Source organism: Triticum urartu, chromosome 6, assembly GCF_003073215.2.
Source record: "Triticum urartu cultivar G1812 chromosome 6, Tu2.1, whole genome shotgun sequence".
Lineage (NCBI taxonomy): Eukaryota > Viridiplantae > Streptophyta > Magnoliopsida > Poales > Poaceae > Triticum > Triticum urartu.
In genome coordinates this window covers 410,906,142-410,976,321 of record NC_053027.1, presented here as the reverse complement: position 1 = coordinate 410,976,321, position 70,180 = coordinate 410,906,142, and the positions used below count along the sequence as shown (strand labels likewise).

Genomic DNA, 70,180 nt, shown 5'->3' with positions numbered 1-70,180 from the left:
GATGCACCAGTATCAAAAAGAACGAGTGCAGTAAATGACTTGACCAAAAACTTACCTATTACTGCATCGGGCTGAGCTTCAACCTCCTCCACGCTAACGTGGTTCACCTGTCCCCTGTTAAAAGGGTTCGGCTTCTTTCCAGAACTTCCATTGCCATTTTGGACTTCAGGACATTCATTGGCATAATGTCCGGTCTTCTGACACTTAAAGCAAGTGACTTGGCTCAGGTCCTTCTTGGCTGGGGTTGATGGGTTGGTGCGACTCTGGCCGTTGCTTCCTCCATTGCCATTTCCATTCTTGGTGCCATTGTGGTTGTGCGAGCTACCTCCTCCATGGGTATGCTGAAAATGTCCTCCCGGTCTAGGGGTAAAACGTCCCCCTTATCACCCGTGGAAACCGTTGTCACTCGGCCACCCTGCTCGGTACAATACTGCGGAGGGGTTACGACACGGGACTCCTTCCCGCATCTCACCCCCGGCTCGCCACTGTGGATGGTGCGGTCCTGTGGAGGGGTTATAGCACGGGACTCCTTCCCGCACCTCACCCCCAACTCGACCGGAGACGTCGAAGTAGGAGAGCGCCGTAGACCTCCTGTCCAGGTGCCCCTCCCGCCGACGAAAAGTCGGGCTCTGGTATCTGGGTGTGATGGATATCCTGTGCACGGCCCCCCAAACCCGCGGCCATCCCAACAGAAGCCACCCTCGCATCGGGAGTAGGCTCCGCGGTCGTCATATCGCCAACTAGAGTCGGCACTGGTGGCAGCTCAAGCTCTGCCGGGTCATCTGCCTCGACCCTGGTGCTCCATAACCGGCTAGGAGCGGACCCCGGTGCAAATGAACCAAAGTGAAGCGTGTTCATCGGAGTAGTGGACAGGGGCGCCTCTTTGGTAGAACTGGCTACCTTATCAGACTGTGTTGCTGGCCCCTTGTCCGACTCTGGTAGTGTATCATCGGCCCCCTTCTCCTGGTTCCCGGGTGCGCCGCCACCCTCAGTCATATCCATGTCTTGTGTCCCATCCCCATCCTCGGAAACTGCAGTATCCTCGATCTCAAGCTCTAAGACATAAGTGACTCCAGCATGTGTCCATCTGACTACATCTGGTATATGCTCAACACTCACAACATTGACCAAAAGCCTCGCAGCATTTTGTGCGCGAGTGAATGGCATGTCAACCTTTTCTGTCTTACCAATCAAACCACCCAAACTCCAAGCAATCAGAAAATGTTTTACATATTTAGGTGGCACGCCACAAAAATGAACCCACACCTTCTCCAAAGGTGTACCCTCAGGTTCCTCCTGCTTCCACTCGTCGAAAGCGATAACAATATTTGTGCTCGTAACTCTGCATAAACCCCACTTAAGAACATGCATCTGATCCTCTTTAGTGGAAAAGTCGACCTTATAAGACTGACCTTCTAACTGTTCCAGGTGCCACTGATAATTACCCGGCACTAACTCACGTAGCTGTCTGACGATCTGAGCCTCGGTCAACTGTCCATTAGTAACTCTGATAACTGCCGGGAAAGAACTCTCAATCATCTGTGGTAGAGGATCCACCTCCGGTGTCTCAAAGAACATCAACTCCTTATAGCAGACCCCAAAGATGTTAATGCCAGGCTTAGGACCGGAAAGGAGAGGGCATTCCCCAGTCACATGCTGGGAGCGGAGGCAATAATCACAAAGCTCATTCGTACACTCTGCCACGAAATGACCCGGTTCACCACATCTGTAACAGGGCAACTTTTTCTTCTTAATTGCCCACTTAGAGAGTTTTTCGCCCTCCGCTTTCTCCGGCCCTTTATCAGACATGCCATCCTTAGACTTAACACCTCCTGTAGTCACCGGAACATGCACTGCTGCGAGAGCCCGAACCGCGTCCACTGCCACCGCAGGTAACGTGGATGAGTCTCCCACCCCATCAGTTGTATGCTCAAGCTCCTCCTCCAAGGCCATATCCGCAGTAGGCGGTGGTGGCGGTGGGTAGTGTCGAGGCGGTGGTGGTCGTCTCCCTCTCCCACCGCGACGATAGCCACCTCGGAATCGATCCCTGGGTCCGGCGACACCTTCAACAAAATTACCAGGTGGACCTTGAAAATGTCCAGTGTTCTCAAAATTGTACCGGTTATAACCACGGCCGCCACCGGATGAAGATCCACAGTGTAGTCCCTCACCATAAGCATCATACCCGTCATCTCCCCACTGACCGTATCGGTTGTAGTTCTGAGAATCTCTGCTGTAACCAGTGTATCCATCACGCCCTTGCACGCCGCGACCCCTTCCTAGGGCCGGCGCCTTGGCTGCGCCGCTTCATCCGGCTGGCGCGTGTTGGTCTTGGACGCGTGGGTGGTCGTCAGCGCACGTGAGGCATCGGCCCCCGTCGCTCGGAAGATTGGGTGCCCCGACCAGTCCCGACTCGGGGTTGCACCCCTGTTGCCACCGACCTTGGAGGGAGTACAACACCCCGTCCACCCCCATCGCCCGGTGTGGCACCGCGGCCAACACCACCAGCGCCAACGACAGACGGTGCTGCACGACTGGTCGCGCCCGCCGCGGCAACAGTACTGGCCGGCATAGCGCCACGACCAGCTCCGCCAGAAACCGAGGCGTCGCGGCCAACACCACCAGCGGCAACGACGGACGGCGGTGCATGACCGGCCGCGCCCGCCGCGACAACAGTACTGGCCGGCATAGCGCCACGACCAGCTCCGCCAGAAACCGAGGTGCCAGCGGCGATAGGTGGCCCTTGCTTAGAGGGCGGCTGACCACGACCTGCCATGCCACCGGCGGATGAGATCCTCCTCGCCCGTCCAGTGCCCAACAAAGGAAATCCCAGACTCGAAGCCCTAGACACAATCATAGGATGGACTGTCTGCGGTGATACATGCACGTACGTCCGCTCTGGGATGCGCGAGGCATGGGCCTCTGGTTGGGCCTCGCCCGCACCAGGAGAACCCACGACCATCGCCACATCCAAACCCACATCCAGCTCAGGTCCACAGCCCAATAACACATTCAAACGAGCCCGTCTGGCCACTCGAACAGCGCTCGCCGATCTCGCCACCGGCGATCTTGGCGGCGGCGGTGGCCGGCAAATATTGCCTTTCTTCTTCTTCCGCGTGACAAGAGTCCAATTTTCGAGCAAAAAATTAGACAAAGTTACAGGCTCTCTCATTACCTTAGGAATCGGGCCGATCTACGGCTTCATGACTGACTTGGAAATAGGAGTTTTTGAACGACGCCGATCGCTTGTACTCTTGGGCACCGGCAATGGATCGGCATCCGGTGAGGCCATAGGCAATCCGGTGACCGTGGTGGCGGTTGGGATGTGGCAATCATCTCTTTTATAAGCAGATAATGTTTTTTTTGGCAGGCAATATTGAGAGCTTTATGCAAATGAAAGCATTTACTAGAAGAAAAAAACTCTACAAACTGGACTAATCTCGTAGGTTTTGAAAGATCGTTGAACACACTGTGGCCGAGAACACGCCTTTGCAAGGAAGGATCGAACTGCTACTTCGTTGCGTAGTGTCGAGGACGAAGATAAAGAGTAAAAGGTGAAACAGAAGACTCAAGACGACATAAAAACAAAGCTTCATAACCTAGCATGTAGGCCAAATTTGCCTTCCATCTTTCCACATAAACTTTTCTTTATGTCAGAAATTCACACAAGCTGGGACCAATTACTCTCCAGTGATATCCTTCTTTTTTAATAATGAGGCAACAACAACTCTTCAACAATCGTAGCAGCCCGGAACGATGGAAAATCGACCGAGCTCTACTTTTTTTCTATGATTAAGGGTCGATTTTATTTATTTAAAATGAAGCATTAAAGAGATATAAACACAACACAATGAGCACTTCCCCAACATATATATGACAAGGATGCACACATGTAACACCAACATATACACACAAAGAATCACGTCAACAAAAAGTAAAGTCATACAAGTCTGAAACATGGCTTGATCAGATGGATCCGCAATGACTCAACAACAAATATATGAAAGGACAACTGGTTACGACATGATGAGATGTTGAGGCCGTACGGGTGTAGGGTTCCGAACCCTTACTTGTCATTTTATGTTTGAAAGTCGAGATACTCTTCGAATAGCGAAGCTCATAGTCTAGTCAAGTTTACTCGTTCTTTAGGTGAGGGGCCTCATGTGTGGCTTGGTCAACCCCATGACCCGAGATGTATTTCTGGCTTACGACGAATATAAAACTTGGTTACCCCTCAAAAATAAAATAAAAACCGGAACCAACATGTTCTAAAAAAAAGCTGGGCTGATCCTTTACAGAAAACAGCAGCAGGTCTCCAACAGTCGTAGACTCGTAGCAGGGCGGCATGACGGGAAATCGCCGAGCTCTAGCTATGCTTACGCATCTGCAGGCTATAGTGATCGATCACAAATCATCTGCATAGCACTCTGGACGGAGATGGTCCCGGAGCACAGCAAGCACATCGGCGCAGCTGACGACTCCGACTAGAGCGCCGGTGAGCTCATCGACGACCCAAACATGCCCGACTCGGTGCGCGAGCGCTTGGGCCATGACGGCGACCAGCGAACTCCCAGCATGACACGCCGCCACGTCCTCCGTCGACCGCCACCGGAAGCTTCCCGACGACATCTTCCTCGCGCGTCTCGCAGGCGCCAACGGCAAACACTCCTCGTCAGATGACGTTGACGACGACGACAGAGCTGCAACGTCCGTCGTGTAGGCGGCATCCATGAGGTCGCACATGGCATGAAGCCCCTTGTCCGTGAGCTCGGCTCTGATGGAGCGGAGCAGGAACTCGGGCGGCGAGAAGTAGCAGTCGATGTACGTCATGGCGTCGCCGGCCGAGAGCGCGGCGAAGGCGGCGGACACGGACTCGACGTCGTCGCAGGAGCCGAGCACGCCCGGGCAGATCTCTCCGACGAGCGCGTCGTCGTCCGCCACGACGGCCACGGCGGTGCCGTGCCCGATGGACCTCTGCAGGAGAGGGATGGCGTCGAGCGCGTCGTCGTCGACGTGGACGGCGTGCGCGTCGTCCCGGCGCACGAGGCCGAGGGAGGCCACGGAGAGCGCGGCGACCGGGGCGAAGAGGGAGATGGAGCCGAAGAGGTGCCGGACGATGTCTTGCTGCGTCAGCACGCAGTAGCCGGCGGAGGCGTGGTGGTGCTTCTTTCGGGCCCGGGCGTGGAGCGGGACGAGCAGGCTGTGCGAGTTGTTGGCCAGCAGCGCGTCGATGGCGTCGAGCAGGCTGCAAAAGTTGGACCGAACAGTCAGTTTTCTAGTCCAAAATGGGTTGGTATGGCCCTATGGCTGAGAGAGACGGTTCCGATTTCAGAACAAAGTAGTAGCAAGATTCAAAAGGTACGGCGGCGGCTGACCACGGCCGTATTCACGCACCTCGTCTGTGGATCCACTCGGCGGGTGACGCCGTGATCGCCAACCACGGCGGTGAGCACGGACACGGGCCGGCGGAGCGCGGCCGCGGGGTCGCCGAGGTTGCCGCCGTCGCCGCAGACGTAGCACAGGATCTCCGCGACGCTGACCTTGACGACGGACAACGCGGCCGCCTTCTTCGCGTCCGGGGGTGCAGCGTCCACGAAGACGAACGGGTCGGCGCCGGCGCGGAGCGTGGCGAGGGCCGCCGCGATGGGAGTCGACGGTGGCAGCACACGCACCGCCGGCTTGCCGATGCAGAGGTCGGAGACAACGTGGGACAGAATGCTCGCAGCCATTCTGGCACGAGAGGAGTGCAGAGAACGTGTGTTACTGGAGAGCGGGATGAGGCGATACAAGTCATGTAGCGGTGAGGGCTATTTATAGGTGGAGCAGGCGGGACGTGCCATGTGCTGTAATCTTGCGAGGACATTTGGAATGTTCTGCAACAGAATCAATCCGTGTTTCACTAATTTGATGTAAGACCTAAATTAAGCATACATGTTGGAAGACCACCAGAGGTTATTTCCGACAGTTAGTGTAATACTAGTACTTTTCCTTTGATAGGTTATAATGGTTAACACCCTATCTATTGTAGCGAGATAGCTCAGGTGTCATGTATCGAGCACCAAACATCTACCCATTTTCAACCATTTTGGTCCGGTCCAATGAGTGCGTGCTACCAGAACCATTTTCATACAGGCTGGGGCCTTGGAGTACAGCTTGGGTATTTTTCAATAACAGTCCTACTTCAATTTGGCTTGCCCAAAACACACATGGCCGTCGTTGATATAGTAACATTTGCCACGGCAGACACGACGGGAAGATGCGCCCTGTCCCCGTACGACACACTACAGCCCAAATCTGAAGTACGAACACACCCATCTAATAGAAAATTTTGAGGCGAGCAACAGCTATTACACCCCGAATGCAGACAAGCCGGGGAACGGCGCGACGTAGCGTCCCGGTAGACGTCAATCCCGCGGTCTTCGAACACGTCGACGAGCCGTGCTGCCGTGCAGGAACAGCTGGGCTCCGAGCCGTACATATCGAAACGGCCAACGGCAGATCACATGGTGGCAGTTGGGGCCGTATCGCTACGAGACGAGGGGTGGCGGCGCCGCACCATGCCCCGCCGCGCTCGTAGGCGCTTATCACCTTCCATGGAACTTCGTGCATCGTGATCCCAGCTCACGGCCCTGTGATCCCAGGCTGAGGACTCCACAAACTTGCACAAAATGTGGTGTTTTAATTCAAAACTTGCAAAATGTTATTGAGGACTCCACAAATTTGACGCCTTATGTGATGTTTTGGTCCACAGCCACTCACAGCATGACATGTGGCAGTCCAGAGGGTGGACTGGTCAGCTGTGGCGATTTTGCACAAAGGCCCCTGGCGTTCACTTGATTCAACCCGCACTACACCCCGCCGCTGGTCCTGTTTCTCCCGTTCCCCCACCCCACCACCTACCGTTCATGTCCCCCTTTCTCCTTCCTGTTCACCATTCTCCATCCTCTCGCTCTCCCTCTAGCTCTCTCTCTCTCTCTCTCTCTCCCTCCTCTGTCGCCGGCAGCAAGGTCCCTTCCCCCATCCCCTGCCTTGAACATTTGCACAGCTCGTGGCCATGGTTTCCTTGAGCGATTCTAGCAGTCCGTCCGACGCTGAGTCAGTCTGCAGTGAAGTGCAGGTTAGATCTCTTTCTGTGGTATGGTTAGTTAGGGTTTCTTTGGGTGTGCATTGTTAGTTAGTAAATGAAGCTGATTTACTTTTGTTTTAGCTACCTGCCACCATCTTGTGTGTGGAATGGAGCGGCCTGGCCACAGATCTGAGTTCTAGATGTGAGCATGAATGTGTGTGTGTGAGAAGCTGGTGGCATTTGAATCAGTGGATAGTGGGAGGAGATTCCTAGCTTGTGCACAGAAGGTTAGTAGCTCATTTAGTCAGTTTGATTCAGCAGTTTAGTTCTGGCAGTTAGATTCAGTGTTTGGTTCATTTGGTCAGTTTGATTCAGTTGTGTTGACAGCTAGATTCAGTGCTTATGTTGTTGTTTTTGCTTCTGTCAGTTAACTGAATGTTTTTGTTTTGTTTGTAGTTCTTTAAATTAAGTGAATATTGTGGATTGTTGTTTGTAACTCTGAATTTGTTGTTTGTTTGTAGTTCTTTAAATTAAGTGAATACATTCAGCTATATCTGTCAGTTAACTGAATCTTGTTGTTTGTAACTCTGAATGTGTGGAAGCTGACAAAACCAAATCAAGTAAACTGTTTGTTCTTCATGTAAACTGAACATTTGTAGTGTAGTTGAGCCAGTATATAACTATTTTTTTTTTCATTTTACTGAATATTTTTCTTTGTTGCAAATTTGTAGAAGATATCTAAATGCAGCTATCTGGAGTGGGTTGACCCTGAGTGGCCTGCCCCTTTGAAGATGAGCCTAGCTAGGATTTGGGGCATGTATGAAGATGAGAACAAGCTTAGGCTCCAGGACAATGTAGTTAATGCAGCAGAAAATCTTAGGGTTGTGAGAGAGAAGGAAAAGATGGAAAAAGATTTGAGGTTTTTTAAGGTTGATTTTGCTCAAATGGTGGCTGAGAAGGAACAAGCTCTGGCCCAACTAGGCAACACACAACTAGCTCCGGCTGACATGAAGGAATATTTGGATAAGAATAAGATGTCTGACAAATCATTCACAAACATTCACCAAGTTGTGAGGGCCAAGGCAGAGAAAGAGAGGGACCTCATGAAGCAAGAGAGGGACGGTATCATGGAAGAGAGGGACAGTCTGGTGCAAGAGAGGGACAACCTGGTGCTGGAGAGGAATGTGCTAAAGCAAGAGAAGAAGAATTAGAGTATATGATTGGTGATCTTTTCAAACATAAGGAAGACACCAAGGGCAAGATAAGGAAGCTGAAAAAGATGCTTGAAGAATTTGAGTGATGCACTGGTTATTGTAATCATTAGTAGCAGGTCCAGTATGACCTTGCACTTGAAGTTCCAGACTTATTTGTATTCAGTAATTTGACTAATTTGTGTACTGAAGTATGTACTTCAATTTAAGTACTTTTATTTAATTGAAGTGTCTTATTATTGATTTAGTGAGTTAACTGTACTTTGACAGTTAACTAAATTTTTTGACAGTTAACTGAAATTTTTGACAATTACCTATACTTTGACAGTTAACTGAATTTTGGGAGTTAACTGAATTTGGTCATAGTTAACAGTACTGAGTTTTGCCATCTGAGTGCACTAAGCTAACTCAAATCTGTTATCAAAGTCGGAAGAAAACTAAATTTGTTATCTGAGGGCACAAAATTTCAGTTAACTTAATTTTTCAGAGTTCTGAATGTTTAACTAAATATGTGCATACTATTTTGGGAAAGAGTTGGTTGCAACAAATTGTTGCATATGGACCCTAGTCATGGGATGTCATGCATCAGTACTCCACATGCAAACATTCAAATTGTTAACTGACAACAATATTCATAACTAACTAACTACAGCATTGGATACTTCAACCCCTAAACAACAACATTCATACCTTAGTTTAGCATAACTGGCCATACCATCATAGTTAAACATCTTAGTTCAACACATTAGTTCACCATCATACTTAACAACACCATAGAATCATAAAATAACTTATATGCTCTGAATATATGAGCACACCTAAACAACATTGCCTAAATACTTAACTTATATGCTGCTCTACTATATCAGCATACCTAAAGTCTTCTTCTTCAGCTGCATCACATCTTCTTCAAGGCTTCTGCTTCAATTCTTCTTCAACATCTTCAGCCTCTCCGAGCGGCGCACCACCCCATCTGCAGGCCTCTTGTTGCTTGCATTCTTCTTCCCCTTCCTGCCGTCTGCTTCGTCTTCCTGCATAGGCACCTTGTCTGCCTCGTCCACCTCCTCTTGCTTGACGACGACGAGGTCAGGCACATCCGGCAGCGCGTCCACGTCGATGGGGAGGTGCACAGCCCATGGTGCCATCAGCACCTCATCCGGCTCGTCGTCAGAGAGGACGATGACGTCCACCTCCCACTCTTCAGACGACTCAGTCTCCGGATCGTTGCCAGAGTCCTCGTCGGAGGTGAGGTGCTCGTGCTCAGAGTCGGACGATGAATCTGGCTCGTCATCAGAGAGGACGATGACGTCCACCTCCCACTCTTCAGACGACTCGGTCTCCGGGTCATAGCCAAAGTCCGCGTCAGAGGTGAGGTGCTTGTGCTCAGAGTCGGACGACGAATCCGCGTCGGAGACGTCATCGGGAAGGAGGAGCTCAGGCTGGAACCTGTCCCAATACGCCATGTTGATTGGCGCGGGGAGGGCAAGGACGACCTCCCGCACGCGCTCCGCCCTGGAGGTGACACGGTTCGGATCCGGCTGCTGCGGCGCCCTGGCGGACCGGTACATCCACCAGCGCACGCTGGTCCGGATCATCCGACCGCGTCTCCCCCATGGCGAACTGCAGGATCTTCGCCGAATGGACGCCGACGACGCCAAAATTGCCGCTGGGCATGGCGCGACGCCTCTCGTCGTCCATCATTGCCTTGATGAGGCCGCGCGCGTGGTTCCTCATCATCTGGATGCTCGGGAACCAGCGCGCGATCTCCTGTAGGTCCGCCCGCGCCGCCTGGTCATCACCGGCCAGATCTTCGACGGCCCTCTGCCATCTGAGGCTATCGTCCATGGCGTCGGCGGCGGCTTCGACCTCGGCGAGGGTTTTTGGGTGTGGCGATGAGATGGAGGTGGGTAGCGCAAGAAACGAGGAGACGAGGGAAGTGGGGAGTGGTAGTGGGCGATGAGAGCGGTGGGTTGCCGTCTTTAAGACAGGTGTGAAAACTGAATCGTCGGCCCGTCGTAAAAATTAGTATTAGTACAACAGTGGCAGCAAATACACCAGACCACGACTAATACTCCACTGGCATTGCTCCTAGCTTACCAAAGCACGGTCCTGGGTTCGAGACCCAGGCCGAACATTTTTTGTTTTTTTACCTTAAACAAAATTCAGTTATCTGTAGGCCAAATAATTGCAGCTAAGTACATTCAGTTTGCTGTAACAGTGGCAGCAAATACTTTGCAAACTGACATACTTAACTGAATTTTGGACATAATGAACTGAATTAAACTGAACTTTGAAAACCGATAGAACTTAACTGAATTCTGGGCAGCCTTAACTGAATTTTGGACAGCCTTAACTGAATTAAACTGAACTTTGCTAAATGACAGAAGTTAACTGAATTTTGGAAAGCATTAAAACCCAGCTAATGCCACATGTTTGCCATCACAGTTTTTAGTTACAAAAGGGCACTTAATGCCACTGTTAGCCATCAAATAATGAGGCATTGGATGCTCCTTTCTGCATCCAAAAAGGCCACTCAATGTTTTACATTGCTTCAGGCCTTAACAAAAAAAGTGACAGTCTGAACTGCCACCAAATCAAGCATCAGGGGGAGCATTTAGATCAGGAATTAGGCTGTTGCTAATATCTTCTCCAAACATCAGCCACCATGCCTTCTCACCTGGGATTGCTCCTCTTCGTGTACCTGCACCTGCATTTCTTCCTCCCATGCCTCTCCAAGCATGCACATTTCTGCCTCCTCTTGCTGGAACTGCATCTGCATTTGCTCCTCTTCCAAGAACTGGATTTGCTCCTCTGCCAAGCACTGGATTTGTTCCTCTGCCAAGCACTGCATTTGCTCCTCTGCCAAGCACTGCATTTGCTCCTCTTCCAAGCACTACATTTGCTCCTCTGCCAAGCACTGGATTTGCATTTGCTCCTCTTCCTCTCCTTGTTGCTGGATTTCCTTCTCCTCTTCCTCTCCTTTTCCTTCCTCTTCCTCTGCCAGTAGCTTCAGATCCTTCTCCTCTGTCGGCTATGGTTCTTGCCCTTGTCTGTCTAGCAATGTTCATCTCTGTAGTGACCCTTGGCTGTGGTATTGCAGCACCAACAGCAGCAACAAATGAAGGCTGTTGTGGCAATGGGCCATGAACTCTTTGTTGAGCTCTTCTAGCTCTATCTCTGGTAGCCATGTTGAAGACCATGCTGGTGGGTGACTCACTAGGATCTAACCTAGGATCTGGCCTGATAGGGTATATGTTCTGCAAAGAAGCTCATATTATTCAGTTATAACTGAAACATTCTTCAGTTAGAAGTGACACTTTATTAGTTACAAGTGAAACATACCTGCAGAAAAGTTGGATCTGTTAGAGTTATAATATAAGTCATGTACCCCTTTGTATTTATCCCGTTGTATAAGGGGTTTCCTGCATATGTTCCACACCTGTACATGTATATATATCGGCCTATGGCCTCATGGGAATACAAGTTGCTTATTCCTAACATGGTATTAGAGCTAGGTCAATTTTTTTGCACGCTGCAACTCGTGCTATTGATCTCTTCTGGCTTATCTCGTTCCCGATCGAAGCCCCTCTCGATCTCCCGGAGTCTCCCGATCGGATCGATCTCGTCCGGCTCCTTGATCTCCCGATCGGATCGCTCCCCAGCCGGCCCGATCGTCCTCGTCCCGCTCCTCGATCTCCAGCCGGTCCTCGTCCCGCTCCTCGTTCTCCCGATCGGATCGATCTCCAACCGGCCTCGCTCCCCAGCCGGCCCGATCGTCCTCGTCCCGCTCGCAGTGGCAGGATCGATCCCAGCCGGCCCCAATCGACGCAGATCCCAGCCGGCCTGATCTCCTGCTCCCGGCCCCAATCAACGCAGCTCCCAGCTGGCCTGATCTCCTGCTCCCGCCGGCCCTTGCCCCTGCGATTCTTCAGCCGCCGACTGCCAGCTGCCCCTTGATCGATCTCTGCTAAAAAAAATGTCTGCTGCATCGGGCTATGTTGCTATCCCTCGCTGTCCGATGATCTTTGATGGTACTAACTACACCGAGTTCACTAGCTTCATGCGCATTCACATGCGTGGCATCCGTCTCTGGGGTGTTCTTTCTGGCGAGGTCTGCTGTCCGCCACGTCCAGTTCCTCCGGTGGCCCCTACTCCGCCAACTCCATCGGTTCTTCCTACGGATGCTAATCAGGTCGCCAAGGATGCGGCTAAGCTTGCTGATGAGGCTGCTGATCGTGCTTATGATGAGAGGGTTTTGGCTTATGAGGAGGCTCTTCAGACGTATCATGGTGCTCTGTCTGTTTACACCCAGTGGCTTGATGATGATGCTCGTGCTGCAGCTGTTCTCACTGCTAGTGTTCTGCCTCAGTTTGCTTCTGAGTTTCTGGGTCTTCCTACTGTCTTTGAGATGTGGACCCGTCTTCGTCAGCGCTATCAGCCCTCTGGTGATGCCTTATACCTTTCTGTGGTCCGTCAGGAGCATGCTCTTCAGCAGGGTGACTCTACTGTTGATGACTTCTATGCATAGAGTTCTGCTATCTGGCGCCAGCTTGATTCTCTCCGCAGTGCTGGTTGTCGTACCTGCCCCTGTTGCCAGGCTGTCCAGGCCAATTTGGAGTTTCATCGCGTCTATGAGTTCCTGTCTCGGCTCCGTAAGGAGTTTGAGCCCCGGCGTGCTCAGTTGTTTGCTCGTGGCCGTATTTCTCTCATGGAGGCGCTTTCTGAGATTCGTGTTGAGGAGACTCGCTTACGTGGTGCTGGTTTGCTGGAGGTTCCCTCTGTGCTCGCTACTCATGCTCCTACGCCACCTGCTGCACCGACCCCTTCTCGCTCGAGTGCTCCGCTGCTCTTGCCCACTCCTTCTGGAGGCTCAGGTCGCCCCCGTTCACATTGCGACTATTGCAACAATGATGGTCATCTTGAGTCTCAGTGCTACACGAAGAAGAAACACCTGCGCAAGGCGCGATCATCATCTTCAGGGACTTCGTCATCTACCTCGACAGCTTCAGCCATTGCTTTGACTGAGCAGGATATTCTGAGACTTAAGCGTCTGCTCGCGGCTTCAGGTTCTTCCTCGACGGGTACTGCTGGTTCTATGACTGATGCTTCTCGCACTGAGCAATCACCCTCTACACAGTCAGGTACATCCTCATGGGTTCTGGACTCTGGAGCTTCTTTTCATATGTCTTCTCATTCTTCCACTTTGTCCTCTCTTCGATCACTGGATTCTCCTGTTCATGTCTTCACTGCTGATGGTACTCCACTTTCTGTTGCTAGTAGAGGCAATCTTACCACTCCTTCTTATTCTGTTCCTGATGTTGCTCATGTTCCTCGACTTACCATGAATCTGTTTTCTGCTGGTCAACTTACTGATTCTGGTTGTCGCGTCATCCTTGACGTTGACTCTTGTTCTGTCCAGGACCGTCGCACGCACACTCTGGTTGGGGCTGGCCCTCGCCTCCATGATTCTCAGGGTCTTTGGGAGTTGGACTGGCTTCATGTTCCTTCCGCTGCCACCACCATCGCCAATTCTTCCGCTTCTGTCGCCTCCGTTACAGGTTCCTTCCAGCAGTGGCATCATCGACTTGGTCATCTGTGTGGTTCTCGGTTTTCTTCTTTAGTTCGTCGAGGTCTTCTGGGGTCTGTCTCAGGAGATGTCTCTTTAGAGTGTCAGGGTTGTCGTCTTGGCAAGCAGATTCAGTTACCATATTCACATAGTGAGTCAGTGTCCAAGCGTCCTTTCGATTTAGTCCATTCTGATGTATGGGGTCCGGTCCCTTTCGCTTCGAAAGGTGGTCATAAATACTATATTATTTTCATAGATGATTTCTCTCGTTACACATGGCTTTATTTCATGACTTCTCGTTCTGAGGTGTTGTCTATTTATAAGCGTTTTGCTGCCATGGTTCATACTCAGTTCTCTTCACCCATTCGTGTTTTTCGTGCTGACTCCGCTGGCGAGTATATCTCTAAGATGTTGCATGGTGTTCTTGCTGAGCAAGGGACTCTCTCTCAATTCTCTTGTCCTGGTGCTCATGCTCAGAATGGTGTGGCTGAGCGAAAGCATCGACATCTTCTTGAGACGGCTCGTGCATTGATGATTGCTGCCTCTCTCCCGCCTCATTTTTGGGTTGAGGCCGTCTCCACATCCACCTATCTTATCAATATACAGCCTTCCGCTGCTCTACAGGGTGGTGTTCCTTTCGAGCGACTTTTTGATCGTTCTCCCGATTATTCGATGCTTCTCTCGTTTGGTTGTGTTTGCTATGTTCTTCTTGCCCCTCGCGAATGCACCAAACTGACCGCTCAGTCTGTTGAGTGTGTATTCTTAGGCTACAGTGATGAGCATAAGGGCTATCATTGTTGGGATCCTATTGGTCGTCGGATGCGTATCTCTCGAGACGTGACTTTTGATGAGTCTCGTCCCTTCTACCCACGCCCATCTTCCTCGACTTTTTCAGTGCAGGGTATCTCTTTCCTCACTTTTCCTGACTCACCTATCACCCCCGTCGAGACTGTACCTCTCCGTTCCACTTCCTCTCCTTCTCCACCTCTAGTTGATTTGCAGCCACCATCCTCCCCGGTCTCCTCGCCTAGCATGTCACCGGGTTCTCCACCTTCATCTCCAATGACTTCTTCATCGCCACCCCCCGATTCTACCTTGACGATTCCTCCTTCTATTATCCCATCTTTTCCTCAGCATTACACTCGTCGTCCACGACTAGTCGATGCCTCTGTGGATGAGTCGTCATCTTCCTCTCAGCCTACTTATGGCTTGCATTCTCGTCCTCGTCCGCCTGTTGATCGCTTTGGATTTCCCACCGCTGGTGCTGCTGTTCTTGAGCCGACTTCTTACCGTCAGGCTGTTGTTCATCCTGAATGGCAGTTTGCGATGGCAGAGGAGATTGCTGCTCTTGAACGCACTGGTACCTGGGATCTTGTTTCTCTTCCTCCCGGAGTCCGTCCGATCACTTGTAAGTGGGTCTACAAGGTTAAGACTCGCTCCGATGGTTCTCTTGAGCGTCACAAAGCTCGTCTTGTGGCTCGTGGTTTTCAGCAGGAGCATGGTCGTGATTATGACGAGACTTTTGCTCATGTGGCCCATATGACCACTATTCGTACACTTCTTGCCGTTGCCTCTGCACGCCACTGGTCTATATCTCAGCTTGATGTTAAGAATGCCTTTCTTAATGGTGAGCTGCGTGAGGAGGTGTACATGCAGCCACCACCTGGGTATTCTGTTCCTGATGGCATGGTATGTCGTCTTCGTCGCTCTCTCTATGGCCTTAAGCAAGCCCCCCTCGCCTGGTTTGAGCGCTTTGCCTCTGTGATCACTGCTGCTGGTTTTTTAGCAAGTGCTCATGATCCAGCATTGTTTATTCACCTTTCTCCTCGTGGTCGTACTCTTCTTCTTCTTTATGTTGATGACATGATCATCACGGGGGATGACCCCGAGTATATTGCCTTTGTAAAGGCCCGTCTTAGTGAGCAGTTTCTTATGTCTGATCTTGGACCTCTTCGCTACTTTCTTGGGATTGAAGTCTCTTCTACCTCTGATGGCTTTTTTATATCCCAGGAAAAGTATATCCAGGATCTTCTTGCTCGTGCTGCTCTTACTGACGAGCGCGTTGTTGAGACTCCTATGGAGCTCAATGTTCACCTCCGTGCTACTGATGGTGATCCTCTCCCTGACCCGACGCGTTATCGTCACCTTGTTGGCAGTCTTGTCTATCTAGCTGTCACTCGTCCGAACATCTCTTATCCGGTTCATATACTGAGTCAGTTTGTCTCTGCTCCCACCTCGGTTCACTATAGTCATCTCCTTCGTGTTCTTCGATATCTTTGAGGCACGATCTCTCACCGTCTATTCTTTCCTCGCTCCAGTTCTTTACAGCTTCAGGCCTATTCGGATGCTACGTGGGCTAGTGATCCTTCAGATCGCCGTTCACTTTCTGCTTACTGTGTTTTTCTTGGTGGTTCTCTCATTGCCTGGAAGACGAAGAAACAGCTTGCAGTTTCCCGTTCGAGTGCCGAGGCTGAGTTGCGAGCAATGGCTCTTTTGAAGGCAGAGGTGACTTGGTTACGGTGGTTACTTCAGGATTTTGGTGTTTCTGTCACTACACCGACTTTGCTCTTATCTGACAGTACAGGTGCTATCAGCATTGCACGCGATCCTGTGAAGCATGAGCTCACCAAGCATATTGGTGTTGATGCTTTCTATGTGCGCGCTGGTGTGCAGGATCAGGTTATTGCTCTTCAGTATGTGCCTTCCGAGTTACAGTTGGCGGATTTCCTGACGAAGGCTTAGACTAGAGCACAACATGGCTTTTATCTCTCCAAACTCAGTGTTGTTCATCCACCATGAGTTTGAGGGGGGGTGTTAGAGTTATAATATAAGTCATGTACCCCTTTATATTTATCCCGTTGTATAAGGGGTTTCCTGCATATGTTCCACACCTGTACATGTATATATATCGGCCTATGGCCTCATGGGAATACAAGTTGCTTATTCCTAACAGGATCATCATAATTTTCATCCACCAGCTCTACCCCTTCTTCAACAAGTGCTTCCTGCCATCTGTAGTGGCCCTTTCTGTTGTGGTCAGCTCTGCCACATATGGAGCAATGCATTGTAACACATTTCTTGTTCAAATATCTCACACCATGTTTGATTTTCTCTTCAGGTGTTTTTTTCCTATTTTTCTTTGGCCTGCCCAGCTATTTAGTGAACACAGGTGGAAAAACCTTGTATCATGGCTGCACCTCCTAGTATTTAGGGTCTCTTAGAGGGACCAGTGTGTAGCCATATGCTTTCATATAGTTCTCCACAGTGTAGCAGTCATGAACCATTAACTCTGGGTCAATTCTTTCTTCCCTACAACATGCTATGGAATGGCCACAAGGCACACCAGATAACTGCCATCTCCTGCAATCACAGGTATGCAAACACAAGTCCACTGAGTAGATAGAATTTCCAGACTGAACTCTGAATTTTTGTTGGTCAGCTTCTGAAACATGACAATTAGCAGCAAATTCAGTGTTCTTGTCTAACTTCTTCTTGATCTTTGGACATATTCTCTGCCCTACCCACTTTTCTATTACCTCTTTTTGTTTGCTCACAAGCCTTTGCATGATTTTGTAGAATATATATTCAAGCATTGACAACACTGCCATCTCTCTGCCTTCAAGGATATAGTTGTTAAACACTTCAGAATTATTGTTCAGTAGAATGTCACATTTGGGAAATTCACTGAAAAATGCTTTACACCAAGTCTTTGGATCAAGTCTTTCAGTCCAATGAAATGCAGCTGAACTATCTGCATCCATTTTCTCACAGTTCTGCCTCCACTTCACTTTGTTTGGTGATCTTGCAATGGCCCACAGGTCTTGCTTCAACAACTCTCCCTTGTGCTTCTCATTGAAATTCTGATAGATATGCCTCACACAAAACCTATGCTCTGCATCTGGCCACACTTTCTGCACAGCATTTATCAATCCCTTTTTCTTGTCACTCATAATTGTGAAAGGAGCACTGTTAGTGATGTTTAGATCATCTCTCAAAGTTGTCAGAAACCATTCCTAGGATCCTGTGCATTCTACTTCAACCCAACCCATTGCAATGGGGAAAATGCAGTCATTTGGATCAATTCCAACAGCACTAAGCAAAACTCCTTTGAACCTTGTTTTCATGTGACATCCATCAATGAAAATGATAGGCCTGCACCCCTTTAACCACCCTCTTTTACATGCATCATAAGACCAGTACAGTGTCTTCAGACACTTCCTGCCCATTGGAAATTTTGGGTCTTTCTTAAGCTCAGTTGATAACAGAAATGTAGAGCCAGGGTTTGTACTCCTTAACTCATGACCATAGTCCCATAGCCTACTGAATTGATGTTCTTCATCACCATGGATCTCTTTCAGGGCTGCAGTTCTAGCCCTTGCTAGCTTCCATCTGTTAGGGGTCACATTGAATCCTTGGTGATTTTTCTTGAAAATGTACCAAGTGACATTTTCTGGTCATCCCTGAACTCATCTATGAAATACTGGCACAGAAACTTAGCTGTCATCTGCCTTATCTTCCATTTCTTCTGACAAATGTGCTCTCCATAGTAAGCCTTGATTACAAATCCACCTGTCATGTTGTCCTTCCCAGCTTTTAGCCACCATGGACAACCTCTTTCACAAACAGCCTCTATTCTAGTTTTGTCATTCTTTAACTTCTTGATCTGGACTCTGTTCTTAACAGAATATGCAGTAATAGCAAGTCTAAGCTCCTTCACATCAGCAAAGACCATCCCAACTTTGAAGGCAGGGGCAACCATGTTCACCTTTGAATTGAAGGCAGTAAACTTGTACCTCAACTGCTCTGCTTCCTCAATGGGCAGATTAAGATCTTCCTCATCAAGCAAATAGTCATCTACCTCCACATCATCCTCTTCTTCCTCAGCTTCTTCATCAACATCAAAGTCAATATTGTCATCATAAAGATCATCATCCCCCTCATCTATGTCATAATCACTGTCACTGAAATCTGAGTCAGAAACAACTATATCTTCAATTACTGTTGCTCCATCTTCGGTAAGAAAATTGTGATCTACACCTTGTATAACCAAGCTTTCAGGTTCTGTTCCAGTTGCAGGAAACTCTAAAAATGGCTCATCTTCATTGACAGAAATTACACTCTGGTGGAAAGATGCTTCACTTTCAGTGTGCATTGCAACAGGGCACTGAATTGATGGCAATGTGCATATGGATTCAGCCCTGAAATTGCTGATGAAATCTGCATGGTCAACCATAACAGAAAGCACTTTATGATTGACACTAGCTCTGATGATGTGTTGCACATCATTATCAGATTTAATTCTGACCAAACCATCTGCAAATTTGTCAGGCAAGCACCAGTAAAGTATGTGCTCATCCACTGGATATCCCAACCAAGTTAGGTGGTCTTCAAGGAAAGAATATGAGAATGTGGTAGCATCAACATAATCAAGAACTTCCACTGAAGGGTTCCAGTACTCCAAATTACTGATTGGGCCACAGAAAAGTCCACCATGCTCAAGTTCAAGTGTAAAGAAAGAAGTGTCCACCCTTTGTCCATTTGCTGAATCACACACTGCATCAAAGATGTGTAATTTGTAAGCATTGCACAGTGATGTATAAAATTAACAGTAAAATTCAGTTAGCTCAGAAGTTCAGTTAAATAAGATGTTCAGTTAACTACAGTGCACTAAAAACATTGTGAATAACTACAGTGCACTGACAAAATTCAGATAACTACAGTTAACTGAAAAAATTCAGTCAAATGTCCAAAAAGCAAGAATTGGGCTAACTAAAGTTGCTGCCATTGAACGCAACCAACTGGTGGCATCACTAACACCATTGCACAAGTAAGCATTAGCATTGGACAACTAAATTTGGTGGCAATGAACACAATCCACTATTGCCAGATTTGCTTCCGGTGCACATGAATGGAGGACCGAACAACTCGCATCTAACAAGCTAACATGTGAACGAGAAAGAAGGAACCACTTGTCAGGCCAAACCCAAGACTTTGCGAGGTTAAAACCTAACCTAATCTACTCGGCCAAAACCCACTACGCAAAAACCCTAGCCTTACTGCCGTAAGAAAAACAAACAGCATCCAACAAGCACACCACCGTGAGACACACAGACGCGGCGAGGCTGATGTGGACGGCGACGACAACCCGGTGACGAGGAAACAGAGCACGGGTGGAACAAGGAAGAGGCGGAAGAAGGGACAGGAGCTCACCATAGTCCGGTGGGATGATGCCAAATGGCCGGATGAGATGAGCGGAAAGAGGTGGCTCAATCCCGCCGGTGAACTCCGGCAACGACGGCGCCATGACAACCGTCATCAACAAATCGCCACACACACTGTCTCCCCCGACAGGACAGCGGGAGAGATCGAACGGATCTGTGAACTCCTGTTGCATTTAATTCAAGTGGGGTGTAGTGCGGGTTGAATCAAGTGAACGCCAAGGGCCTTTGTGCAAAATTGCCACAGCTGACCGGTCCACCTCTGGACTGCCACATGTCACGCTGTGAGTGGCTCTGGACCAAAACATCACATAGGGTGTCAAGTTTGTGGAGTCCTCAGTAACATTTTGTAAGTTTTGGACTAAAACACCACATTCTATGCAAGTTTGTGGACTTGGGGTGCTATTACCTCTTCCCAGGCACAACAACAATTAGCATGTGATGGAAACCACACGAAAACGATGTTTCTAAATCTCGAAAATTATCGGATGTTAAGATGGTGGTGTAAATTCAAGTTCAAACAGATTTTGCTGTTTTTTCTTTCATATCTCACATCTTGTAATGTGTTTCGTCTTCATTTTCTGCATGGCAATAGAACATCACCCTTTTAACATTCCATATTTTTCTTTGATTTTTTTCAGAACTTTTGAACGTGGTTCCACAAAGTATTCTTTCAACGTTGGCTTTCATGTGTTACTAGAGGCTGGGGCGCCACCTGGTGGCACCTCCTAAGGCGGGCTTGTGCGCACTTATCTTGTCTCGGCACATTCCTCTGCCATGTTTAATTCTTAGTCTCTCATGTACATCAATATGGACGTATGCTATAACATTAGGATCTCTTGATCTCTTGGATGTAGAATCAGCTTACAATAGAATCAATTTCAATGTGTATGTATGCTTGGTTGCTCCACCATCTACTAAACAGAGATGGAAAAGGGAGAGAGAGCTGCCATTCGATGGGAACCTATATAAGAAAGAGAGGGAGGGAGGAAGATGAGTGGGAGCAACGAAGCTGAGTATACCCACCTGCTGCATGCGGTAGACTGAAAGGAGGGGGGGAGCGGGTTGAAGACCTAGGAGCGAGCCAGCTGTTGGTTCCTGGATCGAGCTGCTACTGCTTCCTTCCGTCATCCTCATCCATCTCTATGTCTTCTCACTCCACACCACCTTGCCAGTGACCTTTTTAGAGAGATATACAGGAATTGAGATGGAATCCAGTCAACCTAATATGTTCGGCAAAACAAACTATCAGTGACATTTTTAGAAAAGAGATGTACATAAAAGTAAGCAGACCTTCCAGCAAAAACATCATACAGGAGACATATGATGATCATAGGATTGGGAGTTTTATGCGAGAACGGAACCTGGCAATCTATATCAAAAAGATATCTTAACTGGAAAATTAAGCAACAAGAAGATCACACTTGAGTTGTTATAATTACTTAGGAATTTAGATTCTTACTTTTCTTTTAGAGGCCCAATATCCTAAATCACTTTGAGCAAATTTTACTTAAACAAAATATCTAAGAATAGACTCTGGTTGATGAACTTTACAGAAGTGAAGACCGTCTAACTGGATTACAGACTTCGACAACGACATAGTCCCCAGTCAACACGACAATTCAACCGCTTAGTACAGTACATCTTCCATCACCCGGTTTATATGTGCAATCTGAAATAACCAAGAGATTGAAATAGTACCTGTAATACGTGGTCTCTGGTCTGCAACATAGATGCCAAAATCAAGCAGCAAGATCCAAAATATATCATTGACTTCGCAAGCTCCCATCACCCGGTTCACCCGGTTCATCGCAGAGTACGTACCATGGGAAGGTGTTGCCTGCGACAGTAAAATCTTTGGCGTGGCATAGGCGAGTGGCCACCCCTTCCCGACTCTTATTGTGTGCACCTCCTGTGTGTGCGTGATTGTGCGTACTAATCTTGCTAGCGTATTCGTTAACGTATATGTGCAGTCTTGCTTTGCATTGTGGGTGGGACATGGATATGCACAAAATTAATATCTAGTGTATTTATAATCAATTTAATGTTCCAGGAACACCACTTCAAAGTGATAATATAGATAACTATATCGTTAATAAGAACCGAAGGTAAATCAAAAGAACCATTCCAAGGTTTTTTTTTCTGTAATTTGATCATGTCGTGAAAACTGAGAGAACAATGATGGGATATGGGACACTCGTCAAACTTCATGTTGTAGTCCTATGATCATATCCGAGTCTTTTGCTTTTTTTTTCAAACTACATCGGAAATTAGTATATAGAAAAGTGAATCTGCCAAGAAGATTAAATTTTATTTTTAGTTAGGAGGATCAAACTGACGTGCATAGTTGCAGCTACCTCTACAGAAATATAATTCTTGCATCATGTGCATAGTTGCAGCTACCTTGAACAACAATAATAATTCTTCCTGTCATCAACATCTCACCAGAATATGATCAGTGTAATGTCATAAGAAGTCAAAACTCTCTTGCATTTGTGAACTGAGAAGTTCTTGCATCACCTTGGCCCTGCATATCACCTTGGTTGCTGCATACTGCAATCATGACAAAAAGTACATGCTATAATAAGTAGAGCAAGAAGGAAAGTTCATACAATAAAATCAGTAGAGATGACTTACATAGGTTATATTGCATGTGAAGTAATGGGCAATGAGAAAAAGTACAGTGAATATCACATGCATGTATGTAATAGAACTATAGAACAGAGTGAGGTTCTAAGATATGGAAGGCATATCTTTACAATCAGAACTTCACTATATTTGTACCCTGAAAAATCAGCTAGCGTGAGGCTGTTCCAAATGAATCTGCATATTAACAAAAGCTGACCACCAAAAGTTCAAGCAGTAATCTGTTGCTTTATATTTAGGCAGCTGCATGAGAGCCTTGTTTGAGCATCAATCATTCATTTATATTCCATTTTTTGGATAGTGAAAAGGATTATAGCCATGTGCATAGCTTTGCAGTCTTTACCATCAGAACTATGTTCTATATGTGCTAAAATAAAATAAAAAGCTCTCATGAAACGTCCATAGTGAAAAATTAGACATGCAAAAAACAATTAGTTCATCTACAGCAAGACATACTGCATAACCATTAAATAACAAAACATTAGGTTTTATCATTATGTATCTAAATTTAGTCATACAAGGGACAAATTAATCAACACATGGGGCTTATGTTTGGAGTTGAGGGACACCTCAAGGCATGCGCGGCCGCTAGCGAGATTTATAAACAGAAATTAAGCTGGTAACAGAGAGCAACAAACATGGTGACTATCAGACTATGCGTGTGTAGATCAGCCATCCTGAATCTCCTGACATGCATGCTACGCTTATTCAGTTTAAATTCGGATTTCTACTTTTTTTATCATGCATACTACTACATACACCGGAAAGCTTTTTCACATACAAGATGCATGCAAGATCACGAGCATGCCATATGTGTGTAAGTAGGTTACACGCCAACTCCAATCCTCATCCAACTTCACTAATTTTGTTTTGATAATATTGGAATTCACTTTCCTCTTCCATCCGGAAAAAATTATCCACAATCGCAGCGACACAGCTAGCTGAAATTCTCTACAAGATCCTCAGCATCACAAATTGCTTGTGATGTCCAAGCGATCACACTTTGCTGTGACTAATTTTACAGGCATCCGTCAAACAGATTTCACAGCTAAATCCTCGATGGACAAAGATTTCGAAAGCATGTGTAGAGTACCTTTCGCATATGCCCCAGCTATGAAGTCAAAGTCACCCATGGCTGAAACCCTAATCCACGCACCACTAAACTGCACATGAAGCCATTTTCAACAATTAGGAAAAACATACAATGACATATCTTGACAACAAAAGGAAAGCTACAGGCATCCAATGCACGACCATGAAACAAATGGCACTAACTCTACCAAAATCATCTGTCATTTGCATAAACCATCAATGTCATACCACCTCCTTGCACTACCAACAACAGCACCCTCATCAGCAATTGCAATAACGAAAGACTCTTGGACAGCAATTGCAATAACGAAAGACTCTTGGACAGCAATTGCAATAACGAAAGACTCTTGGACAAAATTGTTATCAGGGGACCTCATGGGTGTATTAAGATGAAGAAATTCAATAGAAAAATATCAAACATAACAGTCTTCCACAATCCATAAGCACAAACTAAATAAAAGGCTGGTTTCACAATAGACCAAGATAACTGGTTAAATGCACATGGACAAAAGAAATACAATGCGACCAAGGTTGCTAGTAACAAGAGAGCGACTACAGTGACACGTAAAATGCTGCATACAAATTAAGTATAAGCCCATCTAAGCAGCTTCTCATTGCGATATACAGTTGATGGAGTATACGGCTTCATATATGGTTTCTAATTGATTGTTCTCCATATACAACTTCTCATTGTCATATATAGCTCCTCATTTCAATCGATTGTGCTCTAAACAGAGATGCACCAGCGAGAGAGACTTCAGGTAGACATTCATTTGTGCAAAGCCTTTCAAGTATACATTAATTTGTACAAGGCCTACAGACGAAGAATACAAATTGATGAACTCAGCTGGTTTGTAAGAGCCCATTGTTGGAGAAAGAGGCAACACAATTAAAAATACATAATATAATAAACCTTTACACAAAGGAAAGAAAGAAAGGAAGGAACATAGCAGGGTGAAGAGGTAAGTACATATCATGCCATGCTATAACTTATTTTAGACATATTGCACTAACATCTTACCTGGTTGTGTTAACTGTCACTTGACGCCTGAGAAGCATGACAGGCGACAAAGCCTAGTTCCTGAGAAGGTAACTGCAGGAATATAATTTCAATAATCATTACACTGGCCCAGAAATCAGGAACACCACAACACTGCCAACAGATACTGATTAAGGCTCAAACTGAAATTGGACGTCCACGCTAAGTCAAATGGGAGGTGGATTCTAGTCAAATGGGAGGTGTATTTCAGAGGTCATGCTGACAATTTACATATTAGATAGATGAAACACCAAGCCATATTTGGCCTATTAGATGATTTCTATGAGTCAAGTCTTCAGGTGATATCCACATCCACAAGAGTCGCGTCTGAGGTCGCAATACACCACACTAAGTTACTACTGACTCAAACTTCTAAAGATACATGTGCACAAACCCATCTCATGTTAGCTAATTCAGCAGCTTTAACTTCATGCCTCAGAACTTGTGGGCCTGTTCCTGGATGGTTAAAGCCAGATAAGGAGGAAGACAAACCAGAGGATTTCTGATTGTCGCATCGCAGACATCTAACCGAGACACATCTCGCCGGAATCACGCCCATGCCCTCCCTCCAATACTCCTAACCAAAGAGATGATGGAGGTAGGGTGACCGCGGCGGCGGTGCCGGAGAAGCTCGCGGTCCGCCGGCAGAAGCAGCAGGCGCTGCACGATGATAAGCGTCTGCGCATGCTCGACGGCAGGTGCTCCCCGAAGGCCACCCGCCACGCCTCTCATATGTAGCGCCTCGCGCGGAGCCACACCCAAGGCCCGTGGGAGAGAGGAGGAGGCCCGGTGGCGGAGATCGAAAGCCAGAGGAGGGGCGTGGCAGGAGACGAGGAAGGAGAGGAGGTGGCGGCGGCAGGAGACGAGGAAGGGGAGGAGGTGGCGGCGGCGAGCGGAGGATCCCGACTCACGAGGAGACTATTTCGATCGTTCTGTAGTCTATCATGATTTTTTTTCCTACGTATCGTGGGAAGGTGTTACCTGCGACAGTAAAATCTTTCACGTGGCATAGCCCAGAGGACGCCCCTTCCGCGATTGTTAATGGGGTTCATTCTCTCCCTCCCTGTCCCTTGCAAGCTGAGGCGACCACGCTTCAGTTTACAGTGCAGATAGTGTCCAATTCAAAACTTGCCTATCTACACAGACAACCTCATGCTACTTGCTTTTCTCGCTCCGGACACTTCTGCATGACTTTCACCTTGATGATCAGGTTGAGGATGACATTGTTTGGAAACATGCTGTAGATGGAATATACTCGGCGGCCACTGCTTATAAGGCGCAATTCCTTGGCCTAACACACTCACCCATTCACTACATGGTCTGGAAAGCTTGGGTTCCCCCTAAGGTCAAATTCTTCGCTTGGCTGGCCTTGCAAGACCGGATTTGGACTGTGGACCGGTTAGAGCGGCGTGGTTGTAAGCTTTGCCCACTTTGCAAGAGGGAGCAAGAATCATGCATCCATCTTTTCATCAAGTGCCGCTTCTCCATTCGGCTCTGGCGATCGGTCATTGACAAGTTTGATCTTGCGCACATTGACACCTCCGATCGGCACCTTGAGGACTCTCTTATGCGTTGGTGGGATAGAAGAACCAACATGCGAAATCTAGACAGACGAGCGATAGCCTCCCTCACCATGCTCATCTCTTGGACTCTTTGGAATGAGAGAAACGCCCGGGTGTTTCGTCACAAGAGTGCGCTACCGCCTATTCTTCTTCAAAATTTTTTGCTTGAGGCCAACCTATGGGTTACAGCGGATGCTAAAAAACTAGGGCGTATCGTTGTACAAGAGTAAGAGTAATTGCCATGCCGTTTATTTATAGGGTCACTTGCAAACTGTCACTCTATTCTCCTCTTATTTAATGGATGAGGCAAATCTTTCGCCTCCGTTTCGAAAAAAAAACACAGCCTCACCCACGCCGCAACCTCATTCTCTACCCTGGACATTGGGAAATTTGAGGTCAACTAGCAGGTTTCTTTGCTGCAACATCTCCAGATTAATACCCAGGTGCTCCATATCTCTACTAATCCTAACAGGAAGCAAATACATGTGCATCCAGTGCTTATAACTTGAAATTAATGTGAGTACAATAGTGAGATGTAGCACAGCGCACAGAGATGTCCTATGCTCTTAGGCAATCTAAATGTAAAAGATCTCCAAATGTAAACTATTCCTGATGGTAATATAATTCCGCTTTCGCCTCCCCTTGTTCAAATAATAAAACAAATACTTGAACATATCATCAGCACATTACTGCAATCATCAAACATACAAGCAGCAAGATGCAAGAAAGGCTCTTGATTAATGAGTTAATCACGAAATACCCTAATTTTGTTGTTAGGGTTGCTAACAAGAAAATTTGGGGGGAACCTATATACTTGAATGGTAGATAAAACATAAATGTTGCTGCAACTTTTTTTTCTGAGGGAGTTGCTGCAACTTTTAACGGAGCAATGGATTATCAGATTATGAACGTCCATAAAGGAGACCAAAACCATTAGCATTGCTGCAACTTTTAACGGAGCAATGGATTATGAACGTCCATAAAGGAGACCAAAACCATTAGCATCTACACAACAGCAAAACAGGATAGATTACTACAAACACAATACCTTGACACAACTCTTGATAAGTGGTGTTATCAAGTTAAATAATTCTACAGTCAAACATGTGCATTGTTACATTCCAAGTTTCTGACAGGCATCACTGACAAAGCACAATATAATTGCACTTATGAGCTTAGATTGCTCAATGGGTGTGCTTTTGTGCTGAAGACAATGATGCCAATTTAAGGGAGATCAATAATAGTATAATGTAATCAGCAGTTTGACAATGACTGCCCTCCCCGAAAGAAGGGCACAGGTCAAAATGGTCTTCATATTAGGAGGCATCATTATGTTGGTAAGTCACAAGCAGCCATTTGATTCTTTGATTTCACCTGTCCAAGCATCTCAGCTACTGTCTTGCAGCGACATTGTTTGCCAGGACGAATGACATCCCCATAGACTGCCATCTCGATTACATCAAGCTCCTTGTCTGACCAAGATGGAAGAAACGCTAGCAAATCAGGCCAAGTTTACATGATATGAAACTGGAAGAGATGTTTATGCATGCCAAATAATTTAGATGAGGAAAGTTGCAAAGTAGGGGATTCTGGCTTGATTTCTCAATTTAGATCGTTATGGTTTTATATAACAGAGGACAAAAAAGAATAGTCCAAAAATAGTCTGTTGCATACTTACCAGATTCATGATTCGTCTGATTCGCGATTCAAATTCGCTAGATCCTACAAATTGGGTTCAATAAGAAGTATACATCTCCGGCTCGCAAACCCACTATTCAATAAGCTTCAGAAGGAAATAGCCACATAAGTTCCCAGATCAATACAAAAGGGAAATAGAAAAATTATGTTGGTTGGCCCATCAGCCCAAACAGGCCTCCCGCTTGGGCTGCTTCTACCCCCGACTCGTCCAGGCAATCACCTGAAGGACGACACTGCTGCTCCACTCTCCCTTCTGCTAGCTCCCCTCTGCTGGAAGATGCCACTGCCTCCCAACATTACTCTCTCCTGTGGTCCCCTCCTGCTCATAGTCATGACAATGACTGGCCGGCCAACTGGATCTTGGCCAGCGTCACTGTTCTCACACAGATGGTCCTAGCACCAGGGGAGAACGATTTCATTTTTCTGTTCGGAGATCAACGACTCAGGGTGCAGACTCAGACCAATGTGAGCAATCTCGAACCCTGATCTAGATCAATCGACCGGGGTCAGGGTTCAAAGCTCATCCGAATGAATCTGGTAACTATGGTCTGTTGGTAACTTGAATCTCCTCTGGCCAATGCAGCCAATAACAAATAATTGACACCTTGTTTGGCTACCAGGTATTAGAGCTGGAATTGGAGAACTGTAATCGGATTCCGTATATTTAAGTGTACGGCTGGACACTGGAATCGGAATCCTTTGACTCAGACCACAAATCCCAGCAAACTATCCAGCAGCAGGAGTACAATTATATCTGTAACACATCCTTTGTTCAATAGGCGATGTCTCCCCCACCCCAAGTTCTCCTTGCAATCAGCCAATCGCGTGTTTGCTCGCACCACCCAGACAGGGGCGGAGCTAGACTTATTCAAGGGTATGCAATGCATACCCAACAATTTTGACAAAAGAGAATCAGTATATATGTCCATACATACATGTATATGCATGATAGCAGTCTTTTCACGTGTAGAACTCAGGAAAAAACAAAATGCATAGCCATCCCATGCCCTCCCACTTCATTCCTTACGTGTCTGGGCCTAAGTATTAGCTTGAGCTGCTATCGGATCAGTAGACTTTTAAACTTGCAACAGACCTTGAACTGCCTATATACCAGCCCTGCCTCTTGCCCTCCTGCTATATCCCAATATCACGCCTTGTCCTCAACAAGCATGGCGCATGCAGCACACTCCACGTCAACAAGGCAATAATGTAATTATGTGAGCTTTTCATCTGGATTTGTTATTTTTGAGAACATAGAATGATCTGTAATGTATTGATTGATTTTCTTTCAGAATAATTTTATTAGCTAATTCAATGTAGTCTGTTGCATTCAATCAAATTTAAGCACTAATTTGCATTTGTTCGGTTAACACTTGAGAGAGGAGCTAAATTGACTTGGCAGTTGGCAGTGATATTGGAATTGTAGACTATAGTGTTAAATTATATTTTTCTCCTTATTTTCAAAATGCCACCAAACTATTCGAGATTGTTTCTAGAAAGACAAATTGTAGTTCATCATGGTCATTGTGAACTTTCATGTCATATATTATTATATGTTACAAAAAAAATATAGCTTCGCATACCCATGTAAAAAATCCTGGCTCCGCCACTGCACCCAGACCTTTTTTGTTGTGCTTCCCCCTGTCCAGTGACATCTCCTATCCTTGAAAGCATCATCTTCTATGGTGCTCCTCGACAACTTCAATGAAGCTCGACATCGCCATCAACGCTGGTTGGTTGACTTGCGAATTAGCCTTCCATCATGTGCTTGTGATCAGGGGCAGAGACAGGACATGGGCACGCCGAGCCACGGCCCAGGTTGTGACGCCCAAATCCTTGGGTAGTAACAACCAGGCTATACTACTGTAGCTACAGTACTCAAAGACCCGGGAGCTTCATGCCGGTCTGGCTCTGCCACTGGTTGTGATACCTATAGTTCCGTCTACAGAGTGAATTGCAGGAAACCACCACATTAGCGTCTAGGTTTGCAGAAAAGACTGTTTTACAATTTTTTGTCAGAAACCACTGATTCTCGGCCTAATCTTTTGCAAAAAACACTAGTTGAGAGCTTTGGCCCATTTGATGACGATTATGACATATGGAGCCCACCGTTTGCTGATGTGGCGTACCGGTTCACAATAAACGACGTTAGATGGGGTCTTTTTCCCAAAACCCCCCTCCTCTCCCTGGAAAAAAACTCCGTTAAAAAAAGTCAACCACCCAGTGCAGTCCCCGCCACCGCGCCGGCCAATCCCGAGCCGCGCGACCCCGCCCCCCGCGTCGGCCGATCCCAAGCCGCGCGACCCCGCCCCCGGCGCCGGCTGGCCCCAAGCCACTACGACCCCGGCCACGGTGCTCGCCTGGGGAGCAAGCACAGAAGGCCGGCCCCAAGCCGCCGGCGATGCACCCGTGCATCCCGGCCGCGCCGCCTCTTCTCCTTCCTCCCTCCTCTATTTCCCCTGCCGGCGGCGCGGCCCCGCACAACACGAGCTCGAGCAGCGGCGGCGGCGCACAGCCCCGAAGAAAGCAGCGGCGCGGACCCGCGCAACAGGGGTACAAGCAGTGGCGCGGCGGCGAACGGCGCAGGCACAATCAGTAGCGTCGGCACGCAGGACGGGCACATCACCAGAGCAAGCAGCGACAGTGAGCTCCGCCGCCGCTGGTGCGTGGCATGGGCGGCAGCGTGCGGTGGCCGGCGACAGAGTACACCTGGCAAGGCCCTGATTGCATTTTCTTGTTTTGATTCAAGGGTGCCTATGCAAAAATACCAAGGACTGTTTGGTAAATTCCTATCACACGTTTTCTGACGCCACCTAGGACCAACAGTTACACCACATCAGCTTTTGTGGGACCCACATGTCATAATCAAGGTTAAAATGCTCAAAGAGGCCGATCAATGTTTTCTGCAAAAGATTAGGCCAAGAATCAGTAGTTTCTAGCACAAATTCGTAAACCAGTGTTTTCCACAAACCTAGGCATCAATGTGGTGGTTTTTTGCAATTCACTCGTCTACATGGGATTGGTTACTAGTACTGACACTAGGATATGGAGACATTTAGTTCATTTGCTACTTCTACCGATTCTCTGAATTAGGGATAATTGTCGAGGCTCTGGGACTGGGGGTACCCAGGCCCGTCTGCCTGCGGCCCACCGTGTGGCATCGTCAAAAGGCCCGGCGCGGCCCAGTGTCAAGATTCCGCAAGCAAAGCACTCGCGAGGCGGGTATCATCAAGCTTCGTCAGGCGCCCCAAGGGCTCCGAGAGGAGCGACCTCCGAGGCCTCCTGCGGGGCGAACACTTCTATGCTCGCCACCCCGCCTCGCGATGCACGTGGGTGACGCGGGATACGACAGCGTCGACAAGCATCGCCAGGACCGGTGCCAGCAGGCACGGACAGTGAGGCTTTCCTCTTTGGTGCTAAAGGAGCAAGGCCAGCACGCGGGTTCCCAAGGCAGCCCCAAAGGTTGCCTCTTTGGTGCAACATGGCCAGGATGTTGGCTCGGCAGGACGAAGGTCATCGTCGAGCCCACCTGCGCGTCATGGACAAAAGCTTTGCAGGCAAAGACCACCTTTAGTCAGGATAGGGTGTACTCTTGTCCCCCTTCAAATTTGGCCGTTGTGGCATCCCTTCCTGCCGAGAGCTTTGGGGGAAGAGGACCGAGCCAGTATAAGAATAGGTTAGTCTCCACTGTAGAGAAGGGCTGAGACCCGATCGAGTTCATCCACCCCTCAAGCCCGGAGCCGCTCCAGAGGGCAACTTGTACTCGCTCATACTCATCCTCCTCGCGAGGCAATCCACCACAAAGGAGTAGGGTCTTACACCGCAAGGTGGCCCAAACCTGGGTAAACCGCCGTGTTCTCCCTTCTTCCCGTTTGCTCGAGCACGTCGGAGCATCACCGTGAGGCAGTGAGTAGCGGGTCGTAGCCTAGCCAAGTCCTTCCGCACACCCCAGAGTTCGAACCTTTCTTTGGTTCTGCGGAGCCCCGATTCCGACATTTGGCGCGCCAGGTAGGGGTGTGCCGAAGTTCTTCCGCTTCATTTCGATCCCGCTTCACCGTCCCCATGGCCGACGCTCGTCGTGTTCGTGTCGAGCGCCGTGCGGCTCGCGTCGCCCAGACGGAGCCGGCGGGCCGCGGCGGCCGCCGCCTCTCCCCATCAGCCGCGCCCAATGCGCCCACTGACCCGGCTGCTCACGAGCAGCAGGACTCCTCCCTGCCGCCCTTCGTGCACCGCCACGCCTTCCCTCATGCCGGTCACGGCTACGTCCTCCCGTGCTCACCGCGGGCCAGCGAACGCGCAGGTTGCGCCTACTCATGGCACGCGAGCTGCTGCGCTACCGCCCCGTCGACGAGGGCTACGACGTCTGGCTAGGCCGCATCACCGAACTCGTCAACACCGCAGGCGAGGCCCCGACGCCCTCCCACTCGTTCCATCCTCTGCCATCTCGCGCAGGCGACGTGGCGCACAGTGCGCCTCCACCCCCTCGCCTGCGCGGCGACAGCTCCAAGCCCCAACACGACGGCGGCCTCACGCTCCGTCGCGTGGAGCGCCGGCACTAGCTCGAGACGAGGCCAACTGCCAAATTGTGCATCAGTCGCTGCACGACGCGCGCACGCACCCCCGGTACCGCTACGTCAGCACCAAGACCGGGCCGTCCAAGAGGCCGCGACGCATGGGCGCCATGACCGCGCCGCTCCTGCTCGATGCGCACCCGTGAGCGCTGTTGGATGCCGCGCCTTCACCTGTGAGCTGCGTCGGGTGGTCTGGCAAGTCAAGTTTAAGCTGGAGTTGCCTTCTCGCTACGACGGCATCCCTGACCTTGCGGAGTTCCTCCAGCTCTACGTGTTGAGCATCGAGGCGACGAACGGCAACGACAAGGTCATGGCGAACTGGTTTCCCATGGCCCTCAAGGACGGCGTGCGCTCCTGGCTCATGAATCTGCCTGAAGGGTCAATTTCCTCGTGGGATGAGCTTCGCGAGCGCTTCATCGCCAACTTCCAAGGCACCCGAGACCACGCCCTCACCATCAGCGATCTGCGGCGCGTGAAGCATCGCTCTGGAGAGACTCTCCGCAAGTACATCCAACGTTTCACCCAAGTCCGCCTCAAGATCCCGAAGGCCTCGGATGAGGTCGTCATCTCGGCGTTCACCGAAGGCGTCACGTCCAGATGAATGAGAAGCTCGCCATCAACGATGAACTGTGCACCGTGTTGGAGCTGTTCAACCTGGCCGACAAGTGCGCGAGGGCGGAGGAAGGCCGCACGTCCCTCCTCAACAACTCCGACGCCGATCCCGACGACAAGAAGGCCAAGGCCAAGGAGGCGAAGCGCAAGGGCCTTGTCGTGCTGGCGGCGGAGCCCGAGCTAAAGCATGGCCGTGATCACGATGAGCCCGCCAAAGACGGCTACCTGTCTTGTGTCTTCCACAACGTGCGCACTCACAACACCGATGACTGTCAGGAGCTCAGGGCGCTCCATGACGAGCGCCTGGGCCGCCGCCCCGAGCGCAGCGGCCGTGGAGGAGGTCGCGGTGGAGCACGCTGGGACAACCGCAACCCCCACCAGGGCTGGCGTGACCAGCCTCGCGAGGATGCCTGGCGCGATCAGCCTCGTGAGGTCCGCCCTCAGGGCAACGCAGGCCTTCTGCCGCTGCCGCCGCCCCCCAGGAGGTACGACAACAACCAGCCAGACAAAGGGGCTGGGGGCTATCAGGAGCCTCGCGCGATAGCCTGCATCGTCGACGGAGCTCAGGCCCCCCCGCGTCAAGCCGCCTCTTCAAGCAGTTTTCTCATGAGGTGAATGCAGCTCTCCCGAGGCTTGAGGTTGTGCGTCCCCTCAAGTGGTCGCAGTACGCCCTCACCTTCGATTCCAAAGGCCGCCTCAGGTGCTCGGCTACCGCTGGTGCGCTCTCCATGCTGTGCACCCCACCATCAGCAACGTCTCAGACACCAAGACCCTCATCGACGGCGGCGCCGGCCTCAACGTGCTTTCTGTGGAGACCTTCAATACGCTTCAAGTGTCGTATGATTAGCTCATCCCTACTAGACGTTCTCTGGGGTGACTTACGGCTCCACCACTCCCCTGAGGCAGGTGCGCCTCCCGTCACGTTCAGCACCCGCGAAAACTACCACACCGAGCTCATCGACTTTGACGTGGCCCACATCGGCCTCACGTACAATGCCATCTTGGGGCATCCGACCCTCGCCAAGTTCATGGCGGCTACACACCATGGCTACAATGTCCTCAAGATGCCAGGGTGCAGCGGCATCATCACCGTCGCCTGTGATGAGAAGGATGCGGTCTGCTCCCTCGAGCACGCCTACCAGGCTGCGACGGCTGAGAACTCCGATGGCGGGGAAGACGTCGCGCCCCCTGATGTTGTTCCCGCTAAGAAGAAGCAGCTCCTCCCCAAGAACCGCCTCAAGACGAAGAAGGCACCCTTTGCCGAGGCCTCTGGTGTCGTGCCTGCCGCTGTTGCCTCCCTCCCGCATAGGAAGGCGTGCCCGGCACCGCCCTCGGGAAGGGCTCGGGGGCTCCCACCTGAAGGGCCTCTGACCTGACCGCTGCAACGAGGGAGGCGCTCGGGCACCACTTGGAGGCGTGCTTCGGCGCGCGCCCCCACAAGCAAGGAGCACGACGCGAGGCGCCAGGAGCATGAGAATTCATCACCAAGGCAATTAGCGAACTTCAGGAAGCGCGGGCCATACACGTGAGCGCCGACCCGCATGCCCCACTGGCTTAGTTGCCGCTCCCGACGCGGGGGGCGAACTGCACGTCTGTGTCAACATCCCTGGCCTCAACAGGGCCGCCTCTCAAGACCTCTTCTAGCCGTCACGCGTCGGCCGAAGTGGGGGCTACCCCTGCAGCTACATCCGCATGCCCTTCGGCCTGGTGAACGCGGGCGCCACGTACCAACGGCTCGCCCAGCTCGCGTTGGCGTCTCACGAGGCCAGGCCCTCAGCGCTAACACCTCGCGAAGCCCCTATCCCTCGCGAGCCTCGCGAGCCTCAGGAGCCGCCCGACTCGTGAGGAGCGAACCCCCGCGACACGCTTCATCGGCTTCCTCGACGCTACTGCAACAACATTGCCAGGTGACTTTTCGGTTTGTTCAATTGAGGGCGCCCCTCGGGCTGCATTATCCTTAGGCTGAGAAGGGTCCGCCCCTACAGCCACGTCGCTTTTGCTCGTGTATCAAAACCAGTTATGCTTTTATGAGTTGCTATGCCTGTTAACCCTGCACTTGACATCGCACAGTCTCCGAAAGCGACGGCCCTCAGGCCCCACGCGCTAACGACTCTTCTTCTGAGCGTCCCATGAGACAGCGGGAGTACTTCGACAAGTTGTTAAATGGGGAGAATGAGAGCTCTACCACTGAACTGGATTGACTCCTTTGATGATACCAGCAGGCGTTTTGTGCGGCGAATCCAGGAGTCTGAGGTCAAGGAGGCCTTAAAAAGGATGAAAGGAGGCAATGCAATGGGCCCTAATTGTATCCCCATTGAGGTGTGGAGAGGCCTCAGAGACATAGTTATAGTATGGCTAACTAAGCTTTTCAACCTCATTTTTCGGGCAAACAAGATGCCAGAAGAATGGAGACGGAGTATATTAGTACCAACCTTCAAGAATAAGGGGGATGTTCAGAGTTATACTAATTACCGTGGAATTAAGCTGATGAGCCATACAATGAAGCTATGGGAGAGAGTCATTGAGCACCTCTTAAGAAGAATGACAAGCGTGACCAAAAGTCAGTTTGGTTTCATGCCTGGGAGGTTGATCATGGAAGTCATTTTATTGGTATGACAACTCATGGAGAGATATAGGGAGCAAAAGAAGGACCTATATATGGTGCTCATTGACTTGGAGAAGGCCTACGATAAGACACCGTGGAATGTCATGTGGTGGACCTTGGAGAAGCACAAAGTCCCAGCAAAGTGCATTACCCTCATCAAGGACATGTACGATAATGTTGTGACAAGTGTTCGAACAAGTGATGGTGACACTGATGACTTCCCGATTAAAATAGGACTGCACCCGGGGTCAGCTTTGAGGCCTTATCTTTTTGCTTTGGTGATGGATGAGGCCACGAGGGATATACAAGGAGATATCCCATGGTGTATGCTCTTTGGGGATGATGTGATGCTAGTCGATGATAGTCGGATGGGGGTCAATAGGAAGTTAGCTGTGGAGACAAACCTTGGAATCGAAAGGTTTTAGACTTAGTAGAACTAAAACCGAGTGCGGAGGTGTTGTTTCAGTACTACTACGCACAAGGAGGAGAATAGCCTTGATGGGCAGGTGGTGCCTCAGAAGGACACCTTTCGATATTTGGGGTCAATGCTACAGAAGGATGGGGATATCGATGAAGATGTGAACCATCGAATCAAAGCCGGATGGATGAAGTGGCGCCAAGCTTCTGGCATTTTCTATGACAAGAGAGTGCCACAAAAGCTAAAAGGCAAGTTTTATAGGACGGCGATTCGACCCGCAATGTTGTATGGTGCTGAGTGTTGGACGACTAAAAGGCAACATGCGCATGTTGAGGTGGATGTGCGGCCACACAAAGACCGAGTCCGAAATGATGATATACGAGATAGAGTTGGGGTAGCACTAATTGAAGAGAAGCTTGTCCAACATCGTTTGGGCATATTCAGCGGGGGCCTCCAGAAGCGCCAGTTCATAGCGGATGGCTAAACGTGCTGATAATGTAAGAGAAGTCGGGGTAGGTTGCGAGATCTTATGGGTTTCACCTCTAGCCTACCCCAACTTGTTTGGGACTAAAGGCTTTATTGTTGTTGTTATTGTTGTTGTTGTTGATCAAATAAAGATAGAATGCTGGAGCTGGCATGTAACTTAAGCTTTAGAGCCTCTCTTTCTATCAGGAACAAGCCTTATAGTGGGGTAGCTGAGGGGAAGCACAATATCCTCAATCTTTGAGCCCTTATTCACACCCAAATTGATCCATTGTGAGCCAAGGTTCATAACAGAAAGAAAAGCCAGAATATTTCCCAATCTATGTTAGTAGAAGCTGTCAGATAGTCTAACTTTCGGTCTAACTTCTGGAGCACTTCTAGATGGTTTTGCATGTTTTTCGCCTACATCACATGTTAAATTCAATCTAGACTCATTTCAAAAATAGTACCAACATATGAACGACCAATTGATTAATGTAGAAAAGAATTAAGCCAATCAGCACCCCTACACTACACCTAAATCAAGAATCATCACAACGAAAAACATAAGTCCCAGATGGTCCAGGAACATGCTATTCAACATAACGATACTCAAGTCTAGTAGACTAATAGCAATTCTGCTTCCACAGCTCACCTAATTTTCTTTCTTATAAAGAGATTATATGCAGTACTTTTCAATACCCTATTGCCCTTTATTTCCGATGGCAATATGTATATAAGCAAATGTGTCTCTGTGACACTGTTGCCCAATAAGACAATAACATTAAGCAAATCATGTATCAGAAATTCATCTGCCGAAAATGAAAAAACAGAGCAGGTATATTCCCTAACATTGTTGAAATGTAAGAATCAAATATTGTTTAGCTCACCTGTGAACTTGATATCGCAGGAAAAGCCTTGCATCTCTGCCTTCTCCACCCATGCTTTATCAGACTTGGAACGGTTCACCCTAGTCTGAAGGATCTGGCAATTCTCAACAGTAGATTCCCCTCCTAAATCCAATGATCAACAGTTAAACTGAGCAGTCTATAATAACTAATGGAAGAAAATCAGAGTCTCAAAGAGAACATATTGTACCACTTCCAGGTACACTGCAAAAGGGCCGCAACAAATATTTACAGACAAACAAGGATTAGGAAAGAGTAAAAGGTAGAAACAACAAATGATGCAAGATGTTCCTGTTTAGAACAAAGCTCATACACCTCAGGAAGTAAAAGATGCAACGATTAATCGACATATTTGGTAGCACAAGTTGTTTGGATAATACTAACTTAAAACATTCAGACATGGGATCCTGCACAAGATATACAATCAAAGCTAGGAATCCTAATATCTTCAGTGTCATGGGTATGCAGGGACGGCTGCAGAAAGGAGATGAGCTCATGTTGTCTTTTGTTTGCCACACATACATCAAATGAGGTCTGTTAGTCATGTAATATTTGGTTTGGTAGGTATGTTATCCTTAGCTTTGTCTGCAGTTATTTCCAACTAATCAAATCCAAACCCACATCCGATAAATTTAAGATTTAGACCCAGCAATGAGCCTATGATATATATCTTAGAATGAAAAAAATAACAGCATTTTAATACACACAAACAAAAAAATGGTAGCATCCACTGTTTCGACAACACTGTTGTCAAAATCCAAACTAGATATTCATCCATTCAGATTTCCGAGCTAAATGAGCAGGTGCTTGGAAGAGTTGGATTCTAAACTCAAAGGTGTATCCGTAAGAATCACCTCATATGCCCCTGAACTAAACTTACGAGTGTTCAACAAGACACTAACCAGATAAAAAACTAATCAACGTTTTGAACATGCTCACGTGCAACAAAACATGCTCTCTTTTCAGCAATAAAATAAGAAATGTAGTGTTTTCTGGCGGAAATAACAAGCTGACCTTTGGAGAAGGGAATGATGTGGTCGTATTCGTAGCAGAGGCAGCCGTGGCAGCTCCAGAAGCGGCGACACACCACGTTGCCAGCGGCGTCCTGCCGCCACCGCTCTGGGTGTCGCCCTGCCAGCACCGCCGCCTTCCGCCAGCACGCGGTCCGGGTCTTCTCGTCAAAGGACCTTGGCCGCTCCTTCTCCTTCGATTTTGAGCCCGTCCCGCTGCTGCTCGCCTCACCGTCGGATGTAGAAGGCGCCATCCAACTCGACCCCTGTAGCTTTCTCTCCAGCAGTCAATCGTAGGACACGGGTTACGGAGCGCGCCGCCGTTGACGGCTAGGGTTAGGATATGCCGCCGCGGCGTATGGGTGTGTGCCGGAATTGGGTGAGAGGTTTTTTTTAGGGGTGGAATCGGGGGAGAGATGGAAGGAAGAGAGAGCGGCAGGGCGGGTTGGGCTGGGCCGACGGGCACATCAGCTGACCGCGCTCGTCCAAAAGAAAAGCTGGCGGCTGGTCCATATCGGTTTTCCAGTTTTCCAAAATAAAGGCATGTGTGCTTCCAAAAAAGATGTGCTTCCTATTTCCATTTTTCGGGTTTTCGTTGTTTGCTTCTGATTTTTTTTTCGATTTTTTTATTTCCGACTTTTTCCCATTACAAGTTTTTCCTCTTTTTTTCTATTTCACAACAAAAATGAAAAAAAAGTTCTTCAAACCTACTAGCATGGAAATAACAAAAAATACATCTATGCTCATAGACACACGAACTAGCGCAACGGAACAGCAAACGTCGGCTTACGTCGCGGATGAAGAAGTATAGATCGAGACGATCTAACTTGTAGACACACGGACAAAGACGAACAAAGAATGGATCCAAACATATCCACCGAAGATCATAACCAACCAAACCCTGCGATATCAGCCGACACCTTCGCATGCCCTTCGACAACGTTAGATGCATCATCGAAACGGGGACTAGGCGGGGAGAAGCTCATTTCATCTTTAGATCTGCTTCCCAAAATAAAGGCACATGTGTGCTTCCATTTTTTGGGTTTTCATTGTTTGCTTCTGATTTTTTTGGTTTATTTCCGACTTTTTGCCATTACAGGTTTTCCCTTTTTTTATATTTCACAACAAAAATGAAAAAAAAAGTTCGTCAAACCTACTAGCATGGGATCTAATTTTGAAGATTTTGATGCGAGAAACGCAACGATGAAAATAGTTTATGATTTGGATGCACGGTTCAAGAGATAAAACATTTTAGAAAAACGGACGAACGAACATAAAACACAAAACTTCCATGTTATGAGAAGTGTTACAGATAGGCTGCACCACTTGTCATCACAAGAGAAGATGAGACCGTTTCAAGGGGTATCCTCTAACTAATGATTTCAACGACAACCACACACACAACTTGGGTAACCTGGTCCACCAAACTAGTCATTCTCACACCAGTGCTCGAAAGAAGAAGAAGTCCAAACCACAAGACCCATCGCAATTCTAACGCCACGACAATCTTGTCGCACACGTGACACAAGATGAATTTCATTATGAATTTTGACTTATAGTCCCTCTATTTTTTATACAAGACTATTTCGGTTTTCATGTTAATTTCCAACTTATAATTTTGGTCAACAAAATATATGTATATGTGATTTAAAATATATCATTGAGAAGTTCTTTGAATTGTGTGCATCCAATGACATGCTTTTTCTGGCATATAACTCACATTTTGTTGATAAAATTAATGGTCAAATGTAGACATAAAAAAAAAGAAGTGACCTTGTATATAAAAACCGAGGGAGTATCAAATTGTTGAACACCGTTGATTCCTACCTTCCCAGTTAAAGGTCTGCATGCAAATTCAAGCATATGGATGACTGGTTTGGCAGTATCATCAGCAATGACTTCGCACGGAGCAGCATCTAGAATTTGATGCACATAGGTGCTCAAGGCGCCAGGACACACGCGCGCAGTGTACGCCGTTCATCGCACCTCGTTCTCTGCCCCGCCATAAACTCCCGTCCTTATCAGTGAAGAGCTTGTCGTGCCACTTTCCAAGCGCCAGTACGGCAGTACGCTTGCTTGCTGCTCACTAGCTCTTTCCTCTTGTCCGTGCACAGTCTGGATTTAATGCTCGACGCAGGAAGCCATAGATCTCCCTTAGAACTGCGATAACTTGGCCTTCCTTGGTGCCCAACGAACAGCCACAATCGGGCCTTTTTCTGAGTTTCTTTGGTCCGGCGAGGTGCTTGCTGCTCTAGCTGGCTAACAGTATGGCAATGATAAAGAGATGCCTTTGCAAATCGGAGGAAGACTTCAAAGGTAACGGTCAAACAATTACTTCAACCAAGATACTGTTAGCCAGCTAGAGCAGCGAGCACCTCGTCAGTTAGAGCAGGCCAAAGAAAACCAACATCCACCTTTTTTCCTGAATTGCTGAGCAGGACTGTTAAAGAAAACCAACATCCACCTTTTTTCCTATAAAGAGATCAGAAGAGCAACCAATAACTTCAACCATGGCAACAAGCTAGGCAGAGGTGGTTTCGGAACTGTATACAAGGTATTGCTGTTACCTCTCGGCGCTTGTTCAGTTAAACTGGGAAAAATCGAACAGCTAAATCCCTGCCGTGTTTTCTGTTATGTGGCACATGTAGGGAACCTTCGGAGACGGCACTGCATTTGCTGCCAAAATTCTATCCTGTGAATCTGAGCAAGGGATCAAGGAATTCCTGACAGAGATCGAAAGCATCAGCGAGGCCAAGCATGCGAACCTCGTCAGCTTGCTGGGCTGCTGTGTCCAGAAGCAAAATAGGATCCTGGTCTACGAGTTCGCGGAGAACAACAGCCTCGATCATGCACTGAAAGGTGGTTAGTCCCACCCAACCCAGTTCAGAGTTTCAGACTTCACACCACCTGTATATCGGAACGCAGGCTCTCCACTCGTACATACTTAGTAGTGCGTATTTCAGCTCTAGGTTCAGCGAGCGGAGCAGCCATCGGACATCTGTATGGGCACGGCCAAGGGGCTGAGCTACCTCCACGAGGAGCACGAGCCCAACATCGTGCACAGGGACATCAAGGCAAGCAACGTCCTCCTCGGCAGAAACCACAGCCCCAAAATCGGGGACTTCGGCTTGGCGAAGCTGTTCCCGGACAACGTCACCCATGTCACCACGCGCGTGGTCGGGACGACGTGCGTAAGCCCTTCTTACACGGAGTCTTTTTTTTCTGAACCAAGCTAGAGAAAGATGATCGATGTCTCTATATGACTTGCTTGCTTAATTACCTGCAGTGGATACCTGGCGCCTGAATACGTGGTGCACGGGCAGCTGACCAAGAAGGCCGATGTCTACAGCTTCGGCGTCCTCCTCCTCGAGGTCATCAGCGGCCGGAGGGTCTCGGAGACGATTCGATCGGATACATTCCTCGTGAGACAGGTCGTTTAGCTTGATTTTTTTTTCCCGATACGTTGAATATGGCATCTGTATGCTGCTGCTCACGTTGATCTTTCTTGCAGTGCAGGCATGGCTGCTCTACGAGCAGGGAAGGCCGCTGGACATCGTGGACGCGAGTGTCAAGGACTACCCGGAGGCAGAGGTGCTCAGATACGTCAAGGTAGGCCTGGCGTGCACGCAGGCGGCGCCCGACGGGAGGCCCGCGATGCGGCAGGTGGTGAAGATGCTGTCGCGGCCCGCCGCGTTCCGCGAGCTGGAGATGCACTTGGCCGACCATGATTCCTCCGCTGCCCTCACACGTCCTGGCTTGAGCTTGTCGCCTCTTTCCTCCATGGCAACAAGTAGTACGAATTCCTCCTCGGCCACTTACAGTGAAACCGTACCCAGGTAGATGGATTGGTTTTTGAAACAAGACCATGCTCTAAAACCACTATTTTATTCAGAGCATTAGGAATGTTTTTCCTACACGGAATTTTGCACATACTCCTATGTACTCCCTCCGTTCCTAAATACTTGTCTTTCTAGGCATTTCAACAAGTGACTACATACGAATCAAAATGAGTGAATCTACACTCTAAAATATGTCTACATACATCCGTATGTAGTAGTCATTTGAAATGTCTAGAAAGACAAGTATTTAGAAACGGAGGGAGTATAACATCCAACAGTGTTTGTTGTCTTTCTTAAAAAACAATGCTTGTTGTAAAATTAATCAGAATATCTTATTTTATTTACTGATTTTTTTTACTGTTCATGGTGTGCATTTGCGCTCATGAGCAAAAGAGCTATTCCACCCTCCTCGCCCGTTAAAATTCCAGAAACCAACAACATGCCCTCGGACATGCACCTGATTGGCATGGCCAAGCGGAATTGCGCAGCCCCGAAGATTCGCCAAAATCGAGGATCACAGAACTAGCACTAATATCCAGCTTCTGCGGCTTGATAAATATCATCAAGTCATAAGCAAAGATCAATAGCCTCTAGCTCAATCAGATCTGTCTAAAGACATTGCCCATTAACATTTTCATGGCTTCTGGAGCGAGATCTTTCAAATCAAATAAACAACATACTAAGATGACTAAACAGAGGAATAATTAGCTACATGGCTAACCTACTGATAATTGAACAGCTACTGGCGTCATGCCACAACCTAAAATCTATCTAATACTACAGCTGCTGATAAAAAATAGCTCTACAACTTCAAACCCCATCTACAACCTCGTACAACATTCACCTGAACCGCATGGCAAATAAAGCCAACTGTGCTCATCGATCCGCCGGGTTCCATGGCAAATCCAAACTGAAAGTGTGGCGGCTCAGAATCCCAAAAACAGTGTGGTGTACCAATTGGGGTAGGACCACACTAATACCATATGAGGGCACGAAGGTCTGCATGACTTAACAGCTAATCGCCTTCCAAATTCTCTGCGCTTCGAAAACCATCTTGTCTCCAGTAGCCAGGAAAACCTTGGCAGTCCACCAGATGGAAGAATTCACTTTGCAAGTTGATAGGTCTCCAACTAAAACCCCAGTGTCCGGACACATCCATTTTGTCACTCTGCTCAACCAAAATGGCCTTTGATCCTGGAATATGTACCATGGCAATACACATCCTTTCTCGAAAACACCGCTCAAGGAACATGGCCTTCGATTTCTCCGAAACTCTGCTCAAGGAACATGGCCTTCAATCCTGGAATATCTACCATAAGGAGGCCTTTGCACTGCCCGGGGGAAATCTGGCTTGAAGCGCTTATTATAATTGGGCGCCAAAGACCTGTGGAAATAGTACGTACACATCCAAGCATACGAAAATTTTAAAAAAAAAGCATAGACGAGACTTAACAATGAAAGAAAACACGATGGACACTCAAATCAGGAAAGCTGCAAAAACTGCTTATATAACAGTCATCATCATACCAGAATAATGATTGGGCATGTCATGCTAGCTTTATATATCTGAGTAAGCTAAGCAGCAATAATAATTCCTCAACATTCTCTAGGCCTTAGCACACTACTGCCGCTATGATCCAACTGATGAAGATATATCATGAAGAATCATCTGTGTCTTTGAAAGGACTTAACTGAGCATGCACTGAGTATGCATACCGTTACATGCTTATTGTATGCATAGTACTTTAATGGCAATAAAATCTAACAAAAGGTGGATTCCATAGATACAATTCTAATTAGCCGAGTTGAAGTCTCCAAAGTACAAAGGTAAAAATCCAGCAAGTCCACCTAACATCATGAAGCTCATTTAACTACGTACATCAAACGCAAAGGTACTTATAATAACCAAACAGTAGATATATGGCATGCAAAAGTCAACAAACAATCACCTTGGAGAACTAGACCGTTTCTGAGCAAGTTGACCAAGCATGGATCTCAAAGTTCCAAGAGCCTCATCAGCCGCCTGCAAGATGTCAAAGTATGTGTAAACTTAATTCAGATATACAGTGTGTGGTGGTATAACCAGACCGAACCATAAAAGGTTCTTAATTGCTTAAGAAATGCATTTACGCTGAAATACCGCAAAGTGAACCTGGGTCTACTGGATCCCATCTTTTAAAGAAATGATAAGCACATTTTAAAGTTTAAAGAAATTCTGAAGTTTTTACACAAGCACATAGCTATCATAGAGCAGTAAACCTAAAGTTTGCCACCAAAAGCAAATATAAAGAGCAGTAAACCCCACCTCTAAGAAACTTAAGCACAATTTGTTTGGAACATGCAAGTGCGAGACAGAAGTATTACATATCCAAACTTTTTCAGCGTACTAATATTCAATCTGAACTTAAAACTCTAAGCATAGTTACATATCCAAACTTTTTCGGCGTACTAATATTCAATCTGAACTTAAATCCCAGAAAAAAGGGAAACTTAATTTCTTCAGTATGTAAGGTATATAACCTGAAGCTTAGCTTCTTCCCATGTTATTCCAACTCCTTTGCCAAGAGTTTGCCCACCAACTTCTACCTGAAAATCCGAAGGCCAAGCAGTTTAAGTATGCTGCACAAGTTAATGTTGTTTGTTCAAGCACAACTATAAATAAAAACAAACCAAGCAAGCTGTAAAGTAAGCGTCGATGCCATCACCAAAATGACACCCACTTACATATATCCAAGTATCACCGTACAGGCGTACACAACCATGTTAGTGCAAAATCTATTACTCCCTCTGTCCCAAATTACTTGTCGCAAGAATGGATGTATCTAGACATATTTTTAGGTCTAGATACATCCATTTCTACGACAAATAATTCAGGACGGAAGGAGTGCTAAATTCCAACCATGATTTTGACAGGAACATTGTTATGACCGGGGTAACTTATACCCGTAGGAGGCCCACCGGGCAGGTTTAGTTAGGGGCTTAGCCCACAAGTTCTCTTATTTTCGTGGTTATATAAACAAGCTGTAAGACTCTTTTTGAGATTAAGCAATAAGACAATTCTATTGCCCGGCTCCCAGAGGAGCCGGAACCCTAAACCCTAGCCGCCGCCTCTCACCGCAGCCGCCTCCTCCACGCGCACGACGGCTCCCAGCCGCCGCCGGCCGCGTGCTCACCCGCGCCCAGCTCCCTCCTTCCCCTACAATCTCCGGCCTAGAACCGGTAGAACCCTAGCTCCTAACAAACATTTTCATAGAAGATCAGTTCTATAATGGCAATCAACAAAAGAGAAAAGGCTGCCTGACAAGCCTATCAGAGAGGAGCAATTCTATATAAGATCAACCCTAAAAATGGTAATCAGCGAGAACAAGAAACTGCTTGAGATCCTACCGGTTCACAACAAAAGAATTATATGCCGCGATTAAGATCCTACTGGTTCACAACAAAAGAATTATATGCCGGGAGACCCACGCCAATAGTGCTACATGATACATCAGGATGTACCAGATACTAAAAAAGGACAGGACACCACATTTTCACCATGAAATATGACTTCATGGCAATATGTTTACTTTATAAATGAATGTGTATGCTGTCAACACTGCAGATATCAGGACAAACAACTCGAAGAAATGAAGCTGCTAACTGACCTGAGCGTAAGTCTCCTTGCCACCTGAACCATCTAGAGGACTTGGCCGAGCTTGAAAAACTAAGTTATATCCCTCAACTGTGCACTGCAGTATGCTTTCACACATCTTCATTACCAGTTTAATGAGCAGAGAGTCAAACAACCAATAAGCGGGTACTTACAAGTTGCTTCAGAGCAGCAATAGAGCCTCCTGTTATTCTGGAATTGTTCTCCCCTGTTTTCGTGAATCGGGATTCCTCTGAAGTGCTTGCGACTGGCAATATATCGTTCCTGGTATTTTCAGAGTATCCAAAAAAGTTTGGATTGCTACCGAAACCATCTTCGTTCACATCAGTCATCTTATTTGGATCAGACAACAGGTATTTATCTGCAAGTGAATTTGACACAGCAAATCAATAAAAAATTGTTGTCAACGTACGAATGCGCTAGAAGTTAATGCAAATATGCAACAACACAAACTTACTGGCCAAATTTCTTAAAGATATTTCTGCAGCTTGACGCTGTGCTTCTTTCCTTGAGCTACCAATGCCTTCACCCACTTTTTCTCCCACTATCCAAATCTGAATAAATAAAGCAAGCTCAAGCACAGTAAAGGAGACAATAAGTAAAATTCTTCAGCAGAAGTTTTCCTTCAGACAGCCAATGAGAACTGCACACAGCAATAAACTTTGGTGCTTGGTGACGGTTGTTAGTTTCTCTCCAGAAATTATGTTATATTACAGGTGTATGCAATACTATGAGCTTTACAAAATTCAGATAGATTCAAGAGGGAAATTTGCTTTGTGTACATAGTTCAAATGTGAAAAATATATGAAGAAGGTTCCAAACTTACCTCAATAGAGAACTGTAGTTCTGCGGTATCACATAATGTTGACCTGTACTCCACCTAAATAAAGAAAATAAAAATCAGAATTGACTACTAGAATAGGTATTCAGAACCATTAATATGGATAACTCAAAATTACCTTAGATCCAGACTTCAGTGCGATCTCCTCTAGTATGCCAACAGAACCTACATTTCGTGCATAGCTTTGTCCAGACTCAATCAAGTTGTTTCTCTGACCTGATGAAACATGGCAAGTTCAGTTAAGAACAGACCATCCAAAAGAGTAATCCAATTTATTTCTAACATAACATCAGTAAAGCACACAAAAAACTCAATGCCAAACATGACAAGTGGAGCAGTAAGTGTTAAACACAATGTTGCCGCGCAAGCATTGAAGTCTATTTTGCTTCTCCAAATGTGGGTAAAATGAAAGCAAGTAAAGCCATATGCAAAATTATAATGCGAACTCAGGGCCTTTTTGAAATCATATGCAGATTTTGAACACGAATTAGGGGCCTTGTTTGACATTTAAAATGAATAAGTACGTGGTACTAGTAGACCCGCACCCCAACCCAGCATCTGTTCTCACTTCTCAGACCAAAGGCAATGATAAGCCTGATAAGCCTAACAAAAGATAATGTTCCATACTCAAAATAATTCCAAATGGTATATAATTCGTAAAACAACAAAAAAAATGTAGAAAGAGATTCTTAAGGCCGTGATTTAGTTTTTCAGGCCATGACATGCAGGACTGGCCTGTCAAGGCTATGCTTTTTTCATGCCCTGGCCAGCTGGCCTTGAACAATACTACATCCCTGATGCTAAATCCAAAGGTTTGGATTATGTAATTTGTTGCAACGATACATGAGTATGAAAACAGAAAAGTACAACCTACAAATTGCATGCTTGTCATGAACAACGCTCCAAAAACAATAAAATCTCAGGCTTTGTTCAATGAGTGCTGTAATAATTGCCCGATTCTCTTCATCACCCCCCGAAATGAACATCAAATTTCCACAATGAGTGCACGTACATACCAGGAAAGGATCTGTATCTTGGAGGTGCATGGTTCTGAAGCATGCGGTGGTCCTCAGTATGTGTTACCTGAACCAAGCAAATGTATGTCACCACATGGTGTTAGATGTCTTGTTAGCTAACACATACCTCCGATCCATATTACTTATCACTGAAATGGATGTATCTAGATGTATTTCAGTTCTAGATACATCCGTTTGAGCGACAACTAATATGGGTCGGAGGGAGTATTAAACATTCCATTTGAATCACCTACCTGAGAGGGAAACCTCTGGCTCTGATAACTAAATCTATCAGAGGACACTGGATTATTATCGCCACCATGGAAGTAAGATGGCTGTGGTGGTTGTTTTTTATCATAATGCATGGTATCAGATTCTGAAGAGAACCCTGCTGAACCCATGTTCAAATTATTTGAGTTCATGCCAATGCCATCCTCGATAGGGAACCAATTCCCATGAGATTGCACCGGAGGAACTGAAACTTGCGCAGGAGGTACTGCTGGAAGAGGTGGTGTAGGATCTCTTGTGTCTTGGCCATGTTGTAATATGAGAAGCCTTCTCCTTGTGTCAGGATCTAACTCAGACTCTGGAACCTCGCCCTCTTCTCTACCTGGAGAAGCTTGCAGTGGATCTAAGACAACTGGTTGAACGACTGGTTGGCTGAATGCAGGTGGCGGAACTTGATTGTTACTCAAAGGCATCATGCCAAGAGGTGGTGCAAATGGCGCTACTGAAGATGGAGCAAAACTTTGACTAGGGGCTACTGGCATCACCATGTTAGCCATTGTTGGATTCAAAACACTGCCACTGCCAGATGCTTCCTGAAAATAGGAGAAATGAATACGCAAGAAAAAACAAGGCAAACATGAAAACAAATCCACCCACAAAGTAGCATGTGAAGATATATGCAGAATGCAGTTAGTTGTAGTTTCCGTTTTCTGTACAAAATGGCTTCATTAAACATCAAACTACTCACGAGAGAAGCAGTTCAAGCTAAAACTATAGTATTCTACTATTATAATGTAATGTACAGAGACACGGTTGGCTGTGAGAGAGGGAAGAAACCCTAGTTTGGGAGACAACAGGTACAGCAGCAGCTGGAAGCTGACTAAGAATGAAAAATAGGATGGGACTGTCACACAGGCTCCGGTGCGTGATAATTTTGACACATCATGATGGAAACTTGATTGACACAACTTAATTTGCTGGGTGATTCCATGATGGAAACATCACAAATCCACACCAGCATAACCCCCCCAAAAGCACCTTAGGTGTTATTTACCCTGATTTTATAGGTTCAGGGGAGTTGAAGTAGACGGTTTTGTGGTCCAGGTGGGTTAACTAGATGCACCCCATGGCTATGGATGTAAGAAAGCAAACCTTCATTCTCCTCTCAACCTCAGCATCAGCCATGCCATCAAAAGCCAGTGAATCTCTGTTCCCATTCACTACTGCAACATTCTCATCCTAAACACGATAAATAGAACTGTTAATGCTGAGAAAATAGCATGTAAGCATCAGCTTTTATCAGACCCACCTCTGAAATCAAATAATTGCCCACATCTGGGGCTGATGAGATATCCTGTATTTCATCCTCATAAAGAACACTCGTAATCCTTGGCAAGAGGCCTTCATCAAAGTCCCTGTAAATTGAACCGTGAGGTGGTATGTTAAGAAGCCAGAAGACCTCAGATGTTATATATTAAGCACACACAAAAAACAAACATGGCAGCCTAGAGTGGCCTTAGTTTGATAGTTGAGAATGCCATAAAAACTGAATCATGTTAACAAATATGGCAATCTTACTTGAAGAAGCCGCCCCTAACATTGCACGCGACATTTCTGGCAACACATAGAACTGGGATGGAACAGTTTGCCTATAGGAAAGACATCCATTAGTAAGCAAAAGGTAATGTAATTATGTATCATTAAACATCTAATACGACCATTACCTCGGCTTGAGGTGCATAGTATGGGGTGAAAGCAGGAACCACATGAACTCTAGATTGGTCTTTCTCATCCCAAACTTTCAGACGATCATCAATTACTAATGCCATTCCAGGATGGCAAGATCCATCATGGAAAACATTTAGCAAGGACTTTTTTAAGCCTAGAAACAATAAATAAGATGTTAACTTTAAAGGATGGAAAGAAAATCACATAACAAATAATGTGTGCAAAGGAGAATGAAAGCTTAAAAGCTGCACTTGACAGCCTCTGATTACAGGAACATCTGATACATCATACGGTGTATTAAGCTCTTTAAGTACTCGGTCCAGAAATGAAACAATTCACTTACCAGATTTTACACACACCATTCTGTCACTAAGTTGAACAGAGTTAATCAATCTTGAGTCTGGATCAAGCAATCTCCACATTTCTAAAGCATAGTCTCTCTCCGCCATTGTACACACATAGACCTCAAAACGCTTGCGACCTCTTGCAATCAAGTAGCTTCGGAGATCCTCCCATGCTGGCCTTAACCGAACAAGAACACTTGTATCCCTTATCTACAAAAATAAAACCGAATTCCGCCTGTCAGTTCTGGACTTTTTCTTGCAACCATATAAGGGCACGTAGATCATAGTGTAGAAACTGATTGCTTTGCCAATATATAACACATGCAAATTCATGCTAGAAACTTCCACACTATGAAGAGAGAACACAGAAGCAGGTCCACGACATTCCAGGCAGTACAAATGTAAGAGACCCTTAAGAGGCCTGGTGTGCAACAGAAAGTCAAATGAACACCATACCATGAAGTAGAATTATAATGCATCTATAAAGGCCATACCGTAAACTAGAATTATGATGCATCTACATGCTGATCAAGAACCGCTCTTAACAAAGATGCAAAGCAACTTTAAGCAATGGATCACATACCAAAGGATTTATTCTGGTCAAGATAATGTTTTTCTCTTGTAATCTTATAACTGGGCGTGTCAATGATTGATGGTTATCAGACAATGGTGGAACAATCTCAGGTTGCACTTTATACATTTTTCCATCATCATAGACCTGATCACCTTCTATATACTGCTTTAGGATAGATCTATCATCTTGGTACCTCTTGATCTCTGCTAACATACCATTCATGCGTTGTGGATCAGTCTCATTACTCAGCTTTCTTTGAAGTGAATCAATTCTGTCCTCAAAAGAGCGTGTGGTATTGGCAACAATCAATGTCTCATCAAGGTCAAACACAATACCGAGGCAGCGGAGATTTAACATGGTCAAGCAAGAATTATACAGACCAAATGGCACTTTATAGCCCCAGAAACATGCATGGTTTGTCAAGTTTCTCCCTGATGTCATTGCCACTAAATGCAATTCTTCCTCTCCTAACGGAACAACTGCAGTCTGCAAGCACAAACAAATAAAAGGAGCAATATCAATAATAGAAGTATATACATATAAATGTTTTTTTCTGGGTAAGAACAGAAAATAAAGGTAAATGGAATGTGAAAAATGAAGATGGATGTTTTTCAACAGAACTAACTAAGTATTTAAGTTCCTAGGCAAACAGGAGTGCAAGAATTTGATTCCGAATTATGAAATCAGAGTATGACATAAATTACACTTGTCTCTTAAGGCAGTAAGTTGAGGATGGAAATATTCATATCCAAGCAACATCACCTCTCAACTTTAAAGCTAACAGAAGTGGATTACTAAATACAAAATTAAATGCATTGCCAAACTGAAACATCAAATCTTCTCGTCTAGTTTTTTGCAGTGAGAATCCAGCAGAACCTTGTTAGACTGGATGTCTATGTAAGTTCTCAAATCCTTGAAATTCTTTCCAAAAACAACGAATCGAAGTTCAAATTCAATTAGAGTGATCAACCGATGTGACGTCCAAGTAATTTAAGTCCATGAGTATCAGACAAATTAACAGTGTTTCACAAGCCATCAGGCTTTATGTTCCAACTCATCAGTAATCAAACTGGCAAGTTGAGATTCTATTTATGTAAGATAGGAACGAATTAAAAGCAAGTCCAAGTCCACAAAACACCATCTATAAAGTGATTCCTTCGAGTCAGCATCAGCAATGGAAAAAATATCAGGGCATTTTGTCTGCTGACTTATTCACGAGTCCACATACATACATACATATCCATGCAGTAAATGTCAAGGTTTTGTCCTGGTGAACTTGTCCATGTAAGATTAAAAAAGATTTTCCAAAATGTCCATGTAATAATATTAAAAGCTTTTTTAAAAGTGTGATGTAAAATTAGAGAGTTTCCTTGAAACTTTCCGTGTAAAATCAGAGAGTTTTCGTTGAAACTTCCCGTGTAAGATTACAGAGATTCCTCAATCTGTTCTCGTTGATCTTTGTGTTAGACTGTGGATCTTTTTTTTATGTCGGGGATGATTTAGATACCTTGTTGTCCCTGAGGCAAGCAGCGTGCATGGCGACGAGTGGCGGTGGTGGCTCGTCGGCGGCCTTGGGCGGCCTGGACTCCATGACGAGGCAGCGAGCCCCAACCGCCACGGTGTGCATGACGGCGAGCGGCAGGCAGCGCTCGCTGGGCGGGGAAAGGCGGTCCACGCGGATCTCTCGCGCCCACGCCGCCGCGCCGAGGTTCGTGTCGCCCTTGGGCCACACCTCCACCTCCCCGATGGAGGTGTTCCCGTAATAAACCATGGACTTGATCATTCTCTCCAACGAAACCAACAAAACAAGCAAACAGATCTCGACTCCTCTAGGTCAAAAAGTTTCGTTCGACGCGTCCAAAATCAAAGGGCCTGGTTCTCACACAGGTAGATCTGCAGATTGTCTGCAGATCTGTTCTCATGAAGCGTCCGAAACGAAAAAGTAAAATCGAGACGGGTAGAGGGGGAGGATAGATGCGTGCGTGCTCGTGTGGTCTTAGTAAAACGATGGTGCTTCAGATCGTGCCCGAACTATTCACCGTTTCTAGCCCAGATTTGGGGGTGGATTGGTCAGATCTGGGGGAGTTCGTGCGCTGCCGCGTCAATGGCGGCCACGTGAGAAGGGGGAGGGGAGGGGGGCGGGGAGAAGCTTGAAACCCTAGGCGTCTGATCGGGACGAGGGAGAGGAGAGGGATTTATTTGGTAGGTTGCGGCAAGGCCTGGTGGTGGTGGGCAGAGGAGGAGAGGACGAGAGGGTGCGCGCGCGGATATGTTGGCACTATCGCCACGTAATTAGCAGGGATTTTCTTTTCCTTCTTGATTTCTGGACGGGAGCACGAGGCTGTCACGTCTCGTGCGTCGGACAGTGGCTGCTGAGCTTTTATTATGGTGGGTGAGTGAGTGAGTGGGTGGGTAGTTGGCAACATTTTCTCTTCCAGGGCCGTGCACGGCTCCTTTTGCATATATAGGACTTAAAAAATAGATGTAGCAGTCGTATTCCGAACGGACTAATTTCTTTGGCGATGCTTAAACAAAAAATAACAGAACTTTCGATCTAGTATTCATCTTCAATCATGGTACTATAACGCAAACCAGAAATAACAAAAACTAGGGACATTTCCTAATTTTCGCCAGCCTCGCCTTTACCCCTAAATAAAAACAATGTTTAAATTTACTCCTCTTCCATCTGGTGCCCTTATGAAAATACCCCTTTGTATCGTTTTCGTCTGGTAAAAGGCCAAAGGCTGTCCACAGGACGTTTTCTACACATTTTTGCCCCTATTAGGATATGTCATTTACACACGTGAGACCTACCACCTGAAATAAGAAAGAAAAACTCTCACACACCTCCCCTCACAGCCCAAACCAAAAAAACTCTCTCTCTCTCTCACACAGCCCCTTTTCTCTCTCCCTGGCATGTGAGCTATGGGACCCACGGCATGGTCAAAATCGGTCCATGCATGCCCGCCGTGAGGCTTGCATGGCTCGGTCGATGGCCGTCGCCGGCGAGGGGCTCCACGCCTGAGGGTAAGGACTGTGGAGGCGGGCTCGGGGTGATCTAGCGGAGGGTGTGGACGTGGTCTGGGAGGTTGGAGGGACTCGGAGACGACCTCCTCATCGTCAATGGCATCCACTGTTGCGGTTGTTCGTGGTGTGGTGACTCAGGGACGGACAGATCGTCGGGGAGGATGTGGGCGACTCCGGTTGCGCCATAGGGAGGTGAGTAGGTCAAGGAAAAAATGTGGGTGGCATATCCGAGGAGATCGGGCGGTGGCACCGCCATGCCAGAGGTGGGGAACAGGACCATGGTGGCACTGTATTTGGTAGCCCAGACCGATTAAATTTGCAGAAATTACCGGGACGGTGAGGTGGAGCGTTGTGACATGGTTTCACGATTGGGGGAGGCTTCTTGTCGCGAGAACGATGGCCGATGACCATGCGAAAGCACTCTGGACGAAATCCAAGCCATTCGAGAGGATTTGGCAAGCCCCACGCACTCACACCACCTACGACCAGTGTGGCCAGGCTCCCTAGTCGCTAGCGCACCACGCCCCTGATCCACCCCACATTGTCCGAGCCTGCTCGCTGGCATGCTCGTGCGTGCTCTAGAGGGAGAGAGAGGACGGAAGGAAGAAGAGAGTTTTATTCACAGGGGGGTCCACCTGTAAAGAGAGTGAGAGAAGGTGTGTGATACGTCTCTATCGTATCTACAATTTTTTATTATTCCATGCCAATATTCTACAACTTTCATATACTTTTGGCAACATTTTTTTTGTGACTAACATATTGATACAGTGCCCAGTGTCGGTTCATGTTTGTTGCATGTTTTTTGTTTTGTAGAAATCCATATCAAACGAATTTCAAACGCGATAAAAATTTATGGAAATTTATTTTGGAATATATGTGATTTTGGGGAAAAATCAATGTGAAACGATGTCCGAGGGGGGCACAAGCTCAGAGGGCGCGGGCCCCTGCCCTAAGCATGCCTAGAGGGCTTGTGGCGCCCCTTTAAGACGGTTGGTGCCCTTCTTTCACTACAAGAACGATAATTTCTAGATAAAAATCCCCTCAAAATTTCAGCCCAATTGGAGTTACGGATCTCCGGGAATTTAAGAAACGGTGAAGGGCCAGAAAACAGGAACACGAAAAGAAGAGAAACACACACACACACACACAAAAGAGATAGATATATATAGAGAGAGAGAGAGAGAGTCTCAGAGGGCTCCTGCCCTCCGGGAGCCATGGTGGTCATGGACCAAAGAGGAAACTCTTCTCCCATCTAGGGGGAGGTCAAGCAAGAAGAAGAAGGAGGGGGCTCTCCCCCTTTCTTCCGATGGCGTCGGAGCGCCGTCGGCGGAACCATTGTGACGACGATATATATACACCAACAACTTCGCCGTCGTCATCACCAACTTTCTCCCCATCTATGCAGCGGTGTAACACCTTCTCTACCCGCTGTAATCTCTACTTAAACATGGTGCATCATGCTATATATTATTACCCAGTCATGTATGGCCATCCTATGATGTCTGAGTAGATTCGTTTTGTCCTATGGGTTGATTGATGATCGTGATTGCTTTGAGTTGTGTCTTTTATTTTGGTGTTGTCCTATGGTGCCCTCTGTGCCGCGCAAACGTGTGGGATTACCGATGTAGTGTTGTGATACATTCATAAGTCGCTTATAGTGGGTTGCGTGAGTGACGAAAATACAAATCCGAGTAAGGGGGTGATACGTCTCCAACGTATCTATAATTTTTGATTGTTCCATGCTATTATATTATCTATCTTGGATGTTTTATATGCATTTATATGCTATTTTATATGATTTTTTGGGATTAACCTATTAACCTAGAGCCTAGTGCCAGTTTCTTTTTTTCCTTGTTTTTGAGTTTCGCAGGAAAGGAATATCAAACGGAGTCCAATTGACCTGAAACTTTATGACGATTGTTTGTGGGCCAAAAGAAGCCCACGGAGTACCGGAGATGCACCAGACGAGTCCCGAGCCACCACAAGGGTGGAGGGCACCCCGACCCCCTAGGGCGCGCCCTCTGACCTTGTGGGTCCCTCGTGGACTCCCCTGACTTGTTCTCGACGCCAACACCTCTTATATATCCCCAAACCTCCAGAACAGAACCTAGATTGGGAGTTTCGCCACCGCAAGCCTCTATAGCCACCAAAAACCAATCGGGGCCCTGTTCCGGCACCCTGCCGGAGGGGGAAATAATCACCGGTGGCCATCTTCATCATCCCGGCGCTCTCCATGATGAGGAGGGAGTAGTTCACCCTCAGGGCTGAGGGTATGTACCAGTAGCTATGTGTTTGATCTCTCTCTCCCGTGTTCTTGATTTGGCACGATCTTGATGTACCGCGTGTCATGGTTCTAAGTCTGACAGTGATGTAGGGGGTAAGTATGGAGAGGCAAGATCTTAGCTATAGAGGAGTTGTAGGAACGCAAGATTTACGAGTTCAGGCCCTTCTCGGAGGAAGTAATAGCCCTATGTCTCGGAGCCCGGAGGCGGTCGACTGGATTATGAGTGTATGAATTACAGGTGTGCGAACCCTTGTCCCTGAGGAGGGGGTGGCTTATATAGAGTTCGCCAGACCCCTCCCGCCCTCAGTTACAAGGGGCTTAAATACATTAATGTCGGACGTTACTGATAACGCCCCTAATAAAGTGCTATGATGACCATAAAAGCTACTTAATAACCGACCGTTAGCATGCAGAATGTCCTTAAGTCTCCTGATCGACGAGTGGTTGCTTCTTGGTCGAGTGATTGCTTCTTGGTCGAGTATCTTCGAGTCCGTCGAGTGGAACACCTCCAAGTCGATTGAAAGGTGATTTCTTCTGGGGATGTCCTTGGGTAGGTCAGTTTGGACAGGTCCATGACCCTACCCTAGGTACATAGCTTCATCATTAGCCCCCGAATGGATCGAGGTTTGAGTGGGAAAGGGTTTGAGCATCTCTTCGACTCATTTTTCATGTCGTGAGCATATCTTGTTTCGGATTAATGAACCAGAATCATGGCGACAACTTTCTTTCCAGTCGCCTTGATCCATTCTTGATTTTTGTCGAGCGAGTTCTTATACTTGAAAAGTTCTGAGTGACGGTGTAGAGGAGATCTTCGGTCTGACGAGTTGTTCTGCTGCCCGTGGATTTCGCGGGATCCAAATTTCGGGAAGCGCGTGGGACGGGAGAGGCCGCAGTAATCGGATGGGATAGCGCGGAGCCGCCTCGATCCCCGCACCACCTTTTTTGCCACGTATCGCGCGCGCGATCGCCACGGGATTTGACAGGGCCGCCCGGGCCTACCAGTCAGCCACTCGTAATAAGCCTCCTATAAGGCGTTGGACCGGGGTTCTGTTCCGCACGCCACCATTATCTCTCCTTTTTCTCCCGATTTCTCCACCACCCTTGCTTCCGCCTCGTCGCCGGATCTCCGCTCGAGCTCGAACTGCCACCATGGGGAAGGACAAGACGGCGGCGCTGGAACGCGCGAAGAAGGCAACCGCGAAGGCGAAGGGTAAGCGGACCAACCGGGGCGGATCCTCGTCGAGGTCCGGCCTGCCGGCGGGCTGGATCCAGGGCGACTAGATCCGCTGGGCAATCACGCAGGACGACCTCGATGACCTGGTGGAAGGGGGACTTATCCCCCACAAGTCGGCTCGGCTCCCGGGGGACGAAACTGAGCCGCAACCCAGAGAGGGTGAGTGCGTCCTCTTAGCAACTCACATAGATCGTGGGTTCTCGCTGCCTCCCCACCCTTTCTTCTGGGGTTTTTTGAACTTCTTTGGGGCTCAACTCCACCATTTCACCCCGAATACCATAGTCTACCTGGCCGCTTTCGTGTCTATGTGCGAAAACTTCTTGGGCTGTCGACCGCACTGGGGGCTCTTCAAACATATCTTCACTTGCCGTTCCCAGTCGGTCAAAAAGACCAAGTCGAGTGACGAGAGGACTCGGGTGATCCAGATGTGCGGTGGTCTGGGGATCCAGATGAGGAGCAAGAGTACTTTCCCAGCGATGATCCTTCCTGACTCGGTCCGGGGCTGGCAGTCGACTTGGTTTTACTGCAAGGATCAGCCAACCCCTGGCCAGTCAACTGGGCTTCCTCCTTTCTCCTTGGCTCGAGTGGAGAAGCCTGCTCCCCTGAAGATAGATCCAGAAGAGAAGGCGCAGGTCAAGGAGCTGGTCGAACGGGTCGTCCAGCTCGTCCGCGACGGAGTGACCGGGATGGATCTGCTGGAGGTCTTTCTCGGTCGATGCATCCAACCCCTTCAGGCGCGCGATCATCCGATGTGGATGCATTCTGGGCTCGAAGATACCGCTCAGATCCACCCGGTGGAGGTCAGCGAGGATACCTTGGAGAACTGGTTGAGAGGAATCACTGGTAACAAAGACAACCCTCGGGGATCCAGGAGGGTGATTCCATTCGACAACTCGCGCCAGCCGGAGCAGGTATGTTTCTGTAAGTAACTTTCCGATTCTCCATGTGATGTCCCGTTTGCGGTCGACTGAATGTCTTTTGATTGTTATCTTTTCAGGCCCTCATTGAAATGTACTTGATGCCCAATGGAGAGCAAGGGCAAGACCTGGAAGGCGAGGCGAGCGGCGGCGACAGTGGCGAGTGGACTTCTGATGGTGAAGAGGATGGAGAAAGCGAAGACTCAAGTGACGGAGAAGAAGTCGAGTCGCCTCCTCGCAAGGAGAGGCGATCCAAACTTGCCCAAGAACGACCGAGCGTCCGTGAAAAGGCGACTGCTCAAGCTGGTCAATCTTCGAAGCGTCCTCGGATCTCTTCACCAACCCCGACCAAGAAAACACCCAAGCACCCCAAAGTTGCGGAGCCAAAAATCCGGAAGGCGTTGCCGAAGATTAAGATTGACATCCCCGTCGCTTCCACGTAAGTGTCTTCCTCTGTATACACTCGACGCTCAGCGCCGTTTGTTTTTCTTGTTTTAATCGGACGGACTTTGGAACTGCCAGCGCTGCCACTTCTAGGACCTTAGCTTACAGGGATGATGATGAGGTGATGGAGGATGCGGTCACGTCTAAACTGGGTATGACTCCTGCCATACTGTCTTTATTTTGGTCGATTCAACTGCAATGTGTACCATTGGGTGATGATTTGTCGATTGAACTTCGAACAGCCTCTAACGTTATTGACCTCCCTGATGATGATGACGAAGAGCCTGAGAGGCCTTTGATGAGGACAAATAGGCGACCTCCTGCGAGCGAGGTGCCACAATCGACGCTGAGGGCGGAGCCAGTCGTTCAGGACGCTGGTGATGCCAATCGGGGTTTTGTTACCTTCGCCGTGCCGTTGTCGAGTGCCCTGCCTTCTTCGTCGACTGCTCAGGCCCCTATCGACCCGCCTTCAGTTTTTGTGACCCACCATGTCCCAGAGGACGAAGTGAACGCTGCCAGGGAAGCTATGCGCCAGGCGGGCGTCATGATGGAGCAGATGAAGATGGTGCGGGACGCTAGTCAGGCCGCCTACGACGCCAGCTCGGCTATCCAGAGTAATGTTCAGGTTAGTTGGTCGTTCCGTTAGGGTATGATATCTGAAGACTTTTTCTGAATATCTCTGCGTTAGTACACCCACTGGGTGCATTAAATGAACTTTGAATTAGTGGGGGCACGCTGAGTGCACCCACTGGGTGTAGTCCCCGAGACTACGGTGGACTGTGGGCAGTCGACTGTAGTCTTTGTATCTTGTCGAGTATAAACCGAATTGACAGTTTGTCTCTTCCACTCGGGCTGGTCAAGTGGTTTCAGAACCGGTGGGGGCACGTCAAGTGCACCCACTGGGTGTAGTCCCCGAGACCGCGGTCGATTGCTGGCAGTCGACTGTGGTCTGAGTTCTTTCTCTGTCTCTCTTTTTTTTACTCCCTGCACTCGACTCCGGCGGGCCGGTTGAGTGGGATCAGAACCGGTGGGGGCACGCAAAGTGCACCCACTGGGTGTAGTCCCCGAGACTATGGTGGACTGCGGGCAGTCGACCGTAGTCTTAGTACTTATTGTCTTTGTTGTTTTCCGCTGTGAAATAAGACAGAGCTGCAAAAAGCCAAGGACGGCGCCACTGGTAAGACGAGTTTGTCGACTGGTCTGTCTTAAGCTTGAGTTCTCTTCTGCTCTTTCTGAATCATGCATCATTTCTTTGTAGAAAAACTGAGAGAAGCTCTGGCGAAGAAGGACCAGGATTTGGATGCTGCTCGAAAGGAGGCTGACGACAAAACCGCTCTAGCTGCTCAGAAACTGGCTTCGGTCGACCAGTTGGAAGAAGAGAATACCAGGCTGAAGTCTGCTCTGAAGGACGCCAACAAGGAGTGCTCGCGCTGGAAGAAGGAGAATCTCATCCTGGGCGAGAAGATGGAAAGCATTGCTCGCAGGAGGGACGATTTGGAGAGCTACCTGAGGAGTCTCGCCAAGAAGTTGTTCATCAAGCTTGAAGGTGCACATTTTGTTCCGACTGATTTTTCTTTGTGTCGACTCGGCGTATGTAAATTGACTTATCCTTGGATCGTGATGCAGAGTTTTGCCAGAAACTTCGAGGAGGAGACTGGGCGGATCGAACCTGGTTTAGATCCAATCAATTCTCCTGTGAAAGATGAAACTGCCATGAATCTGCTCCGACTGGAATCCCGCATTGACGGTGTCATGGACTACTTGGCTCGACTGAAGGTTGCCATGTCGCGGATCGAACCGGCACTTTGGCCAGAGGTTGTGCTCCAAAATGATCTTGAGTCCCTGATGACTCGACTAAATGAAATCCCTGACCGAGTGCAGGAGTGGAAGAAGTCTGCTGCTCGGTGTGGCGCTGATGTGGCTCTGTCTTTGGTTCGTGTCCACTGCAAGGAGGTGCGACAAGACAAATTGGCAGCCATCAAGGTCGCCAACACCCGGAAACATGACTTCAGAACTTTTATGGAGACTTTCATCGCTGCAGCCACTCGGATAGCCGACGGCGTCGACCTGGATGAGTTCGTCGAGCCTGCCAGCCCTCCTCCTGCGGAGTGAACAAACTTTTATGCCTCACCTTAAATTTGCCTTGGAATGCCGAGTGGTTTTTGTAACCGTTAAACTTTTTCGGGCTGAATACCCGAGTACTTTGATCTGTGGTCCGGAAACCTTTAGGATTTATCCGAACTTGGTTTATCATCGAATATCTTTATGCATTCCCCGTCGAGTGGAAATCGTTCTTTATTCGAGACAACTTTTGTATTTGCGGCGCAGCTCCGAAGGAGACAGTAGCAGTCGACCTGCACCTCGTCGTCTTTGCGGGTCAGCGATGGATCGTACGTTGTATTTGTGGCGAAGCTCTCCAAGGAGGAGGCCAGTCGACCTGCCCCTTGTTGCTGCAAAGCAGGGTGTGTTTCAAACTTAGGCGAGCGCTGGACTGCAGCTAAGTCCCCGAGTGGGAGGGCTACTCTCCACTCGGTAGGATTTTTTCAAACTTAGGCGAGTGCTTGACTGCAGCTAAGTCCTCAAGAGAGAGAACTTAGGCGAGTACTGGACTGCAGCTAAGCCCCCCGAGTGGGAGGACTGCTCTCCACTCGGTAGGATTTTTTCAAACTTAGGCGAGTGCCTAACTGCAGCTAAGTCCTCAAGTGAGAGAACTTCGGCGAGTACTGGACTGCTGCTAAGCCCCCGAGTGGGAGGACTGCTCTCCACTCGGTAGGATTTTTTCAAACTTAGGCGAGTGCCTGACTGCAGCTAAGTCCTCAAGTGAGAGAACTTAGGCGAGTACTGGACTGCAGCTAAGCCCCCGAGTGGGAGGACTGCTCTCCACTCGGTAGGATTTTTTCAAACTTAGGCGAGTGCCTGACTGCAGCTAAGTCCTCAAGAGAGAGAACTTAGGCGAGTACTGGACTGTTGCTAAGCCCCCGAGTGGGAGGACTGCTCTCCACTCGGTAGGATTTTTCAAACTTAGGCGAGCGCCTGACTGCAGCTAAGTCCTCAAGTGAGAGAGCTTAGGCGAGTACTAGACTGCAGCTAAGCCCCCGAGTGGGAGGACTACTCTCCACTCGGTAGGATTTTTTCAAACTTAGGCGAGTGCCTGACTGCAGCTAAGTCCTCAAGTGAGAGAACTTAGGCGAGTACTGGACTGCAGCTAAGCCCCGAGTGGGAGGACTGCTCTCCACTCGGTAGGATTTTTTCAAACTTAGGTGAGTGCCTGACTGCAGCTAAGTCCCCAAGTGAGAGAACTTAGGCGAGTACTGGACTGCAGCTAAGCCCCCGAGTGGGAGGACTGCTCTCCACTCGGTAGGATTTTTTCAAACTTAGGCGAGTGCCTGACTGCAGCTAAGTCCTTAAGTGAGAGAACTTAGGCGAGTACTGGACTGCAGCTAAGCCCCGAGTGGGAGGACTGCTCTCCACTCGGTAGGATTTTTTCAAACTTAGGCGAGTGCCTGACTGCAGCTAAGTCCTCAAGTGAGAGAACTTAGGCGAGTACTGGACTGCAGCTAAGCCCCCGAGTGGGAGGACTGCTCTCCACTCGGTAGGATTTTTTCAAACTTAGGCGAAACGGATTCGCAGCTAATCCACCCACTGGGGGATTTCATTCGCAAACAAAAAACGATAACAATCACTGAGAAAATTATAACGCTCTTGTCTTTGAAAAATAAACTACAGGAGTTTTTCCTTATTACATCTCATCCGAGTGAGGATTCAAGTATAAAAGGGGCGGAGTAGCTCCGCATTCCAGTCTCGCGGCTCATCAATCTGGCGATCGACATTGTAGAGGTGGTATGCTCCATTGCGAAGGACTCTGGTGACTATGAAGGGGCCTTCCCAAGTAGGGGCGAGTTTGTGTGGTTTCTGCTGATCCACTCGGAGGACTAAGTCTCCCTCTTGGAAGGCTCGACCCTTCACATTTCTGGCATGGAATCGGCGCAAGTCTTGTTGGTAGACGGTCGATCGGATCATGGCCATTTCTCTTTCTTCTTCCAGGAGGTCGACTGCGTCCTGCCGGGCTTGTTCTGCTTCATCTTCAGAGTAGAGCTCGATTCGGGGAGCATTGTGAAACAGGTCACTCGGCAAGACTGCCTCGGCTCCGTAGACCAGAAAGAATGGGGTTCTTCCAGTCGATCGGTTCGGGGTAGTCCTCAATCCCCAAAGGACTGATGGAAGCTCGTCGACCCATGCACCTCCTGCATGCTTGAGATCGCGCATCAATTGGGGTTTCAGTCCTTTGAGAATTAGGCCATTTGCCCTTTCTGCTTGCCCATTCGACTGGGGGTGAGCGACTGAAGCATAGTCGACCCAAGTGCCCTGAGAGGCGCAAAAGGCCCTGAATTTGTTGGAATCGAAGTTTGACCCATTGTCAGTGATGATGATGTGTGGAACTCCATATCTGAATATCAACTCTCTAATGAAACTGATAGCAGTGCAAGCATCAAGATTCTTGATAGGCTTGGCTTCAATCCATTTGGTGAACTTGTCGACTGCTACCAGTACATGAGTGAAGCCACTCCTACCCGTTCTCAGTGGTCCAACCATGTCCAGCCCCCAAACAGCAAAGGGCCAGACGAGTGGAATGGTTTTCAGAGCTGACGCGGGCTTGTGCGACATATTGGAGTAATACTGACATCCTTCACACTTGTCGACTATCTCCTTTGCCATTTCATTGGCTCTTGGCCAGTAGAATCCCGCTCGGTATGCTTTAGCCACAATGGTCTGAGAGGACGCATGGTGACCACAGGTCCCCGAGTGGACATCATCAAGGATCATTCGACCTTCTTCTGGTGTAATACACCTCTGACTGACTCCAGTCGCGCTTTCTCTATATAACTGTCCTTTTATGACTGTAAAGGCCTTGGATCGACGGACGATCTGTCGAGCCTCTTCTTCATCTTCTGGGAGCTCTTTCCTTAGGATGTACGCGATGTACGGTATTATCCAATCGGGAGTGATGACCAAGACTTCCATGATCAGGTTGACCACGGCTAGAACTTCAACTTCAGTCGGATCTGAGGCACTTTTTGGCTGCGGGGCCTCTTCAGTGAAGGGATCCTCCTGAACTGATGGTGTGTGTGGATGTGTTCCAAAAACACATTGCTGGGAATGGCTTCTCTTTTGGAACCTATTTTTGCCAAATCATCAGCTGCTTGATTTTTCAGTCGGGGTATGTGATGAAGTTCTAACCCCTCGAATTTCTTCTCCAGCTTTCTCACTGCATTGCAATAACCAGTCATGGCCGGACTCCTGACGTCCCACTCCTTCATCACCTGATTAACCACCAAATATGAGTCGCCATAGACCATGAGGCGACGGACGCCGGGTGAAATGGCCATGCGCAACCCATATAAAAGTGCTTCATATTCTGCCTCGTTATTGGAGGAATCAAAGTGAATTTGAAAAACATATCTGAGCTTATCTCCTCGGGGGGAGACCAACACCACTCCGGCACCGGAACCATTCAGCATCTTGGAACTGTCGAAGAACATGGTCCAATGCTCCGAGTGAACCTGAGTCGGCAGTTGCTGTTCAATCCACTCGGCGACGAAGTCTGTGATTGCCTGGGACTTGATAGCTTTCTTCGCCTCAAACTTGATATCTAGAGGAAGGAGTTCAATCGCCCATTTTGCCACTCGACCAGTTGCATCTCTGTTATGCAGGATCTCTGACAATAGAGCATCGCTAACGACTGTAATGGAGTGATCAGAGAAGTAGTGAGCAACTTTCTTTGTGGTCATATAAATCCCATATACAAGCTTCTGATAATGAGGATATCTTTGCTTCGACGGGGTCAAAACTTCAGAAATATAATATACTGGACGCTGAACTTTGAAGGCTTTTCCTTCTTCTTCCCGCTCGACCGTAAGTACCATACTGACGACTTGTCCCGTGGCTGCGATGTAAAGCAGCAAAGGCTCCTTGCTGATTGGGGCAGCAAGCACCGACTGGGTGGAGAGCAGAGCTTTGAGCTCTGCAAACGCTGCATCAGCTTCGGGAGTCCACTCGAACTTGTCGGACTTCTTCATTAATCGGTAAAGAGGCAATGCCTTTTCACCGAGACGAGATATGAATCGACTTAAAGCGGTCAAGCAACCAGTAAGCTTCTGGACATCGTGCACTCATACAGGACTTTTCATTCGAAGTATTGTACCAACTTTTTCTGGATTGGCGTCGATTCCCCGTTCAAAAACGAGAAAACCGAGTAATTTTCCGCCAGGGACTCCGAATGTGCACTTTGATGGATTGAGCTTGATATCATACCTCCTGAGGTTGGCAAAGGTTTCAGCAAGGTCAGTCAGTAGGTCGGAACCCTTCCGTGACTTGATCATAATATCATCCATGTATGCTTCCACATTCCGACTGATTTGAGTGAGCAAACACTTCTGAATCATCCTCATGAATGTGGCTCCGGCATTCTTGAGGCCGAACGGCATGGTAACATAATAGAAGCACCCGAATGGAGTGATAAAAGCTGTTTTGATCTCGTCAGGTCCATATAGACGGATCTGATGGTACCCGGAATAGGCGTCTAAAAAAGACAGTCGCTCACATCCCGCAGTCAAGTCGACTATCTGGTTGATGCGGGGGAGAGGAAAATGATCTTTCGGGCAGGCCCGATTGATATGTTTAACGTCAATACACATGCGAAATGACTTGTCCTTCTTGGGGACCATAACAACGTTGGCGAGCCACTCGGAGTGGTAAATTTCTCGGATGAACTCTGCTGCTAAGAGCCGAGCCACCTCCTCGCTAATGGCTTTTCTCTTCTGGACGGCGGACCGCCGGAGATGTTCCTTGTCAGGTTTTACTTTGGAGTCGACTCTCAGGCAATGCTCAGCCAGCCCCCTGGGAACACCTGGCATGTCAGAAGGCTTCCATGCGAAAATGTCCCAGTTCTCACGGAGGAACTGGATGAGCGCTTCTTCCTATTTGGAGTCGAGTGTTGTCGAGATATGAGTCGGAGCAGCGCCGGGATCAGTCGGGTGGACGTGAGCTGTCTTCGTATCGCCAGTCGACTGAAAAGCCGATTATGTGGCGGGCTTCTTGGCTCGCAACAAATCACTCGGGTCTACAGTCTTCTGGTATTCCTGCAACTCCACCACTGCCATCCGAGCATCGGTGATCTTCGAACCTTTCTGAAAATATTCTTCCGCTTTCTTCCGATTGCCCGTAATAGTGATCACACCTTTGGGGCTGGGCATCTTCAATTTGAGATACACATAACATGGACGGGCCATGAAGCGTGCATAAGCCGGCCTGCCCAAAATAGCGTGCTAGGCACTCTAGAAGTCTACGACCTCAAATGTCAACTTTTCTTTGCGGTAATTTTTGGAATCACCGAAAACCACCAAGAGCAATCTGGCCGAGTGACTCAGCCTTCTTCCCAGGAATGACTCCATGGAAACTCATGTTGCTGGCACTGAGTCTGGACATCGGAATGCCCATCCCTTTCAACGTCTCAGCATACAATATGTTCAAACCACTGCCACCATCCATCAGGACTTTGGTCAGTCGAGTGCCTTCAACAACTGGGTCGACCACCAAAGCTTGCCTCCTAGGGGTGGCGATGTGCGTTGGGTGGTCGGACTGGTCGAATGTTATGGCAGTCTGAGACCATTTCAGGTAACTGGGTGTCGCTGGAGCGACCATATTCACCTCTCGGTTAATAACTTCCAGTCGACTTTTGCTTTCAACATCGGCAAAAATCGTCAGAGTGGAATTGACCTGAGGGTATCCGTCGTCACTATCTTCCTTGTCCTCAACCTTGTCCGACTCCTTTTCCTTATCTTTGGGCTGCTTGCCCTGGAACTGCTGGATCAAGAGTCGACACTGTCGAGTGGTATGTTTCGGGTAAATGAAATTACCCTCTTCATCTTTCTTTGTGTGGACGAGACATGGTAAGTCCAACACATCATTTCCGTCCTGGTCTTTAACCTTTTTGGGGTTCCAAGGCCCTTTAGGTTTCCCTTTAAACTTTCCCTGGGTTACAGCCAAGGCTTCCCCGGGAGCAGCTGGCTCGGCTTTCCGCTTCTGTTTCCAATTGGAATTTCCTCCGGTTTCTTGGGCGACTGACTTTAGCTTGCCACTCCGGAGTCGATCCTCATCTTCTCCATTAGCGTACTTGGTGGCAATCTCCATAATTCGGTTCAGAGACATATCTATGGTTCGACCGAATTTCAGATTCAGTTCTCTGTACTTGACACCTTCTTTGAATGCACAAACTGCTTGGTGATCGGGCACATTCTCCACCGTGGGATGTAACATGATCCACCTCTGGATGTAATCCATCAACGTTTCATTCGGCTTCTGCACGCAAGACCGCAGCTCCGTCAGCCCTGCCGGTCGCTTGCATGTGCCTTCAAATATGGTGACAAACACTCAGGAGAGATCTTCCCACGTGTAAATGCTGCCCGGCGCTAACTGGTTTAGCCACGCTCTGGCCGAGCCCTCCAACATGAGAGGCAGGTGCTTCATGGCCACTTCATCATTGCCGCCGCCAATCTGGACAGCCACTCGGTAGTCCTCAAGCCAAGTATCGGGCTTGGACTCGCCAGTGAACTTATTGACTCCAGTCGCCAACCTGAAGTTGGGAGGAATCACAGCGGCCCTGATGGCTCTGCTAAAGCACTCTAGCCCCCAAACATGTACTCTACTGCTGGTCGGTGCATCTCTGTCGTGTCCTTCTTGATGAGCTTTGTTCCTATTGACCAAACCTTGAACGAGAATGGATCTCGCATCAAAGCCTGGCCCTCTGGGGTCGACTGGAATCCTTCGCCCACCACTATGAGGGCGCCTGTCATCTTGCTGGCATGGCACATACGACCCGCTCCTCGGGGGAGGGGTGGGCACTCGACGTCGACCGTCACGATCGACTCGGTGACCATACTGTTCATGGTTCTCATACTGATTACGCCGGTCCCCACGTCCCTCACGCCTCGGAGGCGATCTTGGGCTATGAGCCGACTGGACTGTGTCTGCGGCAACAGATCTACTGTGAATCCTGTTCCGCGACTGAGAAACAGCGGAATTCTGGTCTCCTGCTGCCCGGAGCAACGCTCTGATCTGCAGCAAGCCTCTGCCAGCCTTCGACTGGGAAGGCTGAATCGACTCTGCTATGCGGGCCGCAGCTGCTAAATTCTGAATCAGAGTTCGATATACTTGCGGGGGCGGGAAGAGCTGACGTCGGCTGGATTCGGGAACCCGTTGTCACGCACGCTCGTCGAGTGCTCGCTGGAGGTTCTCCAGTCGAGTGCGCTCGGCCTCAGGGGTTTCTCCAATGATGGGAGTGTGTAATGCATCCATGTTCCGGCGGCGAAGTTCTTCTCTCTGCAGCGACGTGAGAGGCTCGGGAAGATATTCCTCATGAAGACGCGATGGGTCACCTCCACCCGCGCCTCCGTCGGTGCGGGAAAAACCGGGAGGACTGGGAGGTCCATCGGCCATCAGGACCTCCGCCGTCGGAACGCTGCTGTCGCACTCGGATGAGGTCTCTGCGGAGCCGGTCGACAGGTCGAACAGGCCGTAGAGGGATTCGTCGGGCTCGATCATCGCGACTTGATGGGTGGCCGACTGGCGTGCCACCGCATGTCTCACCCACCGCTGGAGTCTCGACCGACCAGAGCGCTTGTGCCGACGGGAAACTGGGAGGGAGGACAACACAGGAGCCGACCGGTAGGGGGTCGACGGTTGCCGCAGGAGAACGCCGCGGACGCACGCGCTAAAGTGCGTTGCCCCGCGAACAGGGAGTGCGTCCACGTCGAGCGGAGCCTCCTGAAGCCACGCGGAGTCGTCGGCGATGAACGTGAGCGCGCCGAGACGGATCTCGCGGCCCTCCACCAAAACTCCGCTGAAAACCATGATGATTCAGGTCGGAAAAGATCGCAACTCCTCCAACAAAACGCTAAAACACCTGCCCCACGGTGGGCGCCAACTGTCGTGGTTCTAAGTCTGACAGTGATGTAGGGGGGTAAGTATGGAGAGGCAAGATCTTAGCTATAGAGGAGTTGTAGGAATGCAAGATTTACGAGTTCAGGCCCTTCTCGGAGGAAGTAATAGCCCTACGTCTCAAAGCCCGGAGGCGGTCGACTGGATTATGAGTGTATGAATTACAGGTGTGTGAACCCTTGTCCCTGAGGAGGGGGGTGGCTTATATAGAGTTCGCCAGACCCCTCCCGCCCTCAGTTACAAGGGGCTTAAATACATTAATGTCGGACGTTACTGATAACGCCCCTAATAAAGTGCTATGATGACCATAAAAGCTACTTAATAACCGACCGTTAGCATGCAGAATGTCCTTAAGTCTCCTGATCGTCGAGTGGTTGCTTCTTGGTCGAGTGATTGCTTCTTGGTCGAGTATCTTCGAGTCCATCGAGTGGAACACCTCCAAGTCGATTGAAAGGTGATTTCTTCTGGGGATGTCCTTGGGTAGGTCAGTTTGGACAGGTCCATGACCCTACCCTAGGTACATAGCTTCATCACCGCGAGCTTTGCTATTATAGTTGGATCTTATGATGTTTCTCCCCCTCTACCTTCTTGTAATGGATTGAGTTTTCCCTTTGAAGTTATCTTATCAGATCGAGTCTTTAAGGATTTGAGAACACTTGATGTATGTCTTGCATGTGCTTATTTGTGGTGACAATGGGATATTCACGTGATCTACTTGATGAATGTTCTGGTGATCAACTTGCGGGTTCTGTGACCTTGTGAACTTATGCATAGGGGTTAACGCATGTTTTCGTCTTGACTCTCCGGTAGAAACTTTGGGGCACTCTTTGAAGTTCTTTGTGTTGGTTTGAATAGATGAATATGAGATTGTGTGATACATATCGTTTAATCAAACCCGCGGATACTTGTGGTGACAATGGAGTATCTAGGTGACATTAGGGTTTAGGTTGATGTGTGTCTTAAGGTGTTATTTTAGTACGAACTCTAGGGTTGTTTGTGACACTTATAGGAATAGCCCAATAGATCAATCAGAAAGAATAACTTTGAGGTGGTTTCGTACCCTACATTAATCTCTTCGTTTGTTCTCCGCTATTAGTGTTGGGGGACATAGTAATAATTCAAAATTTTCCTATGTGTCACCAAGATCAATCTAGAAGATGCTAGCAATGATAGAGAGGGAGTGCATCTTCATACCCTTGAAGATCGCTAAGCGGAAGCATTACAAGAACGTGGTTGATGGAGTCGTACTCGCGGCGATTCAAATCGTGGAAGATCCGATCCAAGCGTCGAACGGACGGCGCCTCCACGTTCAACACACGTACAGCCCGGGGACGTCTCCTCCTTCTTGATCCAGCAAGGGGAGAGGAGAAGT

At 48.1% G+C, this 70,180-nt stretch overlaps 5 protein-coding genes across 11 annotated transcripts; 1 reads left to right on the top strand and 4 right to left on the bottom strand.

Annotated features, from left to right (window-relative positions):
- Nucleotides 1-3,916: 3,916 nt before the first annotated feature.
- LOC125512148 (CBS domain-containing protein CBSX5-like) lies at nt 3,917-5,804 on the bottom strand. The gene is made up of 2 exons (XM_048677225.1): nt 5,395-5,804; nt 3,917-5,245 (listed from the first exon to the last, which is right to left on the bottom strand). The coding sequence occupies exons 1-2, from the start codon at nt 5,727-5,729 to the stop codon at nt 4,405-4,407; spliced, it is 1,176 nt and encodes a 391-aa protein (XP_048533182.1). The 5' UTR covers nt 5,730-5,804; the 3' UTR covers nt 3,917-4,404.
- A 10,595-nt stretch (nt 5,805-16,399) lies between these two features.
- Nucleotides 16,400-25,925, bottom strand: LOC125513834. 7 transcript variants are annotated; one of them, XM_048679043.1, is made up of 4 exons: nt 24,821-25,813; nt 23,801-23,870; nt 21,088-22,614; nt 16,400-19,396 (listed from the first exon to the last, which is right to left on the bottom strand). In XM_048679043.1, exon 4 carries the CDS (start codon nt 19,074-19,076, stop codon nt 18,243-18,245), a length of 834 nt encoding a protein of 277 aa, XP_048535000.1. In that variant the 5' UTR covers nt 19,077-19,396; nt 21,088-22,614; nt 23,801-23,870; nt 24,821-25,813; the 3' UTR covers nt 16,400-18,242. The 7 variants fall into 7 exon arrangements, 1 of the variants encoding a protein (XP_048535000.1); XR_007286178.1 differs by lacking the exon at nt 16,400-19,396 and adding an exon at nt 25,820-25,925 and having other exon boundaries at nt 20,816-22,614; nt 23,801-24,613; nt 24,821-24,892; XR_007286177.1 differs by lacking the exon at nt 16,400-19,396 and adding an exon at nt 25,820-25,925 and having other exon boundaries at nt 20,816-22,614; nt 24,821-24,892.
- A 1,505-nt stretch (nt 25,926-27,430) lies between these two features.
- Nucleotides 27,431-39,131, bottom strand: LOC125513833. The gene is made up of 3 exons (XM_048679042.1): nt 38,689-39,131; nt 37,657-37,779; nt 27,431-27,872 (listed from the first exon to the last, which is right to left on the bottom strand). Exons 1-3 carry the CDS (start codon nt 38,936-38,938, stop codon nt 27,730-27,732), a joined length of 516 nt encoding a protein of 171 aa, XP_048534999.1. The 5' UTR covers nt 38,939-39,131; the 3' UTR covers nt 27,431-27,729.
- A 2,510-nt stretch (nt 39,132-41,641) lies between these two features.
- On the top strand, nt 41,642-42,979 carry LOC125513832 (cold-responsive protein kinase 1-like). The gene is made up of 3 exons (XM_048679041.1): nt 41,642-41,871; nt 41,971-42,115; nt 42,201-42,979. The coding sequence occupies exons 1-3, from the start codon at nt 41,687-41,689 to the stop codon at nt 42,522-42,524; spliced, it is 654 nt and encodes a 217-aa protein (XP_048534998.1). The 5' UTR covers nt 41,642-41,686; the 3' UTR covers nt 42,525-42,979.
- A 148-nt stretch (nt 42,980-43,127) lies between these two features.
- On the bottom strand, nt 43,128-53,102 carry LOC125513831 (RNA polymerase II C-terminal domain phosphatase-like 1). Its single transcript, XM_048679040.1, has 17 exons — nt 52,414-53,102; nt 50,916-51,392; nt 50,332-50,542; nt 49,985-50,142; nt 49,839-49,909; nt 49,570-49,675; nt 49,413-49,499; nt 48,287-48,853; nt 48,033-48,099; nt 47,135-47,232; nt 47,002-47,055; nt 46,633-46,729; nt 46,331-46,536; nt 46,171-46,254; nt 45,044-45,109; nt 44,473-44,546; nt 43,128-43,907 (listed from the first exon to the last, which is right to left on the bottom strand). The coding sequence occupies exons 1-17, from the start codon at nt 52,687-52,689 to the stop codon at nt 43,802-43,804; spliced, it is 2,805 nt and encodes a 934-aa protein (XP_048534997.1). The 5' UTR covers nt 52,690-53,102; the 3' UTR covers nt 43,128-43,801.
- Between the last annotated feature and the right edge of the window lie 17,078 nt (nt 53,103-70,180).

Excerpts from the sequence above, each read along its gene's own strand:
- LOC125512148 (XM_048677225.1), bottom strand. The coding sequence starts at position 5,729 with ATGGCTGCGAGCATTCTGTCCCACGTTGTCTCCGACCTCTGCATCGGC. Across the intron at positions 5,246-5,394 it reads CGAGTGGATCCACAGACGAG|CCTGCTCGACGCCATCGACG; the intron begins GTGCGTGAATAC and ends CAACTTTTGCAG.
- LOC125513834 (XM_048679043.1), bottom strand. The coding sequence starts at position 19,076 with ATGGTTGACCATGCAGATTTCATCAGCAATTTCAGGGCTGAATCCATA.
- LOC125513833 (XM_048679042.1), bottom strand. The coding sequence starts at position 38,938 with ATGGCGCCTTCTACATCCGACGGTGAGGCGAGCAGCAGCGGGACGGGC. Across the intron at positions 37,780-38,688 it reads CATCATTCCCTTCTCCAAAG|GAGGGGAATCTACTGTTGAG; the intron begins GTCAGCTTGTTA and ends CATTGGATTTAG. Across the intron at positions 27,873-37,656 it reads CTGCGATATCAAGTTCACAG|ACAAGGAGCTTGATGTAATC; the intron begins GTGAGCTAAACA and ends CATCTTGGTCAG.
- LOC125513832 (XM_048679041.1), top strand. The coding sequence starts at position 41,687 with ATGGGCACGGCCAAGGGGCTGAGCTACCTCCACGAGGAGCACGAGCCC. Across the intron at positions 41,872-41,970 it reads ACGCGCGTGGTCGGGACGAC|TGGATACCTGGCGCCTGAAT; the intron begins GTGCGTAAGCCC and ends AATTACCTGCAG. Across the intron at positions 42,116-42,200 it reads ATACATTCCTCGTGAGACAG|GCATGGCTGCTCTACGAGCA; the intron begins GTCGTTTAGCTT and ends CTTGCAGTGCAG.
- LOC125513831 (XM_048679040.1), bottom strand. The coding sequence starts at position 52,689 with ATGATCAAGTCCATGGTTTATTACGGGAACACCTCCATCGGGGAGGTG. Across the intron at positions 48,100-48,286 it reads GCCAGAGGTTTCCCTCTCAG|GTAACACATACTGAGGACCA; the intron begins GTAGGTGATTCA and ends TGCTTGGTTCAG. Across the intron at positions 44,547-45,043 it reads GGGAAGAAGCTAAGCTTCAG|GCGGCTGATGAGGCTCTTGG; the intron begins GTTATATACCTT and ends GACATCTTGCAG.